Consider the following 65,536-nt stretch of genomic DNA (forward strand, 5'->3'; position numbering starts at 1 on the left):
TCAGGTTAGACATTAAAAACAAAAATTTGAAATTTTGCAAATCGAAAGGATAAAATCGTCATTTACGACATAAATTGCACTAAAATAAAGCCATCACAAATACAGGCGCAGAGAATAAGAGCGCATATGAGATCATAAAGATTATTCCGACTGTATTGTTGAATGTAACAATATGCATGGAATTTTGTAGAACTATCTTAGGTGATTCTGCATAAATGCATGGTATTGAATAAGTGTCTTTTGTTATTGTAAAATGCGAGTTTCTGTCAAGCATTTTACGATTTTAATAAAATCAATGTGGAAAGATGATTTTGTCTAAAATTTTTGAGGTCTAAATTTAAAAGTTATCACAAATATATTCCTGCTGGGTTTTAGTAGGGGTTGGAGTGTTCTCTCATCCTCGGACCCTTGCATACGCAAAGACACTGTTTTTCAAATAAAAAGGCAAACCAAATAGATATCAATTATTATAACTGATTTTATATTCTAAGCAGTCATTCTTATTAGTCAAAACATGATTCAATAATCAGTGATAAAATTTCACACCGACTCCAGGGCGGAGCCGAAAATACATATTGACATAAAAAAAAAGTGACGCCGTAATAATATTACGTCATAAAAATCTCACGTCGTACACAATGTAAGACCAAAACACTGGAAAAATAATTTACCAATCGTTGCAATTGATTAAAAATTTGATAACTATTTTTGGTGGCTGCTGCCACCAGTGTCAAAAAAAATACTCAGTTTGAGAAATCTTTTCAGTTCTAAAGACAACACAACCAAAAATAGTTCCAAGTTTTCCAGGTAAACAATTATCTACACAACGTGCATAATATGCAAATTGTAAGCTACAATATATGCCTTAATACCATTTTTAATGTAAATTCGGCGGCTAAAATCAATACAAACTGAAGTCAACGTTTTAATTAAAACAACCACGTGTATGAATACAAATATGCAAATTTATGGTCACGTGAATAAACGATGACCTCATGTCACCTGAACTGGAACGATGATATTGATTAGCTATTAGTACTGCCCCAGAGGTCACGTAGCTTATAACGTTGAAAAGGTAGCATATATATATATAGAAACCTAGCCTGGTAATCCAGACTGACAATTCAAAAATGTTTCCGAACCGCAGTGTCACAGGTATAACTCCCGAAATTTAAGGCTTTATTTGATATGTTAGCAATAATCCGCGGCTAAAAATAGAAACGGAATTTCAACGGAAAAGTTTCCAAACATTTCCAGTCCATAGACAATACCAGTTTGTATCTCCGATAGCTTTTCCAGCAAGTTGTAACACTTTTCAAATATGTCAGAACAAACTTAAATGTTCGTCATAGCTATCAAATAGTAAGATATTATATTAATGCAACCCTAAAGATCTAAGAATGTTACTGAATTTTCGACTGCATTGTCTTGTTTTCGTTTCAAGCACGCAAAAATATGACCACATGTTAATTAGGCTATTTATAGAAAATCGATAAACAGCAGTGATGTGGATTTCCTCAGGCGTTGATACTGCCAATTAACACTAATTAGCGCAAATTTAGTGAGATGATTTATGAACAGGACAGTAATTTATGGATATAATTTGAACATGTACAGTTCATCGTTATATCAAGAACAAAATATACTAAAACATGCTTAGCAATACGAGAATGAACAAAAATAAAAGAACATTCAGTTAAAATTCATTCGATATTGTTTGCAATGTGACCTGCCGTGAGAATCAAAGACATGTATGTTTTCTAAATAATATTCCCTCACGGATAATCTTCCTTCAGCAAATGTACAGTATAAGATATTATATGTATGCATAGATACACATGTATTCGGTATAATTTCGTCTGACAAAACACAAATTATCAACGTGGAAACCCACAGGTCGCCCAAGCTGACAAATGTTGCAAGCTCGCTTTGACTAAATGGTGCTACTGTATCACGATTTCCTCAACTTGTAAGCCCGTGAAAGTGGGCGCAGCGATGATACTAATACTCGCCTTTTTGAAAACTGTAGCAAGTCGTCGGATAATAGATTTGACCAACTTAAAAATTGAATTGTTTCAAGACAGATTCTGCTTACTTCAGCTAAATTCATTCGAGTCGCACTATGAGAAAAACAACATAGTGCATTTGTGACCAGCATGGACCCAGATCAAACACTCTGGTCAGGATCCTTGTTGTTCGCTAACGGTTTCTCTAGTTGCAATAGGCTTTGAAAGCTAACAGCATGGATTCTGACCAGACTGCGCGGATGCACAGGCTGGTCTGGATCCATGCTGGTCGCAAACGAACTAAATTGGTTTTCTGATGGTGCATCTCAATAGATCTGGATTGATACAAATATATGTATAAAAATTAAAACGGTTTCGTTTCGCCAGTTACATATTTTTCGACGTTTTTTTTCGGTCTGACTAAAGTTTGTCGGACTTAATGTCCAGCATTTTTGCGAAGCCTGCTGTTATGTCTAGCGAACTTTTGAGTATAACAGATGGAGTGATAATAAATGCACCTCTAAAATACACTGACTGCAGAACTGACATTCTGAGATGCATTTGTGGTGCATGTTTGTGTTGTTTTCTTTCACAAAAGTCTCATGAAAACCACAGCTATCTGATACGGACTTAATCAGTGTGTATAATAATTCATGACATACACTGCCCAAAAGCTTTAAAAAGGAAATCTTAAAAGCTGAATGATTTGGAGAAAAGGCTTGTATTATTTATAAATTCACAAATAATCAAAAAGGATCAAAACTATTCGTTAAAGACTGAATCAGTGTATATGTAAACAATGACTGGCAGTGAAAAAGAATTAATTCTGAAACCAAAACCGAATATTAAAAAATAATGCAAAAAAATGTTCTTATGGTTTATATTAACAATTCCTCAGTTGTCGCTTTCTTTGTAATATTTTAAACATTGATTAACAGCCACCATCAGCGCTTTGAGCGCTTTGATTTTACAAGTGTTGCAATTTAAAGAATAACCATTGTGGCCCTTTAACTTAGATAGGTATATCCTCATAGACAAATCTAACCGAAATATCGGTTTTGGCACCTCCATACTGTATCCAAGATACAACATGAATTGCTCAGTAAATATTTGCTATCGTTGCCTAAACAGGTATTGGCTTAGTCATTGTACTCGGGCTATATCATTATCATGAAAACAAATCTTGCCGAACTAGAAATTAAAGACGCTTGCTACAGTTTCGTAATTTTTTTCTCAATAATAGATTTTGATGAAATGTTTTGTATTAAAAGATCATGTTATGATGTATTGAAAAATGAAATAAAAATACTAGGTCACCAGCTTTGTTTCAAATTAATTTGCCCCTAGATATGGTGCTATTTTAAACATTTTTCAAAATTTCTGTAATCCTAAAATATATTTCAGTAAAGTACAATAATCAGCATAAAATTGATTATCTAAGCATTTTTGTAACGGAAAACAATATATTTATTTGAAACATGCTCAGAGAAATCAAAAGAACATGATTTTGTAAAGAAAGGAATACTTGTTCAGCAGACCCAAGGGCTATTTTTGCATATTTTTGCATATTTTTGTCAGTTGTCAGTTGGTACTTCTGCTATTTTATCCAGTTTCACATAATAGAATTTAATCAAACTCTGCACATACCTTTGGTTATGTCTACCTAATCTAAAACAAAAAGAAAATTGATAGGTCACCATATTAGATTTCGCTTAAATCAAATTACAACGAGGTGGGGTGTGGCGGGCATTTATACAACGCAGGTTGGCACGAATACTCTTTCAGTGTTTGAGCAAATGACTTAGAAATTGTATATATAAAATTATCAAACGGCAGATTTCGTAATAATCGGATTCTAAGGTGTTTCTGAAGCATTTTGATGGCATAGAACGATGAAAGTTTCCGCCTTTTTTTAGCAAAACCTATAGTTTACGAATGTACGGTACGGGTACGGTACGGGATTAGAAACAGCTTTGACTCAATGCAGAGTTGGAGCGTTGGTATAACTAACAGACACCAGTATATGTCGGATTGAAGCAATTTTAACTAAAAGTACTTTAAATGTATATATTTTGTAACCATGGTGATACTTACCCTAACCTTTAGTCAGTATATCATATATTTTGTACATTAAATGCATGCGAACATACAATAATTTGCGATATTTTGCCGTACGCGACATTAGATAATCACTTCCGTGCATGCGCAGAAGACCGCACCAACACTGCAGTGAGCTACATCGAAACCAAATTGGCACGTAGTTGGGGTAAATATCGACCCGTCCGGAAAAACTGTAGCGAGTGCCTTTAAAAGAAATGACTTTTACAGTTACATATTAAGAAGATGAGTCTAATGTCTCCTAAACAAAGATACATACAAGTACAACAGTGAGATCAAATGGCATACAAATCGATTTCAGTGGTATTTCTACACATTTGCGGAATATTCAGAGTTAAGTCTGAATAATGTCTTTTTAACTACACATGTATATTGCTTTACTTTATCTCTTATCAATGACGTGGAATCAAGGCAGGAAATTAAAATTAGTGATAAATTTGGTTCTGAATCAGCCGACCCACTGGTAAAATTGTGTTTCACTGTTTTTAAAACAGAAATGATTCTAATAATGCTTTTAAAGTTACACTTATTTCGTTAAAGAGAGACACATTATTATAGCCGGCGATAAGAGACTACTATTATATTTACCAAACCACATTACTCTGACCCTTTCAGGTTTATACCTACAGATGCATGTATGCCGAATTTAAGCTAATTCCAGTCGTCCCTAACTGCATTCCTTGGTTGTCTAGAGTAAGTAATATTTTTATGTCTTAATTTATTTATATATATACTTTATATAGTAATAAAGAAATGTTTGAATGTTTGAGAAGTTTTTAACATATTCTACATAATAGAACTTATCAAAATCTCTTTAAGCGATCATTCACCACCTTATTGATACTCATCCAACTCTTTTGTACCAAAGGATAACATATCTGCATTTTTGATGCAATTTCCAATTGCGTCAAATGCCATTATACTATTGGAATACAGTTTTGTACTATCCAGATGATGAAGAACATCTTTCGCGTTTTCTCCCTCCTCTTGTTCTACATCATCTAATTTTACCCTTACTGCCATTGGAAGATGACCTACAACAGCTAGCAAATCACATAACAGAAACTGGCTAACTTCAACGGCATGTAAGCACAGTAATTTAAGATGTTGCTGTTTCGAAACCCAGATTGCTAGGCATCTGTCCGATCCAATGTCAACTTCCTGAATAGTTAATTCCGTTAAACATGTGCTTTTACAGAGTATGTCATTCAAAATCTCCGAACTGCTTCTTTCGAAATGTAAATATTTAAGTGAAGGAAGTAAGCTAACGGACCTAAACATGTTGTCGCAATTGCTCACCATTAAATGCTGTAAACTTGAAACCAAAGGAAATGTATCGCTTGAGGTTGCTTCATTCCAGACGTCCTCGAAACCAGAGATACAGACATTGTATAATCGGACTTTCTCAAGGCTACTCGAATTTGTTACAATTTTTGCAAACTGTTCACCTTTAAGGACTGTTTCAAAAATCACCAAACAGCGAAGTTTCTGAAACATGTTTGCTGAAATATCCATATCCGTGAGACATTCTCCCGAAAGTTTAAGAAATTTTAACGAACTTTGATTTTTTCTCACGATGTCTCCCATTATGATATTGTCCACATATTCAGCATCATTACAGACTAGCGTATCTAATTGACTAGCATATACAATGTGTTGTTGTGTATAAAATGGGACTTTTATATCAAAATACACCGACCTTATTTCTCTAAAATCTAGATCACATACCGATAACATGTATTCAGATGTTCCATATCCTAGATAGATATCTCTTAGCGACAGGGGCTCTATCCTGATTCTACACTGGCGGGCTTCTTTTATACAGCGTGACCACATCCGTTGAATTTCAATAACAAACCCTTTGTAAGATGATAAGCCGCAACGATAGTCTTGACAGTTTTCGTCATTGTCAATGATGTTAAGTGTTCTATTCGAAATTGTTTTCAATGCGCTAAAATTGAGCCCGCTTAGAATTCGAAAAACAAGACTCATTCTCAGGATATTTTCTGCTGTGCTACAACAGTCTGAAATTTCGTCTGGGTATATGCTTAAGTAGACGGCAGCAAAATATTCTTGAAATGTCTCATATACGAACGAAATAGTCTTACATCTTTCCGAGACACTCTGTCCGTAACATATTCTCTCTGACAGAATCCCAATATCTACAAACAGTTTCAGTTTGTCTTCAGTCAGTCCATAGTAACAGAGGTTGGTCGTTTCATATATGTAACAAAAACGCCTCTTATATTTATATAAACAAAACGAAAATTCGGCTAGTGGTAAAACTACAGTATCAAAATATCTTTTTACATATTCTTTACCTATAAACATTGTCATCAATGTACCAAAGTGTTCATTTTTTTCGTCACAATTGTCAACATGTGCCAATACATCACGTCTATATGCTTGACCAATAAGACGATCGACGACTGCGCTATAAATTCCAGCGAGAGAAGAATCAAGATTCGACTTGTCGTGCCATAAAGACAGCAATAATTTCGACAGCAAAGGATACTTTTTCAGGTGGTTAAGGTTTTTATCTGTCAAACTGGCGACAAAATTTTCAGAATACCGTCGACGGCATGTTCTTTCATTGAGGTAATGTGACACCAGAAATATGTGTGTGTCTGTATAGTCGGTATCAATTCCTTCAAGCTCAATTATCATGTCAAATTCACCTGATTTAGGCCTGATTGTCGCTAATTTCCATGGGCGAGTGATGTACATTGTTGCATATTTACTCTTCATTTCTCTTAACGGAAGACCTTTTGATATCGTTGGAGATTCCCGACAACCTACAGGTGGCATCCATTCATTTAGATCGTCCAGGATAACTAGACACTTCTCTTCTTCATATTGGAGGAGTTTGTAAAAAGAATCAGAGTATCTGTCGTCAATAAGTTGTTTCAAGATCATTTCTTCTATCGTTGATTCATAATAACAATACTTAAGTGAAATGAAAAATAAAAAGTCTATATCACGAAAATAGTTAAACCAACTGTATACATCTGAATCTTCCGTAACGGGTGACGGTGATGTAGGATCAGGACTTGCAAAACTATTTTCATGAGCTGCACACCATGCGTATACCATTTGACGACATAGTGCCGTTTTCCCCATACCAGCATCAGCTGTTATCAATATGTTTTTCTTCACTATGTTTGTAAGAAACTCTGATGCTTTCAATCTGTATTTTTTCACATCTCCGTAAATATTGTAATATTCGTGCTCGGGAACTTTATAGTCGTCGATACGATCAGTTTTATAAAGCTGTGGAGGCACATACACCTGGTCAACACCAATCTCAACCTCAGGCAGCAGCGGGGAGAGGTCAGTTTTTATGGAGAATTGTTGGTAACGCTCAATGAGATTTGTTTGCATTTCTGAAAGTATAAAAAACAGTAATATGTATTATAACAGACAGATTTGATAGATTAATTATATCAATTAATAAATTGCATCGCAGAATATCAACAAAAAAACTCACATGATGAATTAAACGTCCAAAGTGAAGCTCGAGCATAGGTGAGGGACAAATGATTCGAAGTCAGCGAACCATTCATAGGCCCCTGAAATAAGACTGTTGCCTGTTGAATTTTATCACATTTACAGAAACATAATAAGTATGTCAATGGTAAAATCAAAGAATTATTGGGACGTGGAATACTGCATTTTCTTCACTAAGCTGGGACGAATATTAGATCAAAACAATAGTATTATATTCAAAATATATTTACGTTGTTTATCGTTTGAATAGCTACTCATTCTTCTATGATCTTCTTCGGATGACTTCAGGTCGTCATTCACTCCTTTCCAGCGGTGCTGCATAATGAAAAATACAATGTATAGAATGTTTTTCATCAATTGTTCGCAAAGAATATACGGACAGTTTCGACGGAAATGTAATTAGTCTTTCTTCCAATTCTTAAATTTATTCTTTAAGTTACTCCTACTACAGAAATAATGAGCACGTTCTAAATAGAAAACTTTTTGTCGACTGATACTTAAAATATTCGGAAAAAGTTGTCTCCCTTTGAAAATAAATGCCATTTGTACTTAAAATATTCGGAAAAGTTGTCTCCCTTTGAAAATAAATGCCAATTTTCATGTCAAACAACTCTTTCTTTCTATGATTTGGTGTTGTTTGATTTTTGTTTCTGAAAGCCTAATTCTAAGCCTTAATACATTGGCAATGGTAGACATATAACTGTTGTATTCAATTCTTTAAATAAGTTTGTTAGTGTCGGTTTCCTTATTTATAGAGATAAACAATAGTCATGATGTAGTTTGTGCCGGTGAAACAACTAAATTTTTTTGTTGAAACTGAAAAAGGAAATTTATTAACCAATGACTTTATTAATATGTTCATATTACATATTTCAGGATATACAGCAGGGGTCGAACGTAACGTGTAGTTGTGGAAGCCTTTGTGTGAGGAGCTGTTATTGTGGGAGTCAAAATGGCGGAAAATGACGTTTTCTGTCGAGAATTTTCTGAAAACTTCGTAAGCGTAAGTTTGTTTGCAGTTTTCTTTCAGTTTCAATACGGCCAGCCCAGAGAGCAAAGTTTCTTCTTTAATCGGCAACAATCATTAGCTAAATGGATTTAAGAACAAAAGAAGTTATTAAAGGCACCAGTTTGCTGACCGTAGTAATATTTTGAAAGACCTTCACGTTTTTCTCCATTTTAACGTATCTAAATCCTACTCGTGCCTTTATGTTGTTAACTATGATTAATCACTTGCTAATTAAGAAATTCGTACATTTTTCACGCCCATAAATACATTTATCGCCGATTAGTTTCACTTTATGCATGTTATGTTGTTGTGGGGATGACTTTATGACATTTTCTTTTGTTGTGGGTAAACATTGATGGGAATGCCCTGGATTCAGGTCTGGTGATAATGAGTCAGTGTATTTAATTTATTGAAAAGTGTAAGCTGATTCAAAATTAAGCAGTGTTATGCACATAATATGTATATAATGTATTGTTTTACAAACGGTGAAGAATTCTATCGTGACAATGCTAGGGTCATGGGAAAGGACAGGAGTGTACATGTAATTCATTGATATTGAAACATCTTGTTTTTGTGTCTTTTAATATGCACAGTGTAAACAACACAAACAGAGAGATGATGAATGTATATAATTTAAAGGGGATATGTCTTTATTTTCTGCAAGATGGGCAACATTCTAAATCACGACAGAACAGGTAAACTAGCTCTGTTAAGGCACAAAACAATTTCCAGTAACATGCTAAAAAAACCTAGGGTAGGTAGGTCGGTTTTCTTTCTCTTTTTTTTTCTTTTTTGGTTTTTAGCTCACATAAGCACAGAGTGCTCATGGAGAGCTATTGTGATCACGCTTTGTCCGTCGTCCGTGCGTCAAGTCACCTGTCGTCGACAATTGTGTTTAAACGACATCTCTTCCAAAACCGCTGAATGGATTTTGATAAAACTGGGCACGGATATCTACTATTAAAGATGTTCAAAAGGTTCCGCTTGATTGCACATAGGGGTGTCAGAGCTAAAAAAAGAAATATCTTCAAACGACATCTTCTGCTAAACCGATGATCTGATTTTGAAATAAATTCACACAAATGGACCTTATGTCCCCCACTACTAAGATTGTTCAAATTACATGACTGTATACTGATTTCTCAAAAACAAAACAATTTCCAGTAACATGTAAGGCAAAACAATTTCCAGTAACATGCTAAAAAACCTAGGGTATCATGCTTTGTCCGTCGTCCGTGCGTCAAGTCACCTGTCGTCAACAATTGTGCTTAAACGACATCTCCTCCAAATCCGCTGAATGGATTTTGATAAAACTGGGCACGGATATCTACTATTAAAGATGTTCAAAAGATTCCGCTTGATTGCACATAGGGGTGTCAGAGCTAAAAAAAGAAAAATCTTCAAACGACATCTTCTGCTAAACCGATGATTTGATTTTGAAATGATTTCAAACAAATGGACCTTATGTCCCCCTCTACTAAGATTGCTCAAATTACATGACTGTATACTGATTTCTCAAAAACGTGGCCGCCATAGGGCGTGGTCATTTACCCTATATGTATATAGAGGAATCTTTAAAAAAATCTTCTTGATTGAAACTGCTACCCAGACTTTAAAATAATTTAAAACAAATGGTCCTTATGTGTCCCTTTACCAATATTGTTCAGATTATACCGATTCGTCAAAAAATATGGCCGCCAGGGGGCGTTGTCACTTTTCCCTATATATGTATATAGCGGAAAATTAAATTACTTCTTGTGAGAAACTGCTGGCCCGGTTTTAAAACAATTTACACATAATTCTACTTGTGGAAAATACTTTTTATGATAAAAACCGATGCGGTGAATCCGATGATCAAATAATCAATTTGGTGTGGCCTGATTCTTAAAATCTTCCTGCTAGATGTTTAAAGGTCAAGCCAGAACAGTTAAAAAGTGTAAGAAGTAATAATGTCGGAAGAACTTATTTGAAAACGTTTTCTTTATAAAGTTACGGTTACACACAGACACACGGTTACATAGTTATCTTTTCCGTCTTCTAAAGATTGCAAAACTTTTAACACATTAATATAATTATGTCTTCTAAAGTGATTGCTTTAAACAGATTTAAATTTACTAAATATAGACATATCCCCTTCAAAACATATAATATTCATCAGTCCTCTGTTTTGTTTACACTGTGCATATTAAAACGTCAAAAGACAAAAAAAATAGATTTTTTTTTCAATCTCAGTGAGTTACATATACATTCATGTCCTTTTCCATGGTCCCAGCACTGTCACGGGAGAATTTTTCAGTCAGTAAAAAAAGAAATACATTATATACATATTATGTGCATAACACTTCTTAATTTTGAATCAGCTTACACTTTTCAGTAATACACAGACTCATTATCGCCAGACTTGAACCCAGGACCTTCCCATCAATGTTTACCCACAACAAAAATTGTCATAAAGTCATCCCCACAACAACATAACATGCATAAAGTGAAAATAATCGGTGATAAATGTATTTATGAGCGTGAAATTTGGATGAATTTCTTAATTAGCAAGTGATTAATCATAGTTAACAACAGAAAGGCATGAGTAGGATTTAGATACGTTAAAGTGAAAAAGAAATATCACTCCAATCAGCCAACTGGTGCCTTCAATAACTTTTTTGTTCTTAAATCCTTTTAACTCATGATTGGTGCCGATTAAAGCAAACACATTTTTTTTATTTAATGTCGCACCGGCACATGATAAATCATGTGGCGACTTTCCAGCTTTAATGGTGGAGGAAGACCCCAGGTGCCCCTCCGTGCATTATTTCATCACCGACCTTCCGTAAGCCAGCTGGAAAGCTTCCTCGCATAAAGAATTCAACGCCCCGAGTGAGGCTCGAACCAATATCGATGAGGGGCAAGTGATTTGAAGTCAGCGACCTTAACCACTCGGCCACGGAAGTCCCTTAGCTCTCTGGACTGGCCATATTGAAATTAAAAGAAAACTGCAAACAAAGATAAACTTACGTTTTCAGAAAATTCTCGCCAAAAAAAAATTTCCGCCTTTTTGACTCCTACAACAACAGCTCCTCACATAAAGGCTCCCACAAAGTTACAACACTTTACGTTCGACCACCTCTGCAGGGATATGCTTTCTGAATTACACATACACGCAAGTCATGAGAAAAAATATTTTTGATATTTATAATTCATTTATGATTATGCAAAAATATAAAGTAATTATGATGTTAAGGTATTAGGCCCATAATAGGGTATCTCCTTTTTGAAGAGTACTCAATTTCTACATAATCCTACTTTGACAGCAATTTTCAGGGGGGCGTAGGTTCAAGCCTCACTGGGACCAAGTTTTTACTTCTTTCAAGACTTGTTATTGATTTATTGTACAAAAGTGGAAAATATTCATTTGATAAGTGATTTCTTGCTGTTCAAAGTGAACTTACCTCTGAAATAGAAGTAGTACAGTTAGACATCTTTAAAAATACCGAGTTACGTGCGGTAAAAGTTCTCAATTTTGCCTTCATTCTTAGATTACATATTGTGGAAGAAATGTAGGTAGGTTTTACCTCTGCCCCACAGTTAAATTTAAATGAAGTGAGCAAAATTCAAAACAGACCCGCATGATTCGACCTTAATTTTTCAATGTTGGAGATAGAAATCTGTCTCATTAAATCCGTTTACTTGAGGCACCCTAGAAAAAATGATACTGACACTTTTATTTCTTAGTTTTATAATTGCTTAGGATAGTTTGATGATTCTTTCATAAAAAATAATGGTATAATGAATTCTCTGCAAACGTTTTGGATAAAGGCCGCCACTTTGAAATTTGTCTCTATTTGAGCTTGAGGAAATACAATAAATAACACAAAATTTATAAAAACGGCACGGTAAAAGTTTTTAAAAATTTGCAACAAAGTGCGAAGCATGGTCAACTGTAAGAATATACCAAGCAAATGCCATTTTTTAAACATTACTATTAGGGGCCTAATACCTTAAGTTGCCTCTTACCGGTCTGTTCTCTTTTCTTTTCTCTTTTTCAATCAAACCCATCTTAATTTGCATCTCTGAACTTTTTGTGTTTGTTCGTAATTCTGCTTCACGCTCAGTACCGGCTGTGTGTTGGAACCAAGTATAACTCTCCGCGACAGTTACGAAATTATCGGTTAATGTAAGGCAAGATGGCACTGTTTGTGTTTTCATGTGTACAGATTCTTTATTGGAATTCACCGAACAACTTAGCTTTGTCCTATTTATTTCTTCAGTTGTTAATTCTTTTATTTGATTTCTAAGTTCTTCCGTGTAGTCTCTCAACCCATCCATGACATTAGCTTCAGTTGAACGAATCCTGCAAACAGCATCGTGTGTCATTTCCTCGATAGCTTTTAAAGTTTCCTCTCTTACCTCTAATTCATCTTCAAAGCTGATGTGGCATTGTACGTTTTTGAGCTTAAGAAAAGAGGATTAAGGTACGATTAAGTAAGTAATGTCAACCCACGCTTACTTTATATATAATTTATCTTAAGTTTCTTACTATAAAACAATGTTTACGCAAAAAGAATATATTTATATGTTTGTTCCAAAAATAGCACCATATCTAAAATTAGATAATAAATATGAATCTGAATTATCATCCAACAAGTAGATGACAACTATCAAACTGATAAAAGAATACAATGTATCGCTTCATTTTTCAGTATATCTGTTCCTGTGTGTTTCCATCACGAAATGACAGGTTTCACAATGTTTCCATATATATATTTCTTGGTAAGTTTCAATCTTCGAAAAATATTTAAACCTAAGTCAATCAGAGCTCCATTAAGAAGGATAATCTGGGTAAAAGGTCAACATTACAAGCCAAAGATACCATGAAACGTAACAATACTGTATAACAGCATATACATGTATGAATGTAAACCTAATGGACATATTAGTGAGTAGGTTATAGGAAAAAAGATGTTTCCTTTTGTGAAGAAAGCCCCAAACTTTGTATGTAACTATTTTGAAATATGCTGAATCCAAAAAAAAAAAAAAGGAGGAGACACGCAGTTCGCTAACCTCAATTAGCTTAAAATGAGGCCCCAAAAAGGGACCTATATTTTATATATTTTAATCATATATTTTTGAAAGCAATGTCCAAAATGTTAATTTAAAACCACAATAAGTAGCTATTATTGACATAATATTTATTTAGTTACATTTTATTTACATTTGATATATGGGACACTAACAAATGGCATAGATGAGGCCTTAAAAGGGGGAAAATTGTTTAAAAATTTCATTTACAGGATGACTTTATTTTTAAGTGTGAATATTATATAACTCAGGTAAACAAAACTAATTTTAGTATTTAATTATATCAAAATATTATTTAAACATTCTTTACGTTTTGAGGTTCATTAAGGGTATTTTATAAAAACAAGTTCACATATACGTAGTACTACATACTGTAATTCATATAATCGATTTTACAGTACTAATACTTACATGGGGTACCGATAGTTCGATTTCCCTATGCATATTATTAAGCTTTCAAAAGAGCAGCTATAGAAGGGGTTATTTTGTGTTTTTCTTGTAATTCAATATCTAATTTAAATTCATGTAAAACGTATGATAAAAAACATAATTTATATGTTTTTCAAGACAGTTAATGACTTCAAGCTAAAGCGTACGATCATCCTAATGCTTTCTTTAAAACAAAAGAAAATGGAATGTGAACTAAATGTATTGTTGTATTTATCATCAATTCATACTATATTCAATACTAATTTATTTGAATTAGATAAAGATTTCAAGTTTTAGAATCAGTCTAAATTCCGCTTTCTTGAAAATAGCACTGGTATTGTATGATAGATGAACCAACAACCTTCCTATTGATCTAACAGTACCTTTACCACTAGACAGTCTCTCTCACTGAACCCCTCCACAGAGCTTATAACTATAAACATTTCTATAGTGCAGTGATTTACTGCAGACACCCTAAGAACGCAAATAGTTACATATAAAATAGTTTAAGATGAAAATATGATACAGAAATAAAGAAGGTCATACCAAATAGAGTTAGATGTAAATTTTTGAAGGTAAAGATTAATCGATTAGTTTATAAACAATGTCTCCTTAAAATATATTAGCCGTCCTAGTTATAATCATAACTGATATGTGCTTTTTGTCCAATACAGTGTTAGGAATACCTATCAGTAGCGCAATTATAAGTCCTAGAATAATTACTTGTTTAGGGTAATGTCCCAAGCATTTTTTGTGAACTTACAGAAGTTGAATTCAGGTTACCCTAAAGAAAAAACTTTTAATTTTAGGCGTAACAACCCTTTCAATATTTAACTAAAACTGTAATAGGTTTGCCAGTATTTCACTGTCTAGCACACATGTCTTCAAAATGTCTAAATACACAGGACTGGCTTGGTACATTTATATCTGCCTTTGTATGTATTCTTGTAGTTACATTGATGAGTTTCCTCAAACTTATAGCAGCTAATTATGAAGTGTATTACATAATTAAAGCAAAGTACCAGTTCTCTTGTCCATTTCTAGTTGACAGGATTAGCAATGTCAATGTATGCTATAAATGCCTGTCTACAACCTGCTTGATACAATGATATTTGCTACATACGTGAACATCTCTCAGGGGATGCTTTCAATATGTCTAATTGCTTAAGAAAATATATTCTCTGGCTTCATTTTGATATTTCTGCAAACGTATTGAGACAGTATCACAACAGATAATGCATTATAAAGAATGTTAGCTTTAAGTCTACGTTCTGTCATGTGTCTTTTCCTGTTGGATTTTTGTTTTTATGCCAAAAAGACAGCTTACTACGGAATTAGTCAACATGTACCAGAACTGTTTGAATTTACAGCTAACAACTATCAAACTGTTATACTATAGAAATTAACAGTGTGTATCAGTGTTGGTTGCTCGTGACATTACGCCTTTGTGGTTTTGTTTTATGCATCTACGGCAAACAAATGTGTACCATGTCGCATACCAGTTAGTGCACCACATGTTGTGACTTCAAACTTGTGGAACAATACATGGTCATGTTATGAACACAGGTATCAAGCTGTAAGTCAGTAAATGGTGCCAGATAAAATTCTAGTTCCTAAAGGAAATAGACAGCATGAAAACATCTAAATTACCTGATGTTCACATTTCTAATATTTATATATGAAGCCATGATTGTGGAGAGACATTAAGGTATGGACATACTAAATAGCTGGCCTTCTTTATTCTAGATAAAATTGACAAATTTCAAATGGCTACCGCACAGAGCAGGACCCGTTTTAAATGTCTGCAGCTTACATTTTTATGCCCCTAGCATCTACTGATACGGGAGGCATTATAGTGATTGCCCTGTCCGTCCGTACGAGGTTAACTAAATGGGATCGTTTCGTCTAGCATCAGTACCCCTTACTAGAATGACTTGATACTAATGCAGATGTAACCTATGACCATTCCTTATCTTCAGACATCACCTGACCTCAGTTTGACTTTGACCTTGACCTCATTTTGATCTTAGGTTGCTTTATATGTGCCATCTCTTGATTAACCAAATGGGACCGTTTCGTATAGCATCAATACCCTTTACAAGAATGAATTGATACTTATACATATGTAAACTGTGACCATTCCTCATCTTCAAACATCACCTGACCTCAGTTTGACCTTGACCTTGACCTCGTTTTGGACTTAGGTGCAAAATCTATCGGCAAGGATGCCATTGGGGGCATCAAGCGTTTATTGAACGCAGCTCCTTTTGCATTTTCTTAAAGAAGATTGTCAGTGCTGAAAAAAACATCAAATGGGAGTCATGTACTTCAGTCAAACAAACCAACTACAATATCAACTAAAAATGATACCGCAAATTGTATGACATACATTACCATAATAAATCTGTCATGCTATCATATTATTGCGAAAATGCTTCCTATATGTCAAGGATAGACCTGTTATGTGATTTCAGCAAACAAAATGTAAAAAAGGAAGGAAAAAAGCTCTACAGAGCAAAGAAGGAGGACACTTTGAATGCGCCATTTTGCAACTACCATGATTTTTTCCGCGCCCGTTTTCTATTTAGTGTCTGTATACCTTAATTGTGACCCTTGCATTGCTTAATTCTGTTGAATCTGGATTGACCAGTAATGACACTTGACTTTCATTATTATGTACACTTCATAGAACCAATTAAATGCCAGTGCAATAACACATTCATGTATAAGAAATATAAATTTGTCAACCAAATGTATTAGAGAAGTACTGGGAAACCTGTTACAATTCTTAGATATCTATTGAATGTATGTAAATATCAGTTTCTTTTATTTTATGGGTCTTTGGATGAGTCATTTAATTTGAAAACATGGTTATGTTTATATGATTATACTGTTATGTAACATACAAAAATGATCCATTGAAGGGCCTCTCTTTTTATATAAATCTATTGCCCTAATAAAAATACAGATATATAGGTTAACTCATGGACCTAAACATGTGAATATTTTTTCTTTTTTTTACTCATGTTAAGTTCAGAAATATGATATTTTAACGATTGAAATAAATTAATTTGCCCTTAAAATGTGATTTTTAACAATTTCCCCTTGAGGACCTCATATTATTTTTCCTGAGTCATGTATATTGAGTGTGTATAAAATGTAATTGAATAAATTTTGAACCAAGGGTTATAATTGGTTAAGGTAATGAATTAACATTTTTGAAATTGTAGATATATTTAATTGAAATAAATAAAAGGTAGTTCCCCTTTGGGGTCTCGTGTTTTGGTCTATTCAAGCCAACAAATCGTATATGTAGTCCATTTCTGATCCAGAATACTTTATAACACTTTATAATACAACTTTCATTTTTTCTTCATAAGAAACATCTTTTCACACGCAGTTTCGAAATTAAACATACAGTAAAATCTGATTACCTCCCGTTTTAGTATGTATCTTGAAAAATATGAGTGTTTTGTAGTAAAATTTGTATATTGTCAATACCAACTGGTTGTTTGGCTATGTTAGTGATATGTTATCCATGTTTAGATCATATGAAACATTACTTTATAGATAAATTTCAATTTAAAGGAAAAAATATTATTATTTTCAAGACATTTTTACCTTCCTTTTTAAAACTGATTTAAAAGGAGGTTCCAGGGCAGATATAGCGTGTCTCCTCCTCTTGTAGGATTTGGGATACCTTAAAGTAATTTCTTGCAAACTTTGGTGCTTTCTTCACAAAGGGGAACATCCTTGCCATTTTTTGTTCCGTATCTTACTCGCTATATACAAACATACGTAAATAAAGCAAAACAAATTGGACAAAACAAGCAATTTAATGAACATTTTTCCGCCGACTTGAAATGATCAGTGGCAAAAGGGGAATTTAACTGTACCTAATAAACATCATGTTCCCATTTAACAGGGCAGTAGAAATCAAAATCACACCAGGCAATCTTTAACACACATAATGAAATGCATCATATGGGACAACATTCACTACTTTATACATGTATACGATACAAAAATTGAAAAATCTATAACAACATACATATAATCTCTGAATATTTTTTCAGGAAACAGAACAGCATAACAACACTACTGGTACTGATGTTAAACCCGGACAGATGATATTTAAAATAGACCACCTTCAAACTATTCGATTTCAATCGGTTATTAATATACATAGACACGTCGTCTAATAGCAACCACTTACAGCACCAACTTGACAATGTGTAAATAAAAACAAAATTGGTAAATATTCCGTATAAATAACTGACTTACATTTTCTGTTTAAAGAATATATATCCAAAATTATTGAGGAAGATGATATTTTTTTGCACCTGCTCACTGCCAACACATGAAGGCCTGACATTGTGTCACTTTTAATTACATGAACCGGAATGACTGTTGTAGCATTGTTTGGGCATTGGGTAAGTTTCAGTATAATACTAGGAAGAAAACTTTGTAAATGATAATGTGGTCGAATTTATCATCAGTCAACGTTCGTACAGTCTCCATTTTACATACCCCTTTCAGGACTTCACTTCGTGTGCGTTTGCTAACTAAATATACATTTAAATTGTGTCATATTTTTCAGTAAAAGCTTTATTTTAGCACCAAGTTTTGATAACAAATCGCAGAAATAAAAATGTTACAGGTAAAAAAAAACATTTGCCGTACAAGTTTATCATCAGTACCAGCAGTAAGGGCCCGACAACACAAACCAAAAACAAATTCTAAAGTAAATTTTCAAATTTGCCTATTTTGAATTCTACCACCTGACTAGAAAGGAAGCAAAATACCAAACTGCTGAATGGATTACTGGCATTTGTAATGCTGTTTTACCTACCTCATTCAGATGTAAAATGGCTTCCTTTGCAGTCGCGTCAGAAGCAAAAGCCTTTCTATCCTGTAGAACTCGAATCATTTCATCGATATATTTAATAACTACATCATCTTCAAGCGATAATGATGCAGAGTGTAGTATTATGTTTCTGGTATTTTTCACCTGCAATATACACGAGTTTTATTTATTTATTTCACAGAAATCAGCGGACGATATTTCTTTAGTTAGTGTCTATTAGAGGCAGAGGTTTGGCAAGCGGATAATTATCATATAAATGTAAGGGATGTCACACAAAACTCATGATATTAAATATGAATAATTTGTATTGTTCGTTGTTTTGGTTTCATTGTTTCTTATATCAAGCAGTCCAGTAACAGCTGCATCAGAAAATAGAATTATAGATGAATATAGTTTCGAAGTGAGATTAAATTTATGAAAACAACTGTCCGTTCTTTTATTGTCTCTGTTTGGTGACTTCTAGACTTCTAAAAGAAACACTAAACACATGTTTTGTCTTTACTTTCGAATTTTGTAACAAAAGGTATCTTACAGGTGTTTTAAGATGGTTATTCAGGTGATGGTCAAATCACGGATTTGTTCAAAACTTAAACATCTTTACATTTTGATTTTCGAATAATAGTTTGCCAACCAAGATAATGTAAGTTGTTTTAGCATAAGCATATTTTATAAACATACCTAGTCTAGGAAATGATAAAAATATAACAACTGTTTGATAGCGCGGTTGTCAAAGATTTGCATTGAAACTTTCATATTAAGCCTAATTTCATTAGAAATGCAGGACTCGAAAAAAAACATTATCACATATTGCTTGGAAATAAACGAATTCAAAGGTACATGCGGTTTCAGTACAGATTGTTGAAATATCCCATTATCTACCAAATGGTATTAATACACTAAAAACATTTCCTAAATCAAAAGAAATCCTCTACGTTTTAATTCTTTTCTTGTTAAAAGGGGTAGAGGAGGTATTCATAAAAGATGCAAGGGTATGAGAAATGATAAAATCTGTGACGATCTTTTGAAAAGGAAGATGAAACCAAGTGACATAATAACACACTCAGTTTCACTGAGTCTGTTCATGAGAGGTTACATGAAAAGAGCAACGTCCCTCACGTCCCCCAGACCCGGCTTAAGCGGAACTCTATTACAGTAAAATAAATGTACTCCATGGTCCCAAAGGACCAGAAAATATTACAACACTGAAAACATGATTTCTAAAAAGGGATCTGACTCTGTGTAATGGGCTTTGTTCTTCCTCAAATTAATATCTAATATAATATAGAAGAAATAAAAAATGTCATAAAGTGTTACTTAAATATGATTGTCCGTCTTTAAATAAGATCATGTATTATATTACAAATACAATTATAGTTTTAAAAATAAACGAAACAGTTGGTTGTGACCAAGACATTGGTTTGTACTATATCAGAGCAGGCGTGCTAAGTGAGTAAGCATTATTTGTAAGATTAAGAAGGCATGAAAATGCCGTTTTCAATGCAAAATTGTGATTAATCGAATTATTATCATTCTAAACATAAATATATCTGGAAATAGAAATAGAAATCAACCTTGGCTAGGGATTCTATATCTGTATCCATTCTTTCTTGAATGTAAGTATCATTTATCGCTATACTGAGCAGGCCTGTTGCATCTGTGTCTGCAGCACTCTGTTTGTCCGCGTAACCAAATGTACTAAGGAAGCATTTCCCTAGCTCCCAGTAGTCTGTTAACCATTTGCTTGGATCCGTGTTGGTCCATAAAGGATCATTAGTGCTATGGGCTTTAACAATGTAGTCATACAAGTAACTGCATACTTTGTTTGGGCAATGTCTTCTACAAAACTGTTCACTGCAAAAGTAATGTTTACGGTTTTTCTGAATGCATTTCTTTTGTACTGAGTGTTGAGGAAGCAGGTTATCAGATGTACATTCGCCGCAGTGCAAACTCAAAATTCCTTCCTCTTCTTGTAGACGCTTTAGTATATCAGCATGGTGGCCCATTACCTCATTCCTTACAAACCTTTCAAATCCTTGTTTGAAGTACCTTAGGCTAAGTGCTGCTCGAACCCAGTTTCGGTTTGATTGTTTGTTTAAGTTTTTCTTCAGTTCTTCAGACATGTTTTTCTGAAATTGTAAACAGTTTACATGACTGTTCAAACTTCATATGTTTTACATGATTTCAGTATCAAAAGACTGACCTCAACACCTGAAAACATACCAACTGATGCCCTGCTTTTACTCAAGTAATGTTCGGTTTATTTACAAAAACATTATCACCTTTAAGATTTGATCTGAATGAGGATCTATCAACCTTGACAACGAGAAATCAGCATCCGGCTATGTTCTTTGTCAATATCATTTTTCCAAGAAACTCACTAAAAGGAATTAATTGTATATAATTCCAGCGTTTGTTATAAATTGATGTGTGCGTATCTACCGTGCACTAGTCTGTGTTCGGACCCTATGTTTTACTCAAAGGAGATTACTCCTCAGGCTATTTAAATTTTGTATAATTATGTTCCTTTCTCTCAAAACATTGAGTCGTTTCAGCATCTCTTGAATCCTGGAGATCGACTTTCATCAGGTCAAGCTATAACGTCTGATAATGAGAGCCAAGACTGATGAAGTCAGCATAAATAAGAGCAATTATTTAAAAAAAATAGATTATGTAGTCGGTAGCCAGGCTAACTGTGCACATGAATCAGGTATGCCTTCCGTTGCCTTTGTATATGTTAGGGTTTCACCGGGCGGGGATATATTCTATTTACACTGCCCTGTGACCTTAGAACATGACGGACGTAAGAGTGAGGTTAAACCGGTTTAAGCTCCCCAGTGGTGTTTTGCTACTGACCGTTCCAAGGCGGTGCCCCACTTTGTTTCTTTATTTGTTCGTTTTGTCTTGTGTGTTTGCTTAGTGTGAGTGTGTGTTGTTACGTCCACATGCTGGATTTACGTTTGGGGAGGCTGCGTTTTTAGAACGTGAAACATAGTGTGCGTTGGGGGGGGGGGGGGGGGGGGGGGGGGGGGTGGGGGAGAGTGGTAAGAGCTAGGTTAGGTGCACCATAAACCGGTTTAAACTCTCCAGTAGTGGTTTTGCCACTGACCGTTCCAAAGTGGTGCCCCACTGAGTCCCTTTATTTGTTTGTTTTGTCCTTGTGTGTGTGTGTGTGTGTGTGTGTGTCTGAGTGTGCGTGTGCGTTGGTCGTGTGCGCGTCTGCCTGCTGGGTTTGTCTTTGAGAAGGCTGTTGTTAGAACATGGCTTTCTCTGTTGGATATTTATCCGTGCTTTTACGTTGTAGGGTAATGTGATTATGGAACGTAGCAATCCCTTTTGAATATTCATCCTTGTTCCACTTCCCCTTCCATCCCCGCTTTCTACCACATTCCCCTTCCTCTCCCCCTTTTCTATATTTTCCATAAAATTAAAATGTACTTCTTGGATTTTAGAAGCAACCGGTCTATAATATTTTTCCGTTATAGCTTCTATCTGTTGTTTGCCTACTTTGACGATGCGTGGCTCTGGGCTGTTTTGCTGATGCTGTGTGCTTCCCAGAAAGCTACCCTTACCTATCATCTTTTGCAAGATAAACACAAATTTTAAACTATTTTACATAATAGTATTATGTTTCAGTATTAACAATTATTTTGAATAAAGTTTGTCAAGCTTGAGGCTAAAACCATTTCTGCACGCTCTGTTACACACAGACATGGCTTACAATGACCCAGACTGTATCGCAAAACATAAATAAATACGGTACTGTATTAGATGATAAGCAATAAAATATGTTCTGCATCGTCAGGATGGTTCAAATTACAAAGTTTGAAGGTAAACAGTTTAGCGTATTTTACAAGAGTTTGTGGGTGCGAATATCGAGAAATATGCTATAAGAAAAAAAAGATGACATATCAAGGTACTTGATATTTTATCCCGTTTACTGGTACAGTAATAAAATATAAAGTCGACTAAGCCTCGTTGTATGCCATTTGATTAATAACATTTAGTGTCTTTTGAAAAAGATATATTATGCAAGACACTGTGAAATAGTAGACGATCGCTGCCTTAATATGTCCAGTCATCGTCGAGTGTTATGTCCATTTCAAGCTCCTGATAACTAAGATTGAGAGACGATTAAAATGAAGTAAGTTTGAAAATAATTACACTTTCTATTTGCTGGAAAGTAGTTGATAATGCCATATACCTACTATGATATCAACAGTGGTCTTCTATCATTGATATTAGATTTACTGTTGCTTTGGGGTCAATTGTAATAATCATTTAAGAAACAAATCAATATAATAATCTTTGTACATGATGGTACCTTATTAAAATGTGTTTTATATTGATCTGCTGAACGGGCAGTTTATCCTAAATGACTGATAGTCCATTTCATTTAATGTTTGTATAATAGATTACGCCGGTGCCAGGGAACATGAAAGATGTTGCAAGTTCCATTAACACTCATGAGCAGACTAAACCTAATCGAGTCCACTATAATAATCTCCCGCCGAAGGCGGAGGAATAATGTTTTGCCTGTCTGTCAAGCTGCACCTCAGTCCTTCCGTATGTCCGTGCGTGTGTGTATGCCTTCACAATTGAAACTGTTTATAATTCAAAGAGTGTTTTAGCTTGAATCATAAAACCTCATATATTTATCAATTAGCACATGGCCTTAGCTCACATATGGTATTATCCCCCTTGACCCAGTAAAGCAGAGTCCCCCCACCCCCGCCCCCTGATGACATGTTGTCTTCTAAAAAACATATAAAATCTATGTTTGAAAAATATACCCCAAACAGTGATTTGTCGTGGAATAGATGCGAAAGAGCTACTTCACGAGATCACATTCCGAGTGATATAATAATATGCATTTTGAAGACAATGATTCTATTCAAGAGAAAATCACTGCTTGAGATATATTATTTCGATTCTATTTTAAACGTTTGAGAACATTCCGTTTTGTGAGGTCTTCTTGTCAATTGCGCCGCTATGTTGTTAGACGCTATGGTATAACAGTTATGACGTACTAACAGTAATTCTGTTGAATAATAAAAGCACAGTTCGAGCCTTGATTTGTAAAAGCAATCTAAGGTAATACATCGCAGAATGCTAAGAAAAGTTCGACAACAATAATATTAATCCACAGTTTAAATACCAATGTAAACAAAACCAAGAGAACCAAATGGTCCTAGGTTGCACACCAGAGAACAGCATGATCAAATTAGATAAATATCCTGCTTAAAATGCGACCCCTTTTGCACAGGCAAGGTATTTCTTTGATTTGACAAGGTGACCTAGTTTTTGACCCAACATGACCCATATTTGAATTAGACCTAACATTCATTAAGACAAACATTTTGATCAAATTTCATGAAGATCCACTGAAAAATGCAGCCCCTATTGCGTACACAAGGCGTTTCTTTGATTTGAACAGGTGACCAGTTTTTGACCCAACAAGACCCATATTTCAACTTGGCCTAACTTACATTAAAGCAAACATCCTCCTAAAATGTAGCCCCTATTGCATTCACAAAGTTTCTCTTTGATTGTACTGTGTGATCTAGTTTTTGATCAAAGATGACTCCTATTTGAACTCGACCTAGATTATATCTAAACAAACATTCTGATCAAATGTCATGAAGATCCAATGAAAAATGCAGCCCCTATTGCATACACAATGTTATTCTTTGATTTGACCAGGTCACTGGCGCCAGACCAGAAAGAAATGCCTCTGTACATGCTATACCCTACCCCTAGGTAATCTATAAGAACCATGGTCATGAACGGGAAACTATACTAACCCGTTTCAATCGCGCATTTCATACCTAAAAAACGCAGTTCGGTAAATGTGTACTATGGATATCAAACAAGTGGTAATTTATCTTCCATTGTGTACCGGACATATTTCTTCAATACTTCTTATCTTAGAAAAACAACGCGTAGTTTGTACTTTTTTCAACGTTACACAAAAAACTTGCTTGAACTTCCTTGGTGAAGTTCCGTTCTAGATTACAAAACCATTCTGATTGGTTGATGTGAAAATGTATGTCAGTCGTCATTTTACTACACGTGTTCCCTAAAATGTGTATATGCAGCATAAATGTACAAAATGAATAAAATAAACAGAACAGATGTAGACCAATAAATGATTTCAAATTAAAAATCATATGCAAGATTGCATTCATCATTTCGAATTTTAGTGTAAAATTGTGAATATTTTGCATTCTGTTTTTGTTTGTTTACATTTCGCCTAATATGTGCACACTGTCTTGACCTCTAGACCGGATATTCATTAGGGAAGTTCATCAAGCTTTTTCTGTAACGTTGACGAAAGCATAAAATATGTTGGTAATCTATGCAATACGGAATATTGAGACAATGTGACTGGTGCATGATGGAAGATAAATTATCGCTTGTTCAATATACTGGGTACCCATTCACCGAACTGCGCGTTTATGTTGAGAAATGTACGACTGAAATCATGGAAATGGGTTAGTATGTTTTCCCGTTCATGACCATGGTTCTTATAGAATACCTAAGGGTAAGGTATAAAATGTACAGAGGCATTTTCGTTCTGTTCTGGTGCCAGTGGACCAGGTGACCCATTCTTTTACCCAACATGATCCAGATTTGAATTTGACCTAGATTTCATCCATGCAAACACTGTGATCAAATCTAGTATAAAATGCACTCCCTTTTGCATAGACAAGGTTTTTCTTTGATCTGATCTAGCGACCTAGTTTTTTTCCCTAGATTACCCATATTCGAATCTGATCTAAATTTTATTAAGGCAACCAGTCTGGCTAAATTTTATGAAAACGAGCGAAAAAATGCAGCCCTTATTGCGTACACAAGGTCTTTCTTTGATTTGACCGGGTGACCTAGTTTTTAACCCAAGATAACCCATATTTGATGCTGACCAAGATTACATCCAGATAAATATTCTGATCTAATTCCATGAAGATCCGGTGTAAAATGCAGTCATTGCATACACAAGGTGTTTCTTTGATTTGACCTAGTGACCTAGTTTTTTATCCAAGATGACCCATTTTCGAACCTGAACCTATAATTTATCATGGTAATTATTCTGACTGAATTTCATGAAGATCAATTGAAAAATACAGCCCCTATCTCATACACAAGCTAAATGTTGACAAACATACAGACAGACAGACGACAGACGCCGGACATCGAGCGATCACAATAACTCACCTGAGCATTACTCAGATGAGCTAATAAAAACTGATTAAACTAGATACATAGCGTTATTTTTCTAAAGTGTTACACACTGGAGAGATAAAATGTTAGGTAAAAATCATTTTAATTTTTCTGTAAACTGACATCTGACTGCTTGAAATTCTAATACTATTTCGAATTCTACCTATTCGTTAAATTGCAATTGATGCAGATGTAAAGTAATCAAAGTGAAATTATTTGACACAAACAGATATATCTGTAGTTACACACATCGTAAATTACCTTATACTTTACCTTTACGTATAAAAATCAACTTCTGCAATTTGATACATATTTGGATACTGATATCATTAGATATGCTTTTAGTTGTCTTAAATCATCATGGAATATTTTTCCTATTTTGTGATATAAGAAGGAAAATGATTAATTCAAAGTTAAAATTGAAAACTGTACTCACCTTTTCTCTCTCCTTAATTCACCTGCCGAAGGACTAGATACACATACATTCCGAATAGATTACAATACACAAAGAAAAGCCTTCATGCTTTGATAACTTCGAATACTATGAATGTTAAAGGTAGCAGGGTACACTTAGATGCGAAAATTTTGGGCACGGACGGTCTTACGTGTAGCGAGTCGCAATATTGCACATCCCTTATGAGCAGAATCAGGGTGGCCATTTGATAAATTGCGTGCATGTTTTGTGCTTTTAATTAATGGCAAGATCAGGATTCTCATACAAGAATAAAGAAAGTTATCAAAACGAAAGGTTTACACCATCCATGAAAAATAACATGCCAAAATCATCAATTTTGCACTTTTTGAACAGCCTGCAATGATCCCGCTGCAAGAACAATGCCCAATTTTATTGCATTTCTCAATTTAATAGTCCTTACTGAACGTCAGGATATAAACGGAATGGGGGCCCATCCAGCTCGTTTTTTCACAAAATAGCGAAAATGTTCCTGAGTATCAATCAACAAGCACAAAACCATTCCGTGATTTGAATTGTTCTGAACTGACATCAGAATTTTACATGTATTGGCTGTATAAATTTTCTAAAGAATTAATAATCATTATCTCTCACCTTAATTTACAGACATCCAAAATCACGAAGTTCTATTTATAACAAATATTGACGGGGGCCAAAATTCGAAGTGTACCCTGCTACCTTAAAAGATATTTTTTATCAAACCTGCATCTCTATGTTTTGTAGATTTAAATACGTTTCTTTACTATTGAAAAAGAATGGATGGGGTACTTGTCAATATGTAAAAATTGAAAGAGATTGTTGGTGACATTTATGCTTATATATTACTAATGTCACGTTGTTTTTACTTAATTTCAGAATTGTTTAAAGGCACTCGCTACAGTTACGGGTCGACATTTACCCCAACACCGTGCCAATCTGGTTGTGTTTCTAATCGATGTAGCTCACTGCAGAGTTGGTGCGGTCTTCTGCGCATGCCCGGAAGTGATTATCTAATGTCGCGTACGGCAAAAATTCGCAAATTATTGTATGTTCGCATGCATATAATGTACAAATTGTATAATATACTGACTAAAGGTTAGGGTAAGTATCAGCATAGTTACAAAATATATACATACATTTAAAGTACTTTTAGTTCAAATTGCTTCAATCCGACATATACTGGAGTCTGTTATTTATACCAGCGCTCAAACTCTGCATTGAGTCACAGCTGTTTCTAATCCCGTACCGTACCCGTACCGTACATTCGCAAACTATATAGGTTTTGTTAAAAAAAGGGCGGAAACTTTCATTGTTCTATGCCATCAAAATGCTTCAGAAACACCTTAAAATCCGCTTATTAAGAAATCTGCCGTTTGATAATTTCATATACCGGTATATATTTCTGAGTCATTTGCTCAAACACTGAAAGAGTATTTCGTACCAAACTGCGTTGTATAAATGCCTGCCACACCCCACCTCCTTGTAACTTGATTTAAGCGAAATCTAATATGGTGATCTATCAATTTTCTTTTTTGTTTTAGATTAGGTAGACATATCCAAAGTTTTGTGCAGAGTTTATTATGTGAAAGTACCAACTTAAAACTGACAAAAATAATTATGCAAAAATAGCCCTTGGGTCTGCTGAACAAGTATTCCTTTCTTTACAAAATCATGTTCTTTTGATTTCTCTGAGCATGTTTCAAATAAATATATTGTTTTCCGTTACAAAAATGCTTAGATAATCAATTTTATGCTGATTATTGTACTTTACTGAAATATATTTTAGGATTACAGAAATTTTGAAAAATGTTTAAAATAGCACCATACCTAGGGACAAATTAAATTGAAACAAAGCTGGTGACCTAGTATTTTTATTTCATTTTTCAATACATCATAACATGATTTTTTAATACAAAACATTTCATCAAAATCTATTATTGAGAAAAAAATTACGAAACTGTAGCGAGCGTCCAAACAGTGGGTGAAGAAAATGTCCTATGCAATAAAAATGAGTGCGGTGACATGTGCTTTACCTACACTTACTTGTCTTGTATGAAAAAATCTGAATTTTGTTAAAAACTTCATCCTTTTTCATCCTTAAATCAATGTAGCAGTTATCAATACATGTATAGTTGGACGAAAAGAGGAACCGATCATTGACAAGTAGTAGTAAGTATAGTGGTACAAAGTTCATCAGTTATGCAACGTCACAACGTTTGAACAGCAGCGTTGTAACAATCACGACATTAATGAGCGCAGTGCTGATATAGGAGAGTGCCAAAACATCGAAGGAATTGAACGCTGCATATAGTAGTCGCAACTTGACCGCGATCGTTGACCTTAGGCTGATTATTCATATCGATTATTTCATTGTAGAAATCAAGTGTGCTTAGGGTAGCCGTGTATATTTATATTGAATTAGTTTGCATATTTACATTCGATCAGTTAAAACTTTCCAATACACTAACTTATAATTACACAAATCTATATTTCCTTTTTCTCGTGCAGCTCGTGTTTTACACTCCTTTTCAATATAGGTTGTGCCTCATTATGTATTATAATACTGTAGCAGTGTGTATATAATGTATATAATTAGTCTATGATATCGATTGTCCGATTAGCTCAGTTGCTAGAATATATGACTTGCAAGCAGAAGGTCGCAGGTTCGAGTCCTGTATCGGGCTGCACATTTTCCGCTCCTATTACACTGGTGCCGTGAGTGCGGTGGCTAGCCTTAGAATCCTTGAGCTAGGGTGCAGCAATGGCTGAGTTAGTCAAAAGAATCTGAGTTTGTCTTTGAAAAAAAGGGAGGGAGGAATATAGCAGTGTGTGTATAATGTATATAATTAGTCTATGATATCGATTGTCCGATTAGCTCAGTTGCTAGAGTATCTGACTTGCAAGCAGAAGGTCGCAGGTTCAAGTCCTGTATCGGGCTGCACATTTTTCCGCTCCTATTACAATACAAAGGACAACCATCGGGGTCAAGTTGGGTCCACTATATAAATACCCGACTGTAATAACAACAACGGCAAACAAGATGACAAGTATTAAAAAGGCAATTGATGGTTCACAGGCAAATGCATCTTTATAATTAACACAACGACAGCAACAACTGTGAAAACATTAAGCTCGACAAAGTTTTTTTTTTATAGGAAAATGAATCGGATCGTGTTAGAATCTTACTAAGAACTGTTCCAAATTTAATGTTCGATAACAATAACTTTGTTCAACTGTGTAAAAACAAAACATTGTGTATACAAAAAAAAATCAAACTGAATACATCGTGTTATTGTTTTGCAAGACACACTAGAGAGATATAATGTTTGGGAAAAAATCGATTGACAACATACTGCTTGATTTTCTAACTATTATATATTCGTTTCGCTAACTCTCTGAAACAAAATGTACAAGATTGTATGTAACTCATCTTCCCATTGAAACTGTCAGCCGTTTACTCATAATCAAATAACCCACATACAAATAATAAATAGTATGCCTATAAACGTTTATGTCGAAAATTAAAACAAAATGGAAAGATTTCTCCCTATTGATATAACTCATATTTATGCAGATGTAAAAAATGAAAGTGAAAAGTTGAAAGTGAAATTAAATAGAATGGAAAATATATGTCCCAAATTATAGTACGAAACGAAAAGATATATCTGCATAAACACATCGGACATTACTTTATATAAAATATCGGTACGTAAGATGCGCAAATATCAACTTTTGCAACTTATACATATATAGATACATGTATCAATATATGTGCAGTCAGTTATCTTAAACACAGCATAACAGAATACAAGCCCTTTTCTATTATATCAGAATGAAAAGTATTTTAATGGATTAAGTTAAAGTTGAAATGGAAAACTAAACTAACTTTTTTTGTTCTATCCTGAATTCACATGCCGGTAGACATAAAGTCAGAATAGATTTTATACGTAATCGGTACACAAAGAATACGTTTCATGTTTTCATAACTTCAAATGCTAAATTAAATGCAATTTTATCAAACCTCCCCGTCAAATAGGCTGTATTAAATGTAACGTCCCGGTATGCGAATGCTATGGATCTCTATTATGGTTGGTGGTACTATATATCTGAATTTAAAAACCCGTTAAACTGTGTTTGTGTTTCCATGACGGTAAGTACACATAATTTCCTTGTTGTAGGATGCCAATATAAGATATTTACTACATGAACCTTTATTAAGTTAAGGTAGCACTGTACTCACGATAACTGATGTATTAGTTAAGTTTTTACCACACTTTGCCCCTACTGTAAAATAATTACTTGACCGTGTTTTAAAACATTAAAATATACTGCATTTCCTCTCAAAATAAACAGAACCTTGAATACAGGCTCGCCAATTACTAGTATACAAAAATTAATTGGTATAAATGTTAAAGTAATTCGAACCATATATTCTTTACTTAATCAATGTAATCCCATCAATGATTTTTGTAAAAGTATTATCTGAACAGCTAACTGTCTATTTTTAACATATTTTTGATAATTTCCTCTGTGCTTTCAGAAAAGGTTATGGATGCCAAACAACTCTTCTAAGACTGCTGAAGGATTGGAGGCAGGCTCTAGATAATAAAGAATACATTGCAGCAATCTTAATGGATCTTTCAAAAGCTTTTGACAGTTTGCCCAACGAAATTTTATTATCAAAATTAACTGAATATGGATTATCAGAGCCCGCCTCAAACCTTCTTCAGTCTTACCTTTCAAATCGTAAACAGCAAATTAAAGTGGGAAATATTGTTAGTTCAAGGGCAAGTATAAGCAAAAGGGTACCACAAGGCTCCATTCTCCAAATTTCAGTGAAGTTATTCAAGTCTTTCAAAATGAAAGTAATGTTCTTATTGACTGGTTCAGAGTGAACAAAATGCAAACTAATCCAGACAAATTCCAAGCTATAGCAGTTGGCAAGAAATCCTTGCTTAAAAACTGGCCTTCGCAGCATAACCTGTGAAGATACTGTTTAGCTCCTAGGTACAGATATTGACTATAAACTATATTTTGAAAGTCACATTGGTAACATTTGCAAGAAAGTCGATAAACAATTAAACGTCATTAAGGAAAAAAGGTAAAAATTTAAATAAGCTCAACAAATTGACTATTTCCCACACTTTTATTTTATCGGATTTTATTTTTTGTCCAGTGGCTTGGCATTTTTGCTCTGAAAATTTTACTAAGAAAATGGAAAAACTGCAAGAAAGGGCACTGCTCAAAATTTGTTTTCGATGATTATTTATCCTCCTATTCTGATTTATTGTGTTAAGTAAAATTGCCTTACTTACATATAAGAAGAATGCGTATAATGGCTATTGAAACGTTCAAAATCCTAAGTGGTCTTGCCCCCATGGTTCTCTGTGACTTAGTTGTAAAAAGGAGTTCTTCATTAAACCTTACATATTTTAATATTTTACAGGTACCTAGAGTTAACACTACAAATTATGGTAAGCACTCCTACAGATATGCTGCTCCTGTGTTATGAAACTCTCTCCCAGATGATTATAGATTCTGTACTAACTTTAGTCAGTTTAAAAATCTTATATAGTCATGGAATGGCTCAATTTGTAAATGTTTCTCCTGCTCCTGTGGGGACACAGGCATAGCATAAAGTTAAGTGCATGCTTGGCATAGTGTATTCTCAAGCTTAAGTTTGCTTTTGTTCCTTTTCATTTTATTTTTGTTCTAATACTTTATATATACAAGCTATTGATTTTGCTTTTGTCGGTCTAGTTACTGCTGTTGTGTTTGCTGTATGTAGTTTTTGTCTTCCAGTATTTGCTTTAGGTAAATGTTGAGTCTATTTAACACCTGCTCTCATTTGCATTTAGATGATATATCTTGCTTTAGTTCATGTTGTGTCTAATATGTTTACTATAATAATATACCTTGTTAGAGTCAATCTAACATGTAACTGAGTACTATTTGCCTTGAATGTGAAGTACTTTTATGCTAAGCAACCCTGCCTCTCTGTTGACAAGTCTGATGATAGAGTTTACATGATTGTGTTTATATGATCAATTCTTAAACTTAAATACTTTGTAACCATAATATATGAATCTGTAATTCTTATTTGCCCTTCAATTAATGATCATTGAATTACACTATGAAAAAGATGCTATATAATCAGGTCATTACAAATCTGATTGAGTGATTTTCTGAATTTTTAAGATATTTTTTATCTATGGCACCTTTGCCCCATATTCCTGGTCACCTTGTAGCTAATTCTTCTTTTAAGCAGTTTTAAACCAAAGTTGGTATGATAAGCATGTTTCTCATAGATCTTATGTTGTAAATTATCCTTTCTTATTTGTAGCCTATTTACTTTTGTTAACCTACACTTGTTATATATTTGGTTAAAAAGCTCATCAGAGCTTATGTTACTTGTAATTGTCTTGCCTACTCAAAATAAATCTCATCTCATCTCATCCCATCCCATCCCATCCCATCTTATCTTATCTTAAGGTCAGTGAAAGCCTGGCAAGCTTCACTGTCAGTCTAAATACTTCCATGCACTAATCGGTCATGTCGTTTTTATTTTTAACATTGTTTGTAGACGTCTTCCATTTTACGTTTCATCATGTAACATAAGTTATTTTAACAGATTGTCCTCAACCTCTCAGTTATGATCAGTAAATAATTTTTGGGACTTACCCCGTAGACGTAGAAGTAGAAGTAGAATGTGATTTGGTTCAAAATGGTGGGAAAAAACCACGGTACTGGTTGAGGACCACCAAATCCGGACGACCACCAAACTGGACAGTTTCGTAGCTGCTAAAGTTTGCTGTATTTTTAGCAATCTTTTATAAGTCAAACACACATTTGATTTTTTAACAATGATGTGGAATTATATCTGACAAAAATAACTTATTGAGGATGAAATTTCATTTTTTGATTTCGTCATTCATACTGAAGCATGAAACTATTATGGGGGATTTGGAAATCCGCACTGCATTTCTTACTACCATATAGCAGTTTTCCAAACAAAAAAATCTGAATAAAATTTATATCTTTCAGGCCAATAATGAATACTCGTTTTTACATTACATAGCAAAATGTCATCAGTACAGAGGTTCCCATAAGTTGTAAAAAAAAACTGTCCAGATATATGGTACTGCCAAGCAGTGAAAGTAAGTAGTTTAGTTGACCCTACATTCGGCCCTGGAAAGGGCATTAATCATTCGTTAGGGGTAAACAAATTAAGTCTGCTTCTTGACGGTGCACCTAACTATGTTCATGTGAAATTTCACAGTTGTAATGAAGGAAATAAAAGAGAAAATGGTGAAAAACCTCTAAAAGTGTCCGGTTGGTGGCCCCCGACCAGTATGCCTAAAGTGCGAAAATAAGGTTATTTTCGCGAAAATAAGATTTTTTACGAAAATAATAAGCCATATTTTTTTCTTTTATATCTAAATTAAATTTATTTTATATCATTATATAGACACTTATAAAGCAAAAATAACTGATTTTAGTCCAACAATTAAAATCGTCAAAATCGCTTATGAAAATAACTTTTCATATGCGAAAATAAGCTATATATTTTTTCTTTTATATCTAAGTTAAATTTATTTTGTATCATTATACAGAAACGATCATAACACACCCCATGTTAATTGTGATTGTAATTTATTCTGTTGAATAGTTGTGTTGAGTTCAAATATTTTAGGGAGTTTGGAAGGCATGCAAAATTGCAATAGTGTTCTGTATCTATGAAGAATACAGGAAAAATATCGCCTTTAAAATTTGGCGGTGCGAGGCCGTTATTTAGTGGCAAACAACCAAGAACGTGTTACAATTTTCACAATACAAAATTATTCTGAGGCGCATGTAGTTGGGAGAAGATGGAAGTTGACAGCATTTTATGAAATAATTAGTTACTTTCTCATAAAATCAATTAAAATGGCACTTGAGGATCCTTTCTTTGTTGTAAAAGAGTAAGAGCTTGTCATTAGTACATAAATTATCGTCGGGCGATGTTAGAATTTATTCGGAAATTACAAACTTATATTCCGGGCTATCATCAGATCATGATTGCCATTTCGGCTTTTGTCTTGATTCAGTTTTACTTTTGACAGTGGCTAGGGGTCCGATAACCAGACCTCTAGACCGGGAGCCAGAGGTCCGTTAACCGGAGACGAGCAGTCCCGTATAGGGCAATCTAGAGGTCCGTTAATCAAAATGAATAATGAAAATTGTTTTTCGAAGAGCTAGGAGACTACATTTTATCTTTAAAAACACAGAGTTTCCGCTGCAATTTGCCAAGTACACAAATGGCGAAAAAAATTTAAAAAATGGCGGAAAAATATTTTGCTGTAAATGTATTTTTTTAAATGTGTATTTCTTTGTATAAAGTACTCGCTATCTAGCCTAAAAATCAATATTACCCACAGCAGTTTCCATTCATAAAACACAATACAAAGCGTGTCACCAACCGAGGGATTAGCGATTAAATAATGCTGCCACGTGTCTCTCAGTCTTTGACTTTAATTTAAACATGCGATAAACCAATGACAGCTTTGGATGTAGAACGTGTGACGTATTTTATCGGCAAAAATATTTAGCTCCGCCTTTACATGTCATCGTTGATTGAAGTAATTACTGATATCTTCAAAGAAATGAAAATCATGTTTCACGGACTGACGTAAAAGGCAGTGACAGGACTGGTGTTAAATGAAAAACGCACATCAGTAATAAATTTCATGGCAATATTTTAACCAGCGGAATCACGAAAGTAGTATCAAAGTAGCCATTTCAAAGTTATATTTTGTAGCAAATCTTCGGAATGAACGACTGACGGGACATCCGTGATAATTTCAAATAATTTTTAAATCATGATCGTAGATTGATTTTGGCAAATTTATTCCAGTGAAAAACTGCGATAGACAAGCAGAAATCAATGGTAAAAATTAACTCTTGTCATAGAAAATATGTTTTAAATTTTCATTTTATAAATAATGCTAGTCTTGATTGCCTTTTTTTTTCGTTTGCCACACATTTTTGCGACCCCAATTTCCGATTAATTGTATTTTCAATTTTTGCTGAGAAGTACTCAACTATTTTGGCAAAAGAATATTAATAATATTTTCTCAAAATTTAGACCAAAAAACACACCAGAGACCACCTTTCCATACCTGTATTTTATAATTTTCCAGGGGGATAGCCTGACCCCCCCCCCACTTTGATAAAGAGAATACTAACCCTCCTTTACCTCTAAATTTTGGACTAAAAATGCACCAGGGGCCACCATTTCATGCCTGTATTTCAAAATTTTCCAAGGGGAGAGCCCCCCTAACCGCCCCCACCCCCCACCCCCACACCAATCAAATAATGAAAAAAAAACTATAAAAATGACAAATTGTTGCAACATGCACAGTGTGTTGGAGAATACACCCCACTGGACACCCCCTCCCCCTATGTGTCGTTGACTTTGATATTTTATGGCGGAAGAAAATAAGAGCCAGTGGAAACCCTGAAAACAGATTTGTTTTTCGTATTTTTCTCGTATGGAAAGTTGGAAACAGAAGTATTTAAAACTCTCTAATCTCAGATTTTTTAATTTTTTACTGGGGAAGGCGAACCCCCTCTCATATACCGTCACATAGCTGCATAATGTTTGTTCTCAATGTCAAAACAAATTGCGAATACTTACATGAAAATTTAAAGTTTTAATATTATCATGTAGATGCTCAACATTTATATTTTCAGCTGTTTATTAGCAAAATATCTTTCAGTATTTTTCAAACATTTATTTATCTTTATTTTATTTATCATTGGCAATACAGGTGGAATCCCCAGCTTTTAGAAGGGGATGTTCCTCCTCAAAACTAAGGATCCTTGGGTCCCCGGGAGACTGTTAGTGTTGAACCCTGGAAGAAACAAACTCTGATTTGAATTTTGACAGAGTTATGCCCCTTTTTAACTTAGAATTTTTGGTTAAGTTTTATGAAGTTTTTGCTGGCAAAGCTCTAATTCAGAGCAAAGAGCTATAAAAATAAATAGATCGGCAACTTGAAAGGCATATAGAGCAAATATCGCAAGAAAAACGTGACAACTGAATAAGATCTTGTTTAACGGAAGTGACGACCCTTACGGAAATATTATAGTTTGCCGCGAACACTTGCTGCGATCATGCCGCGAATATCCGACGAACATGCCGTGAACATTTTTGATAAGTTGGTATAATTGTTTGCGGGATGTTCGTTTGGTGTTCACTTTTCACATGCAAATTAATTTTGCCACGAACAAGTTGCCGCGAACTTCCCACGAACAAGTAGCTGTGAACTAAAAGTTCCCGCGAACAAGTTGCTGCGATCATCCCGTGAACTAGTTGCTGCGAACATGTTGTGAACTGGCTGAAAACCATCACTACAGAAATTGTGTACAAAAGAGCTTGTACAAAAAAGTGCAAAAACAAATAAATTAATAGGAATCAGGGATATAAATTTGTTGAATAAACTTGAACACTGAGGTTGTAACAAATTCAAATTGTCAATGTCTGAACTTTTTCATATCATATTTGGTGCATTTTGAGTTTTAATGATATAATATGTTTGAATTCTAACTGTTAATTGTCATTTCAATAACAGTGTCTGAGTGTATGTATTCATTTCATCCCAGTGTTTTTTCTTCACACTGCTTATAAGTTATATGTATCGCTACAAATCTGTCATAGTTTTACATGTTAATTATCAGACTTATGAAGCTTAGAAATTGTCAGAATAAGCTAGTTTTATATTTCTTTTTAGATAATCTGATACAGCTCAGCAAAAGTTTAAGCATATCTATTTCATTTTCAAAATTCCTTATGTTTATTTAGATATATGAGTATAGATATTAAACATAAATTTTCTGACTTTAATACCACAAAAAAGAATATATTCCTATCAGCCTCTAAGAATCACTTATTAAAACTGTCTGTAATGCACACAGATTCCCTTCTAAACATGTCCAGAATATCTGGTTGTAATTAATTTATCAGACTCATACTGTGACTTTACAGATAATGTTACAAATTAATTGATCTACAATTACCTGATCTTATAAAAGCTCTTCATTAACAATTTCCCAAAAGATTATAATCTTCTAAGTTTTTCTCGCGAACATGCCGCGATCATTGGTCTTCCTATGAATATCCCGCGAACTAGTATCAAATCAGTGCGACATGATCGCGGTAACAGTGAATATCCCACAAATACTTTCTGCGATGTTTGTTTTTACTCAGATGACGCCGATTCACGCTTTGACATGAGATCACGCGAAATTACAGCTAGTTGCCATTCTGTGCATTTTATACTTCTTTATTCAGAGTAAAGCACTGACAAAAAATTTTGGACTTGGAAATTGGTTCAGTTTTTGTACATGTTTTATCAAAACTGTTTGACATGTTAATTGAAACTTTGTACACTTGCTTTTCCTCATGATTTCCATCTTTTGGCAAGAGTACATAACTCTGTCAACACTTACTTACCATCATGGTCACACATATCCCTATAGTGCAAGACTTTCCAAATCCACAAATACAGACATACATGTACATTGTTTATTTTTCTTCTTTTGTCTAAAAATCTCTGGTCATATTTTGTAATCAAGCATGCTGTCAGTAGAAAAGCTCTTGTTTTGAATTGTATGGTTTGTATCATTATATCAAAGTTGTTTATCCTGTACCCACATAGACTCTTCCATCCTGATCAGGCTTGACCTGTGTTTTGGAAAGCACTTGTTTTTAGGTCAGCTTCAGTTATCAGTAATAGCTTAATCTACTTGCCTGACCAAGTTCTAATTGTCCAGACTTCAATGTCTACAATGATGTATGCATTTTAACTTTGTTGTGCAATTCCAGATAAAAAACATTATTACAAAGCTAAGCTTGCCGATTCTAGATGAATAACAATTATTTTGAAATTGTTTGCATGTTATCAAGCATCTGCAATGCTTAGAATGATGAGGATGACAGTGTCATTTGGATGATTGAAATGATCTCCTCATAAAGTGACAATGAATATATCATACCGAAAACTTAGGTGGGTCATATTACACACAAATACATGACCAAATTAAGTTGCAAAAATGCTTGTCATTGAAATTTGAATTAGTCACAGAAAAATGAGATTTCAAAAAAAAAATGCTTATTATAACCTTATTTTAATGATTCTTTCAAAAGTGACCAAAATATGTTACTCATAAGACACTGGTGTAGACTATTACTATGTTTAAAAAATTATATTAATTGTAAATTTTCCATACAATTTCTAGTTTATATTTACCCTTTGGCAAATTTATTTTAAACTTTTTAAACATTGTTCGCAATCATTCTAATGATGAATGTCAGTTTCTAATTAAATTCCTTTATATGATTTGTTTCACTTCTAAACAAATGCTTCAGAATAAAACATTTTTCGCTTTTTTAAACTTTATGAGTGGCAGATAATAAAGAATTAAAGATCATTAAATCAATGATTAAACTTAATGTGTATTTCAGGGAGGTACAGAAGGCATTGCAGACTTCAAAAAATCTCTACACACGATGGTGTGAGCTGGCTGATGCCCCAAATCTTGTGTCCGTGGAAGAGTACAACTGGACAACAAATGAACTTAGAAATAGTTTACGCAGTATAGAATGGGATCTGGAAGATTTAGAAGAAACTATTGATATCCTTTGTTGCAATATTTATTGCTTTAAGGGTCTTTTTTTCATGAATGGGTTTTTTAATTTGTCAAGGGCAAAATGTGGTTCTGAGTGTATGAAACCTCTTTAAAATATTATATCAACTTTTGAAAGTAATTTAACATTTTTTTACCTCTGCTGGAGGTTATCTAAAAAATCTCAGTTTTGATGACAATTTTGATTCCCATGATCAAATAAAACCGTAGGTCCACATGCTTAATTTTAATAACATACTATGATTGATGGTGTAATTTTGGTTTAGGTTTAATCTAGCAGTTTCTAGGGATGCTTAATCGATCCATTGTGATGATGGATCATCGAACATAATCAGACGGGTTCCAATCTGAATTTTTGATTATTGATCAAATTTTTTTAAAACGTGAAATATGTGTAATGATTACTACTACTTAATGTGGTATTTCATGAATGAAAATTTTTTTGTCAGTCTATGAAAAGATGAAAAAAGTTAACCATTATTAACATAAGTTTTCTGAGATAACCAGCAAACCACAAACTGCAAATCAAGATTTGTCTTGTCAGGAGGTCTTTCTTTCCTCGCCTGTTAGATTTTTCTGATCTGTCACCATTTTGAGAAACTTCACCATAACCAAAAGAGTATGTCACAGATGGAAAGATGAACAACAGAAAAACCATGCAAGTTCTATGTAGTAGCATTAACTTGTTTGAGCGACAATTGATCATTACTTGAAATGATTTTCGCTAATTTTAGACATTTTTGATCAATTTTTGATTATAATCGATCATTTTGGCATCACTAGCAGTTTCATGTTAATTAGATATATTTTGTATATATTTTGAATTAGCCAGAGGCATTTTAGTGAATTAACTAAAATCATCTGGGATGATGCATATATATAGTGCATATTTTCTGACCTGGCCGAGATATTTATAGAAAGGTCATCAATGGGCCATTCTATCATTAAGTTTAGGGTAATCGGCTACATCATTATATTTGGTTTCATTCCATATGAATAAATCTGATATGCACCAAGTTACCTATTGATTTTAATGGTACAGTCTGTACTAAAAATATCTCCGCCAGGTCAGAAAATATGCACTATAATCTACAGTAATTGAAGATGACCTCTTTATGTCAAGCTGACTTATTATTATATTAAAATATAAAAGAATATCCAGGAATATTTATTCATTCTTATAGAAATCTTAAGCAAAACATCTTGCTTTTTATGTGCAGTGCTAGTATTTAGATAATTACATTTCATTCAAAATGTAATGGGATTTATTCTCTGCTGTTTGAGAGATCAGAGTTAAACAAACACTGCATTATAAATTGAGCCGCGCCATGGGAAAACCAACATAATGGCTTTGCGACCAACATGGATCCAGACCAGCCTGCGCATCTGCGCAGTCTGGTCAGGATCCATGCTGTTCGCTTTCAAAGCCTATTGCTCTTAGAGAAACTGTTAGCGAACAGCATGGATCCTGACCAGACTGCGCGGATGCGCAGGCTGGTCTGGATCCATGCTGGTCGCAAAGCCACTATGTTGGTTTTCTCATGGCACGGCTCAATTACCTTAACTGTACCTAAGTATTGTTGAGAAAAATCCACGCAAGTTTAGAATAGAAGTTTCGGAGCTGAAAGAAAGGAGAGAGTTTATAGAAAGAACCAAAGCAGCCGTTAGGGTATGTTAGGACATAGACTTGTAAGATTTGTCATTCTGCTGTTTTCTATACATGAAAACTGACCTTGATGATTGTTCCCGTTGCGTTTCATAGATTCTTTTTTCGTTTATAAAACAGCATTATATGAATTGCAACACGTATGCCCGTGTTTTCTGCATTTGAATATAAAGATCTTGAATGTATTGTTTAAACTTTTATATTTACATACAAGGTTTTTTCGCTTGTCGATTTTAGCATTAGTTAAGAGGTGCCTGCGAAACAATATTAAAACATTTTAATGTGGCAAATATTTTTAATTAGTATTGTTTGAATTGATTTATGACCATGTCTCACACTAAGTTTTTCTGCATATTTCAGATTACAGGAAAATAGAAGTAATTTGTAATTTTCAAAAACTTGTCAAAAATATGACTGATTTGTAAAGTGTCTTTATACATGTATCATAAAGCCTATATTTAATTTATTAATTGGGAAGTATTTTAAACCATGTTTGCAGGAGATGAAATCACAGATGACGAGTCCCCAGTCACGAACCACAGAAGAATCTAATGTCAGACAGGTTTGTTAAATTTAACAAGTTTCAAAATGATGAACTGTACAAATTAGTGCATCAGATGCATATAAATTTAAGGCCTTGGCAACACCCACAGATAAAGGTAGTTAAACTCTGGATGGTAGTGCATTGTGCTTTAAGCTTTGCCAGTATGCTTAGTAGACTTGTAAAGTGGACGAATTTCAATCCAGGGGTCATAGGTTTAAATCCTGTGCTAGTCATAATTATTGATATGTATGACTGAAGATGAGATGTGTAAGGTAATTGGTCTCCTTGGGCTCACCTCTGATTCATGTGGGGAAGTTGTCAGTTTTGGCCAGCCTGAGCCAAAGGTTCAGGGTAAGTTACTGTGATTGTGCCTTGATTGTCATACATGTATGTCATCTCAATAGTAATTAACTTTTTGCTTTAAACAACTTGTTTTGATCAACTTGATGGACTGTCAACAAACATGGTCTGTAGCAGCCTTATAAGGTCCTCTCACGGATTTGTTTCAGTGGTTCAGCTAGACCCATTTGAGGGGTTGCAAGAGCTAAAAGTAGAAAAACATCTGAAAACTTCTGATGAAACAATTGATGGTTGGTCCATAGCATTCATGTAAGGTCATGAGATCAACTTTTAAATTCATTCAGATGTTGCTGCTTTGCCCTTTTTAGAGGCTGTCAGAGCTAAAGATAGAAAAAGCTTTAGATGACAACCCTTGGGCAGCAGTTTAATGGATCATCACAAAACTTTGTCTGTAGCATTCTTGGCAAGTTTCATATTGTTTCCTTTTTAGCTCACCTGTCACAAAGTGACAAGGTGAGCTTTTGTGATCGCGTGGCGTCCGTCGTCCGTCCGTTCGTGCGTGCGTGCGTAAACTTTTGCTTGTGACCACTCTAGAGGTCACATTTTTCATGGGATCTTTATGAAAGTTAGTCAGAATGTTCATCTTGATGATGTCTAGGTCAAGTTCGAAACTGGATCATGTACGGTCAAAAACTAGGTCAGTAGGTCTAAAAATAGAAAAACCTTGTGACCTCTCTAGAGGCCATATTTTTCATGAGATATTCATGAAAATTGGTCAGAATGTTCACCTTGATGATATCTAGGTCAAGTTCAAAACTGGGTCACGTGGGGTCAAAAACTAGGTCAGTAGGTCTAAAAATAGAAAAACCTTGTGATCTCTCTAGAGGCCATATTTCTCAATGGATCTTCATGAAAATTGGTCAGAATGTTCACCTTGATGATATCTAGGTCAAGTTTGAAACTGGGTCACGTGTGTCAAAAACTAGGTCAGTAGGTCTGAAAATAGAAAAACTTTGTGACCTCTCTAGAGGCCATATTTTTCATGGGATCTTTATGAAAATTAGTCAGAATGTTCAACTTGATGATATCTAGGTCAAGTTCGAAACTATGTCACGTGTGGTCAATAACTAGGTCAGTAGATCTAAAAATAGAAAAACCTTGTGACCTCTCTAGAGGCCATATTTTTCAAGAGATCTTCATGAAAATTGGTCAGAATGTTCATCTTGATGATATCTAGGTCAAGTTCGAAACTGGGTCACGTGCGGTCAAAAACTAGGACAGTAGGTCTAAAAATAGAAAAACCTTGTGACGTCTCTAGAGGCCATATTTCTCAATGGATCTTCATGAAAATTGGTGAGAATGTTCAGCTTGATGATATCTAGGTCAGGTTCGTAACTGGGTCATGTGCGGTCAAAAACTAGGTCAGTAGGTCGAAAAATAGGAAAACCTTGTGACCTCTCTAGAGGCCATATTTTTCATGAGATCTTCATGGAAATTGGTGAGAATGTTCACCTTGATGATATCTAGATCATGTTCAAAAGTGGGTCACGTGCCTTCAAAAACTAGGTCATTAGGTCAAATAATAGAAAAACCTTGTGACCTCTCTAGAGGTCATATTTTTCAATGGATCTTCATGAAAATTGGACAGAATTTTTTATCTTGATGATATCTAGGTCACATGTGCTCAAAAACTAGGTCACTATGTCAAATAATAGAAATAACGATGTCATACTCAGTTCAACACTGGGTCATGTGGGGATAGGTGAGCGATTCAGGACCATCATGGTCCTCTTGTTTTAAAAACATTTCATGCATTTTCCTGAAATTTCAGTCCTTTGTAGACTGTAACCAACCTGATAATTCAGTAGATTAAAATGTCCTTAAAATATGCAAAATGTCCTTTCATTAAATTCAGATTTTCTTTTAAAAATCTGAAAGACAAGAATGATGGAAGTTAAATTGTTCCATCATTATGGTGAAATATGTCCATATTTACATAATTATGAGTTTGCTTTTCATAGATATTTTCAAAATAGAAAAAAAGCTTCTTTTTTTTTTTTTTAAAAATTATTAAATATTGATAGGTCATTTAATTGATCATGTTGATGTAACTTTGAAGAAAAAATTGACATTTGCTATAAAATTTTATCTAAAATTGTTAAACATAGCTAGTATGTGAGTTCTTTAGGCTTCATAATTTGACAAAAATTACTTTTACACTGCTTTTATGTTATAAATAATAGTAATAGAATTTGTCCTACACTCATTCTATCTTGGATTTGATGACATTTTCTAGAAAAAAATGTTGCTTAAATATAACTGTAGAAATCTCCCTAAAACGTACAAAGTCAAAAGGTAAAGACCTTTTTTTCAGGTGAGAGATTTATGTCCATATGGGTCTCTTGTTTTTGACTAGAACAGTTTAATTCTGGTAAGGAACCTAGGAGCACTGGCTAGATTAAATGATTGCTGTTTATAACTGAAATAGTAAATGTAAAATTGCATTAAACCTCCAAAAACAAACATCACACTGAATTATTTATTTATATTGACAGAAATACATCCATTAGTTGTGTTTTATCATAATGTTCAGTCTGAGCTTGTGTGGAGAAATTTGCAGACAAATTTCCTGTTTGATATTTTGCCATTGGATATTTCTCATGTATAGCTGTAACATTTGTAGTTGTCCCAATAGGGTTATAATTCTATAACTGTAGCATCTAGATGTGTCCCAAATTGATCATTATTTAGTCCTGTCTATGAATGTTTTTATTGCAAAGCACAATTTGTTTGCAGACAGGAAGTTCACTAGGAGAAAATCAGGATAAATGAGATATTTTAACAACAGTCACCTCCTTTAGGAGCAATTATGTACACAATTTATATACAGGCCTTTTCACTTGTAGCATTCAAAAATATTTTGACCAAATAATAAATAGATCACTGCAAAGAGGCTGTTTTTTTGGGAGATCCTAGTGCTTGTTATGAATTTGTTTTGGTAATGGAAGTGACTATGAAAGTGTGTACAATAAACTGTTTAGTTAAGTTAATAAAAAAATTGAGCCGTGTCATGAGAAAACCAACATAGTGGGTTTGCGACCAGCATGGATCCAGACCAGCCTGCGCATCCGCACAGTCTGGTCAGGATCCATGCTGTTCGCTAACAGTTTCTTCAGTTCCAATAGGCTTTAAAAGTGAACAGCATGGATCCTGACCAGAGATGCGCAGGCTGGTCTGGATCCATGCTGGTCGCAAACCCACTATGTTGGTTTTCTCATGGCATGGCTCAAATAATAATTTGTTATGCATGTCTGATGACCTACTCAAGTAAAGTCCCATGTATCGCTTTGACAGCTTGTGTATACAAAGAAATGGAACCACTCTCTTACATGTGCATGATCATAAGAGACTAAAAATAGGGTGTTTACTATGGCTTTGCTTTATCTCTGTGATTCTTGCGGGTATAAAAGTTTTGATTGCATACCTTGTATTTTTATATTGACCTAAATGAGATGTGAAACCAAAATATTTAGTCCTGTCCGGTGCCATATATTCTTTTTAGGCTTTGCAGAATGCAAGAAACACAAGAGTTCTAGTATTTCATGTATATTTCAGTCATTGTTGAATTCTAACAGTCCCACAAAATCCTACGACAAATACTCGAGGTTAGATGCCGAGATGGAACGTTCTCATCAGAGCTTTATAGATGATACAACACAAAATCAACAGGTAACCTTTTGATGACATAAAAAGTTTCATACTTTTACATGACTGCATTATGGTATAATTTTCCTCTTGATTTCAATATTAGTTGGACAGGAACAAACTTAAAATTGCCGACCAAGGAAAAGGGCTTATAGATTTCTTGTTTCCTGTTCATCCCTGAGTCTGTGAGACAATCCTTTAGTCTGTCCAAAATTGAAAATACTTGTATTTCAGTAAGTATTCTAGCTAGAATCACCAATCCTCGCATATAGTATATGACCTTTGCTCACATATAGTATTATCCCAATTGACCTAGTAAAAGCAGAGTTTTTCCCCTTGATTTTACAAATACTAGGGATTCTGTCAGTACGTATGTAACCTATTGATGGATCTTCATGCAGGTTAAGGTAGTTCCTCACATTTGGATCAAATTTTTACTACAATGTAGACTTTGATGAAACTCTAATTTTTCAAAACTTCAGAATATACTTAGAAAATTCAGCAAATAAACAGGATCTATAGGTTGTGCGCTTGATTTTTAGCTCACCTGTCACAAAGTGACAAGGTGAGCTTATGTGATCGCGCAGCGTCCATGGTCCGTCCGTCTGTGCGTGCGTAAACTTTTGCTTGTGACCACTCTAGAGGTCACATTTTTCATAGGATCTTTATGGAAATTGGTCAGAATGTTCCCCTTGAAGATATCTAGGTCAAGTTCGAAACTGGGTCACGTGCAGTCAAAAACTAGGTCAGTAGATCTAAAAATAGAAAAACCTTGTGATCTCTCTAGAGGCCATGTATTTCATGAGATCTTCATGAAAATTGGTCAGAATGTTCATCTTGATGATATCTAGATCAAGTTCGAAAATGGGTCACGTGCCGTCAAAAACTAGGTCAGTAGGTTAAATAATAGAAAAACCTTGTGACCTCTCTAGGGGCCATATTTTTCATGGGATCTGTATGAAAGTTGGTCTGAATGTTCATCTTGATGATATCTAGGTCAGTTTCGAAAGTGGGTCACGTGCCTTCAAAAACTAGGTCAGTAGGTCAAATAATAGAAATACCTTGTGACCTCTCTAGAGACCATATTTTTCATGGGATCTGTATGAAAGTTGGTCTGAATGTTCATCTTGATGATATCTAGGTCAAGTTCGAAACAGGGTCATATGCGGTCAAAAACTAGGTCAGTAGGTCTAAAAATAGAAAAACCTTGTGACCTCTCTAGAGGCCATACTTGTGGATGGATCTCCATAAAAATTGGTCAGAATGTTCATCTTGATGATATCTAGGTCAAGTTCGAAAGTGGGTCACGTGCCATCAAAAAGTAGGTCAGTAGGACAAATAATGAAAAAACGTTGTGACCTCTCTAGAGGCCATATTTTTCATGGGATCTGTATGAAAGTTGGTCTGAATGTTCATCTTGATGATATCTAGGTCAGGTTCGAAACAGGGTCATATGCGGTCAAAAACTAGGTCAGTAGGTCTAAAAATAGAAAAACCTTGTGACCTCTCTAGAGGCCATACTTGTGGATGGATCTCCATTAAAATTGGTCAGAATGTTCATCTTGATGATATCTAGGTCAAGTTCGAAAGTGGGTCACGTGCCATCAAAAAGTAGGTCAGTAGGTCAAATAATGAAAAAACGTTGTGACCTCTCTAGAGGCCATATTTTTCATGGGATCTGTATGAAAGTTGGTCTGAATGTTTATCTTGATGATATAAAGGTCAAGTTCGAAACTGGGTCAACTGCAATCAAAAACTAGGTCAGTAGGTCTTAAAATAGAAAAACCTTGTGACCTCTCTAGAGGCCATACCCTTGAATGGATCTTCATGAAAATTGGTCAGAATGTTCACCTTGATGATATCTAGGTCAAGTTTGAAACTGGGTCACGTGCCATCAAAAACTAGGTCAGTAGGTATAAACTAGGTCAATAGGTCAAATAATAGAAAAACCTTGTGACCTCTCTAGAGACCATATTTTTCAATAGATCTTCATGAAAATTGGTCAGAATTTTTATCTTGATAATATCTAGGTCAAGTTCAAAACTCGGTCACATGAGCTAAAAAACTAGGTCACTATGTCAAATAATAGAAAAAACGACGTCATACTCAAAACTGGGTCTTGTGGGAACAGGTGAGCGATTCAGGACCATCATGGTCCTCTTGTTTTGCTAAACTGATTGACCTTGTGCAATTTTTCATAATGTGAGGCTATGGGAAAATCATAGAAGTTTTTACTTTCATAACATTTTTGCAAACAGAAATTTTTCTACAACGTAGGTTTCGATGAAACTTCTCAAAGTTGTAAATAAAAATATGGCCTACAAGTTGGTGAAATAAAATGTACAGGGTCTTGTGCTTATTTAACTGGTTTGATACTAGCCAACCTCGCACTTGACACCAAATTTAAACTGATAGGAGACAAGACAGGAATCCATAAATTTATGAAAATAAAAGGAAGCCTTACAGATTCAGCATAAACTTGATGGCAGTGTACTTGCATTAATGGGCAGCATTATAAAAACATTGAAAGGGAATTGCTATTGTTTTCCTGGTAAAGTAGCTGAAACATGTAAATATGCCACCGTTATTAGAGGTCTGACAATAAATCGTGTCACATTATGTATAATATTTCTGCAGCAAGTTCTGTGTCATAAAATAACATCTTGTATTTCAGTATATAAACTACAGCATTTCCATAATTCTGTTTCCTATAAATGAAGGCTATTCTTGTAGGCAGTTCATATTTGTATGGAATGATGTTCTCTTTTGTTTAAAGAAAAATAGCCTTACTATTAGTAAGGCTATTTTTCTTAAGTAAGTTACTAAACATATGTTGAAATAACATAGAAAGGAGATTGTTACCAGTTAGTGAGTTACCAGCAGGTGAATTAGAGAATCTCAGCTTCTCTCTACTTGACAATAAAAATAGTTGTCACCTCAAAATTTAGGGTGAGACATATAGTTTCTGGTCCTGTCATCCATCACTCCCTCTGTCACAAGGTCTTGTCCATTCTTTCCATGCCATTGAAGGATTTTCAAATAGCTTGTTACAAAAATACTTGCTTTAATTAGATGACATGGAGAATGTAAACTTCAGTCATTTTTTATAAATGTCAAGTTTATATATTGAGGTCAAAGGTCAGATTGGTAGATTTTTGCACAATGCATCTGCTCTGTATCTTTTAACTCTGGTAGTCTAGTGGTACATTTTGTAACACGTTTGACTGACAATCCAAATGCCCGAAAATTTCTCAGATGCTCGTGGATGTCTCTAACCTGACTAAGAGGTAAGTATCGGTTCTTTCTAAGAAACATTGGGCTAGTTGCTATACACACTAATGAACGAACTGTCTATTCACAAACAGCTGGGCTAAGTTAGTAGTGCTAGCCTATACCTGAAAAAAATCTTTATCTCTTCTTCTGTTCTAGGGGCTTTCTCTCTCTGAGTGGCTTTAGAAAGCTGGTATTTTAATGTATAAGGTGTATATTTATTATTTCAGCTGATTATAAAAGATCAAGATGACCAGTTGGATATGATGGATCCAGTGTTGGTGCACTGAAAAATATGAGCCATCAAATAGGCAACGAATTAGAGGAACAGAATAGGTATCTATAATTTAGGCTACAAGTCTAAGGTCTATGAGTAAACTTTCCTATATTGCTAGTTTTCTGGATTTCGGGCATTATGGCTATTATATAGGGATATGATTTCATAGATTCGTAAATGAATTACTTATGTCTTCATTCATATTGATTATGATAATCAGTTGTTTCTTGAACTGACTTTTGTTCATTAATGAATTACTTCTGAGAAACCATTCGTTCTTAAACTGACTTCCATAAATAAATTGATTACTTGTGAGAAACCATCATGATGGTTTTCTGATAATAAATGAAGAACTTGTGATACAAGTAAACCATTGGTTCTTGAAATGTCTTCATCATAAATAAAATTAGTTGTGATAAACCATGGTGCTTGAACTGTCTTCTAATCTTAAATGAATAAGTTGTGATAAACAATTTTTTCTTGAACTGTCTCCCATTCATAAATGAATTGATTGTTGTGAACCACTGGTTTTTGAACTGTTTTCCATTCAATAAAGAATTGGGTGTGGTAAGTCATTGGTTCATGTACTGTCTTCCATTGATAAATGAATTACTTGTGATAAACCATTGGTTCTTGAATTGTCTTCCATCGATAATTTAATTACTTTTGTTAAACCGTTGGTTTTTTAAGTGTCTTTGATTCATGAATGAATTTCTTGTGATGTGATTGTGACGTACCATTTTTAATGGACTTTATTCATAAATGAATTACTTGTGATAAATCATTGATTCATGATCTGACTTCATTTGTAAATGAATTACTGTTGATAATACCTGGTGAAATACACAAGATTAATGATTGGCTCTTGAAGTCACTGTCATTTTTAGCTCATCTGTTTTTTTTGAAAAAGAATGATGAGTTATTGTCATCACTTGATCGATGTCGTGTCTGCGACGGCGGTGCCTGGTTAAGTTTTATGTTTAGGTCAGCTTTTTCCTAAACTATCAAAGCTATTGCTTTGAAACTTGGAACACTTGTTCACCATCATAAGCTGACCCTGTACATCAAGAAACGTTACTCCATTCTGCTTTTTGCAAGATTTATGGCCCCTTTTGTACTTAGGAAATATCAGATTTCTTGGTTAAGTTTTATGTTTAGGTCAACTTTTCTCCTAAAACTATCAAAGCTATTGCTTTGAAACTTGCAGCACTGTTCACCATCATAAGCTGACCCTGTACATCAAGAAACATAACTCCATCCTGCTTTTTGCAAGAATTATTGCCCCTTTTGGACTTAGAAAATCAGTTTTCTTGGTTAAGTTTTATGTTTAGGTCAGCTTTTCTCCTAAACTATCAAAGCTATTGCTTTGAAACTTGCAACACTTGTTCACCATCATAAGCTGACCCTGTACATCAAGAAACATAACTCCATCCTGCATTTTGCAAGATTTTGGCCCCTTTTGGACTTAGAAAATATCAGATTTCTTGGTTAGGTTTTATGTTTAGGTCAAACTTTTTCTCTTAAACTATCAAAGCTATTGCTTTGAAACTTGCAACACTTGTTCACCATCATAAGCTGACCCTACACAGCAAGAAACATAACCCCATCCTGCTATTTGCAATAATTATGCCCCTTTTGGACTTAGAAAATCAGTTTTCTCTGGTTGAGTATTATGTTTAAGTCAGCTGTTTCTCATAAACTATCAAAGCTATTGCTTTAAAATTTGCAACAGTTTTTCACCATCATAAGGGGACGCTGTACATCAAGAAACATAACTCTATCCTGCTTTTTGCAAAAATGATGGCCTTTTTAGACTTAGAAAATCATGGGTAGGACAATATTTCTATTATACAAAAAAATCAGATGAGCGTCAGCACCCGCAAGGCGGTGCTCTTGTTAAAGTTATAAATGGATTCTTAACCTGATAAAAACTAATGTTTGATAAATTAATATGCATACATGCCATAATTTTTCAGAACGTTTCCGGGATTCTGAGTTAAAATTTCCGGGATTTTTACCTTTTGGCCGGGACATACACCGTGACATTGGTATTCGTCTGTTTCATGCAAAAATATCATAATATACATGTAGTTTCCTGAGATAAACATTGTTCACTCGCTTGTATTAATTTGCGGCAAATGTCGTCTAGCTTTCTAAGGGAGGTAAATACATGTATACGGGTAAAACATCTATAGTTCGGCACGTGAATTTATTGCGTTCCGAGTGTGAACAGAAATTAGGAGACTTACTATATATATACGAAGAATCAACCTGGTCATCGTGATTTAGATTCTAGCTAATTTGGTATCATTCTAAAGATTAAACATTTATTTAATAATTAAATTGAATCCTTAAAGGAATAAAATAATCTTGTAGATAAAATCGACAATATAAAATATTTGGAGTCGGGTCAATTTTCATCGGTCGAGTCGGCAAAGGCATTCAGCATTTTAATTTAGAATATGTGTGACAATCAATCTAGATCTTAAATAATTACAACCTTTTAAAATAATTATCGTTTAATTGACCGTTCTTAATAATCTCTTCCATAAAGGCTACATGTAGCTTTACCGCCAACGTGCTAAAAACAAAGAGATTTACGACTATTGTTCCTAATTTAACTATCATAAAACAGTTATTGATTGCATAATCCTGTCAGTTCTTAATCAGGGTCATCGTAATAACTGACTGTAATTTAATCAGTGTCATCAAAAGATCGTCGCCTGATCAAAGCGGGCTTAATCAACACGTGTCCCGCTCAAGGGCATGAAACTGATTAGGAATAAACAATGTGACACTGGGGACTGTTTATTGTGTAAAAGTTAACAAATTATAGACAAAAACAAGTTTTTTTGGGGGATTATTTTTATTTGTTCCTGTATTTTTATTTTTCCGGGAAATTTTAAGACTGTCCGGGACACCGGGATGAGTATGTAATTTCCGGGACAATCCCGGACAACCCGGGATGTATCACATTATTATTATTGTATGTTAATATGTTTTAGAATGTTAGATGATTTTCACCATGAAATGGACAAGACAGAATCCAGAATGGACACTGTGATGAAGAAAATGGCCAAAGTTTTACATATGTCTTCAGGTAACAGTTTATAGAAGTGCTTGATGTTCTTCTTATTTACTATCAGGAGATGTCCCGTCATCTAATTTGACAATTTCAATGTGACAGCCCTAGATAATAAGGTGACAGATTTAATACCTGGTTGAGACGAACATGTTACTTTTTTATCTTCTGAAGTTACTTGTTTTCCATCTTCGATTCAATGTAGAAAAGTTGTCATTAACTCGTGGAAAACAATTTGGTGCTAGTATTGAATTTGGGAAGGATACGCAAAGTTACCACTGGGACATGTCACACTCACGCATATTGATTTATATATTGCATGCTTATGGTGCTGTCCATGTTTGCTATATGTACAAGGAAATGGCACACTGGTACTGAAATTTGGAATACCAATAATATCAGTAAGAGAAAATTGAATGAAAATATGAACAGTTAATAAATGTAAAACACTGTTTTAACTATTACTTTCTAGTAGTATACAATTTCTTCATTGATTTCATTGACAAACATGACCCGTTATTACAAATTGAATTGTCTCAATCTGTTATGATTTCTGCATAAGAGTTGATGCTTAGTCAGTATTTGTCAGTTGATGTCAATGTTTTTGTTGATATTTGCCATTTGATATATTGATACAGAAGTTTTGTCTAGCCCGCTTGTGGAAGCAAAGACATGGTTGTCCAAATCTTGGCTATTTGGTCAAGGTCACATTTGGAGGTCAAATGTCATGTCAGATCTTGTCCAGCCCATAACTTTGACATGCATTAAAGAATCTTATTTGTATTTGGCTTGAATGTTTAATTCAATGAGAAAGACTCTAACTCAAAGGTCATGGTCAAAGTTAGGGGTCAAAGGGTGTGCTGGACATGTTGCCCATTGGCATCTAGTTTATCCATATTTGCCGCTTGAAATATTAAATTCAGAATTTTTAACAGTTGCTGCCGTCTTTAACTTGCTCATACCTTACTAATGATTTATGAGCCTTTTAAGCACCATAACAGTTTTCTTCAAGTATTTTATTCCAATATTTGCTGTGACAGGGTAAAGTTAACAGTATATAATGCAGATGGAAAATTGCAGACTCTTTGTCCAGCTTTGAATTAAGTCATGGCAGCTGTGGTTGCAACTTCACGGCTTTTAAAGTAGAAGAGAATGCAAGTTCCCCTCTTGGCATTATCATAAATTGTTTTAAGTTGTATGAAACACCATTTTTAGATCGTAAATAATTCAGCCTTGATTCATTTTTTTTCAGATAAGCGACAATGTTGTGCAATCGGAGTGCTACTAGTGATTTTACTGATAGTCGTCATTTTGCTCATCGTGTTATGAATCTCCTGTCATGCTCACATAACTTGTTGTCTCGTCATCACACAGATGTAGTTCCCATATGCCATTCACACAGATCGCGCTCCTACAGCTTATGTGCACACGGTTAATGCTCTCACGGCTCTTTATTTCACCATGATGGAAAAAGACATAATTCAATCAGTTATAAAACTGTGTTCCAGAACAAGTCTTTGGAAGAAGCGCAAGTCAACCTCTGGCCAATTTCACGATTGAGCACAGAATCAACCAATCAGATGCTGGTGTTTTGAGACTGGTCTTCATTGGAACACAATATTTAAGTCGCATAGATTTTAAAACAGAGTTTTGTGTTAAAACTCATATTCCAAGATACCTTTTAGTTTTTATCACTAAAACATGGTTTGAAGATTATAAAACTGAGTTTGGAGACCAATCTCAAATACTGCCCTGTCATTGGCTGATTTTAAAGGTGTGCTCAGAGACAGCCAATCAGGTCTCAGAGTGTTTAGACTTGTCTCCAAACTTAATTTTATAAACCTGTAACTGGTATTTTTATGTCAGCGGAGGGTCTTCTTACAAAAGGATTCATTACCTTGACCATAACAGTTACAAGGTCATTACTGTATAAACTGATCTGTATCTGTTAAGTGATTTTATTCAATTACAAGTTGTAATTTTTGATACCAAAGATTTGCTTGTTAAGGGTATTTTAGCATTATAGAATTGTTCGGTTTGCTTGAAGATAAACTTCGAGCCAGTTATTTCTGGAATGAGGTTGTACTGAAGTTTGACATTATGATACTTTTTGTTGCCCCCACCCCCACCCATCCCCAATTTTTTTTTTATTGGGGTCGGGGGGAGGGAGAAACCCTTCTTTATTCCTTCTTTAGGTAGTTCTTTTGTTCATTTCAATTTTTTTTCCATCTATGTGAGATTTGATCAGACTCTGATTTTTTCAGTCATCATAGTATGCTAAAAAAGTAAGTCAGTGAAAATGGTAGGATTGTATGCTTGATTGAAAAGAAAAGAAGTCCTCAAGAAAGATTTCAGTATTGGAGTTTACGGGAAAATCGTAAGTGTGTGACATCTTCTTAAAGTTGTAAATTTACACATTTTCCTGTCATGTCATCCATTTGAATTTATGAGTCTGATGTGTTTAATTTTGAAAAATATAACCATTTTGATGGGGTATCATGCATTTGAAGTTGATTTTGAAAAACTGTTTGGAATAGTTACAAGTGTAAATACTTTTGTTAAAATATTGAATCAGTTTGATTGCATAATCAGGTGTCACAAGTAATTTATTCTTGCAATATTTTTAAATTCCTGAATACCTGACAGTTTTTATTCTAAGTTAAATGATATAACAACATGCAGAACAAGCCAGCATTTTGAAAAAAACGAGTTTGTTTAGTTTCCAGTTAAAAAAAACAAGTTTGGAGACCAGTCTGAGTATACAGTCTTGCCATTGGTCAAATTGAAGATTGTATTCTTGAACAGCCAATCAGATTCTAGTATTTATAGGCTGGTTTTTAACCTTCACCCTGCTAAATTTCTAAAAAATGGGCTGGTCTGTCATTTAATTTGGGCAGTTCCATTTACTATTAAAAGGAGTATTCACTGAAAATTTACAGACTGAATAGCAAACAGTGCAGACCATGATCAGCCTGTATGGATGTGCAGGCTGATCTTGGTCTGCACTGGTCGGAAAAGCAGAATCACCTGCCATTAGCAGGCTAAAGATAAAACTTGTTTTTAATTGTATGCTCATTCTCATTAATAATTAAAAGTCCTTATATCTATACAATTATTTTACCATTAATTTGATGTTTTGTGTGTGTATTGTGTAAAGGCGGCCAGTAAGCTATACATGTACTTCCTATTCATTTTCTCAGTTGTTGATGCACAGATGCTAAAATATTTATTCCTGCCCTTGAAAGAATAGAGGGCATTTTGTTTTGTTCATGTTGGTCGATCTTTCAGTAGGCCATTTGGTTTCTGATCAACAAATAGAGAACACACGGGTCTGCAATGGTCAGACTTGAAACTTTATAGCATGACTGCTCATGGTCATTAGATGACCCCTATAGTTATTGTGTTCCGTAGGTGAAGGTCATGGTGACTTTAAGACTAGAAATGTCTTCTGATCAATGACTTAAATATACATCAGCCAGGAATGTAAAATCTTCTTGGTTGATTGTCTTTGTTGAGAAGATGACTGTTTAAAGGGAAATTTTGTCGAAGGTGAAGGTCACAGTGACATATAGACAAAAAACGTGGTTTCTGATCATTTGCTGGAGAACTCTTGGGTCTACAGTCATAAAACTTCATAACATGATTGTATGACTTCAGCAGAATGACCTAATACCTTTTTAGAGAATAAGGTGAAAGATCAAGGTGACAGAATATTACACACCAGTTACTTCTGACTATGTGGTGCATATGTATTTTACACACAGCTAATGTTATGTAGCTATGTTTATTTATTTCAGTGTGTTTTTGTATTCTATAATTGTATGTTTCGTCAATGTATGTGACAATAGAGCACTTTAAACAAATTATAAGCGTGAATTCAATTGGATTCCGAAGTATTTCCTCGATGTAGAAAAATGAAAAATATACATTCCACTGAATTTTTTTTAACTGACTACAATGCAATTCTAAATCTTATTCAGAAAACAGTTATAAGCTCAATCATGATTGACCCATTTCTTTACCATCACAATTTGGTCAAAGAATATTAACAGTAACTGTTGTGCACGAGTTAGTACTGCTGCAGAGTACACTGGTTACTGTTTGAACCATGTAATTCTTTTCTGTATCAGTGTTTTACTTAAACTGTGGCTTTATTTTGAAAGGTCAAGATTTAATCTGTATGCCATTTTAAAGGTCTGCAAAGGTGGTAGTAGGATCTTTTTATATTTCTTAGATCTATAAAATTATAAGCGATAATGTGAAAAAAAATGTATTTTCCCAGTGTAAAAATCAGGCGAAATCACAATTAAATCACAATTTGAAAACAACAAGAAATTTTACAACACTTTTGCATGGAAATGTTGCATTTATGCCAGCTTAACTATCCTGAGTGTTTAATAAGAACAAATTTACAAATGAAGTTGATACCGATTCTTTTTCTTGCAAAAAAAAAAAAAAAAAAAATACAAAAGGTGTTGTTTTGATGATTAATTCAAAACTAATCAAGGTATTTTGAAATTTACAAATTCCTATTGCCACCCGCAGAGAATAAGAATAAGTTTTTAGAATAATAATTACATCAATGGTAGTACCTTTATATATTTAAGAGAAAAAAACCCCTAAAAACGGAAAGCTTAAAGATGGATCAAGCAGTAGAATTATTAACTGCCTTTATAATGACATAAATAATATTAATAATGGCAATAATCATGTATTAGATAAATAAACAAAGCAACTGTGTTGACAGCTTTTTTATAGATTTCTTACAGTCAGTAAATTGCTTCTAGAATTGCGTAAATACCTCCGCTACAGCTTAATCAGTACACTGTTGTCAGGAGACTACAATATACATATCACCATTGATTTCTGTGTGTATTCAATATTCATCAAGTTTAAAAAAATTATGAAATATTCTACAATCCTGTTGACATGACTATTTTCCCGTATTATTAAGATGTTATATTTTATAATGATTGTTGTGTGACAGATTTTTACTGTTTAATACCCCAGTCACACATGTGGTGCGGAAAGCTACGTCTAGCCACGAATAGAAACGTAGTTATCCTTATCACTCCGTACCTGAGCTGTACCTTAAAGTAGTAATCCGTATCAAACCGTACCAATCCATATGGCTCCGGTATGGATCGATACGGATTACTACCTTTCTATCCGTGGCTAGACATAGCTATTCACGCTGTATGTGTGACTGGGGTATTATACATTCAGTGTAAAAGTGTATGCAATGAAAATATTATCATGTTGTATTGGAAAATATGTACTGGAGGGCATGCTGTTCAAAAACAGTGTTTTTTTACATGACATCAGAAATAATTCATAATGTTGTATTTTAAGGTTTTAATTTCATCCCGGAAATATTTGTTGTTGAACAGTAGACGAGTTAATAGCACAGACTTACATTGCAATTTAATCGAAGGAGTTCTTTAATATTTCTGCTCCAGAACCCATGCATATTTTGCAATACATCTATTCTTAAAACCTGTTATTGAAAGATCTATTATAATTATCATGATAAATTGTGTTATGTTGTATTGGTATTTTTATGGTTGAGAAATGAGAAATGTCACAAATTAAAAAGTGCCATTTTTGTGTTTTATTAATATAATATAAAGCTCGTGGTTGCTGATGAAGTGTATTTTGAATTTGTTTTTTTCACTGACCTATGTTTCTGTTACACTAAACTTTTTTTAAGTCTCATTGATCAAACTTAAAGTAAATTATGAACAGTATAAAAAATTATGTGTGTTCATAATTTTGTTATGGGTTTTTCTGTCCATCTATTTGTTTCAAAACTGTGTCAGCTTCTTGACTTTTTTACACCCATTGAAGGATTTTCTAATAACTTAGCACACATGTTTACTTACCATAGACAGACAATGTGTAGAATGCATCTTTCAGTCATATAAGTTCAAGGTTGTATGGTTATAACAAAGGTTAGATAGGTAGTATTTCATGTCCACTCTTGTTTCTTGTATATCCCAAAAAAGATTTTCAAGAAACTTGGTACAAATGTTTGCCTTCAAGAAGCAACCTTTCCCAAGACATCACTTTGTCCTATGGGCAAATGATATATATCCTATCACCTTTCAGTTATATAAAAATGAAGCAGTATTGACATATTTTGTTTCAGACTCAATCTATATGGATGTTTGCTTTCAGCATTAGTTCCAGAGGGAAACACATGAATTATATTAACTGAAACAAAAGAATTTGTGTTTTTGAATGGTTGATGTCACAAATGATCTGAGTGGTTGAATGTTTAGATAAGATTTATTCTTTATAAGAAACTTGAAGTCTATTATGATTAAAATCTACATTGTGCCATGCATTGTACTGTAGAGTCAAACATAAAATTTTGCTTGAATGTTATGTTTGAGATAGCTGAAATAGTTTTTGTACACTGAAAAAATATGTGACATTGAAATCCCTCTGAAATGAACAGCTGCCAGACTAAAGTTAAGTTTTGATGAGTTTTGTCTTTAGAATACATGATATGTAGCAAAATAGTACTGAAAAGTCAACTAAAAACATTTCAGATTCTGTATCATGGAATGATGACTTTATCCATTTATAGCCATCTGTAAGCTATTTCTGCGAATGTCTGCTTAGCCCTAGCAGTAGGTAGAGTATGGATCCTGGGGTTATAAGTTAGATACATGAAAGAGGCTTATTTTCTCAACGACAATTTGATAAAAGACATTGTATCTGAAATCATTCTTCTCCACCTTTGATTCATGTGGAGAAGTTGGCAGTCACTTGCAGAGAACATGTTTGTACTTGTACAGAACACTGGTTAGGTTAACGGTCGCCGTTACCTAACTGAAATACTGTTGAAAAACAGAATTAAACCCAAAGCAAATGAACAGACAAATTGTTGTGATAAAAGGAAAGTGTCAAGTCAGATTTCCATTAAGATCGTTCTTAATTCAGGGGTAATTTTGAGTTGCTATACTGAGTTTGAGTCTGAAAAGTTGTTTGGTTTCGGAAAAGATGGTATCCTCTACACCGATATTTTTCTAATGAAATAAAGCAGGAAAGAATTTAGGTCCACAAAATTTTTTTCAGTTTGGAGGATTTTTAGCATATAGTGTTCTTGCCTTTTTAAAATAAAAACAGATGTATAGGGATAAAATATTTTCATGTAATGATCTATGTATTTTTTTATTAAAAAATATAAAAAAATATGTTGATTTTTTTGTGGGGGCAGGGAAGAGGGGGGATACAATTTAAAAAATATTTTGAACTTAAGTTATCTATTTTCTGTGTGATTTAACTGATACATGCATTGAAAATATATGTTCATGTATATAAATAGACATATAATGTAGAAATAATAATGTTGAAAAAGAATACAGTTTAAAAAAGATTCTGAAGAGGGACCAGTGCCAAAGTAAAGTCATCTTTTAGCTCGCTAATTTATCAGTCTGAAATACAAGTGAATTTTCATTATTTTTAATCTGTAATCTAATATCTATAAAAAATAAACAGCAGTAGTCTCAAAAACATTGCAACTGTAATATATCTGTACAATGCTCTCAATGTATCTTTGATGATTGTTTTACTGTAAAATTATTTGATTTCACGGGCCTAGAATTTTGAAGTTTGGAACAAAAGGGTCATTTCATGGGGATATGAATTCATGGATTTCAAATTTTGAATATAAAGTGAGTAAAAATTTCACTTGTTCATTGGAATTTAATTTTGCAGACTCATGAAAATGCACAAAAATTAACCCACCATATTAAAATGATTTCGCAATATTACAACTCTTATAATTATAGAAATTCTCAAGCAAAAGGTGATTTTATTTTGGCAAAATTTATATATTTTTAAATCTTATGCACTTGGTCTTGTTTTGTCACAAAATCATGATTTAAAAATGTTACATTTTGTCATGTAGTTTTAAACGTTACTTGTGATATTTTTATTTAAGAAAAAAATTTCAACCATTTGAATCATTGAAGTAAATATTTCGGAGGAAATAAAATTATTGAACATAATTTTGTGTTGTGTTTTCTTTTCTTTCAAGTTTAATAAAAAATATTTTTTGTTTTTGTTTAGTTGGGTTTAATGTTGCACCGACACAGCTATAGGTCATACGGCGACTTTCCAGCTTTGATAGTGGAGGAAGACCCAAGGTGCCCTCCTGGCATTATTTCATCATAGGCAGGCACTTTGGTAGAACCACTGACCTTCTGTAAGCCAGATGGTTGGTTTCTGCATATGAAAATTCCACACCCCGAGTGCAGCTCGAACTCACATCAGTGAGAGCCACATGATTTGAAGTCGGGGACCTTAACTACTTAAAGCAGCATGCCTCCAGATTTGGCTAAAAAATAAATCTTTCTTTCAAATTGAAATTTGGTCATATTATGAATATTAGAATATGAATATTTGTTTCTAAAATATTTTTAAAGTTCCAAATCAAGAAAAACAAGAGGACCATGATGGTCCTGAATCGCTCACCTTCTCCACATGACCCAAATTTCATGAAGATCCATTGAAAAATATGGCTTCTAGCGAGGTCACAAGGTTTTTCTATTATTTTACCTAATGACCTAGTTTTTGAAGGCACATGACCCAGTTTTGAATTTGACCTAGATATTATCAAGGTGAACATTCTCACTAATTTTCATGAAGATCTCATGAAGAGTATGGCCTCTAGAGAGGTCACAAGGTTTTTCTATTTTTATACCTACTGACCTAGTTTTGACCACATGTGACCCAGTTTCAAATTTTATCTAGATATCATCAAGGTGAACATTCAGACAAATTTTCATGAAGATCCATTGAAAAATATGGCCTCTAAAGTTATGGCCTCTAAAGTGGTCAAAAGGTTTTTCTATTTTTAGACCTACTGACCTAGTTTTTGACCGCAGTTGACCCAGTTTCAAACTTGACCTAGATATCATCAAGATGAATATTCAGACCAACTTTTATACAGATCCCAAGAAAAATATGGCCTCTAGAGAGGTCACAAGGTTTTTCTATTTTTAGACCTACTGACCTAGTTTTTGACTGCAGTTGACGCAGTTTCAAATTTGACCTAGATATCATCAAGATGAACATTCAGACCAACTTTCATACAGATCCCATGAAAAATATGGCCTCTAGAGAGGTCACAAGGTTTTTCTATTATTTGACCTACTGACCTAGTTTTTGAAGGCACGTGACCCAGTTTCGAACCTGACCTAGATATCAAGTTGAACATTCTGACCAATTTTCATGAAGATCCATTGAAAAGTTCGGCCTCTAGAGAGGTCACAAGGTTTTTCTATTTTTAGACCTGCTGACCTAGTTTTTGACCGCAGTTGATCCAGTTTCAAATTTGACCTAGATATCATCAAGATGAACATTCAAACCAATTTTCATACAGATCCCATGAAAAATATGGCCTCTAGAGAGGTCACAAGGTTTTTCTATTATTTGACCTACTGACCTAGTTTTTGATGGCACGTGACCCAGTTTCGAACTTGACCTAGATATCATCAAGGTGAACATTCTGACCAATTTTCATGAACATTCATGAAAAGTATAGCCTCTAGAGAGGTCACAAGGTTTTTCTATTTTTAGACCTACTGACCTAGATTTTGACCTCAGTTGACCCAGTTTCGAACTTGATCTAGATATCATCAAGATGAACATTCAGACCAACTTTCATACAGATCCCATGAAAAATATGGCCTCTAGAGAGGTCACAAGGTTTTTCTATTATTTGACCTACTGACCTAGTTTTTGAGTGCACATGACCCAGTTTCGAACTTGACCTAGATATCATCAAGGTGAACATTCTGACCAATTTTTATGAAGATCCATTGAAAAGTACGGCCTCTAGAGAGGTCACAAGGTTTTTCTATTTTTAGACCTACTGACCTAGTTTTTGAAGGCACGTGACCCACTTTCGAACTTGACCTAGATATCATCAAGGTGAACGTTCTGACCAATTTTCATGAAGATGTTGTGAAATATATGGCCTCTAGAGAGGTCACAAGGTTTTTCTATTTTTAGACCTACTAACCTAGTTTTTGATGGCACGTGACCCAGTTTCGAACTTTACCTAGATATCATCAAGGTGAACATTCTGACCAATTTTCATGAAGATCTTTTGAAATATATGGCCTCTAGAGAGGTCACAAGGTTTTTCTATTTTTAGACCTACTGACCTAGTTTTTGACGGCACGTGACCCAGTTTCAAACTTGACCTAGATATCATCAAGGTGAACATTCTGACCAACTTTCATAAAGATCCCATGAAAAATGTGACCTCTAGAGTGGTCACAAGCAAAAGTTTACGGACGCACGGACGGACGGACGACGGACGACGGACGCCGCGCGATCACAAAAGCTCACCTTGTCACTTTGTGACTTTGTGACAGGTGAGCTAAAAATATGAACGCGCTGGGAGTTGAACCCCAGACTGCCGCGGCAATAAAGACATTTTTCCGTTGTTGTAACAAATAGCGCTATAGCTGAAGTAGTGAATAATGACTTCAAAATATAGATATTTATAATCGAGAAAGTTTACCTGGGGTAAAAGCGCAACAAACGCTTTCTGATTTTCATTGCAAAAAGTAGTAAAAACAGCAAATTCTCATGTGTTTCTGTAACGTAAAGTTTGTAATTAAGTTTTAAAGCCTTCTTAAGAATTATTGCATTTATTTCAAGATACCTAAAAAAGAATGTTTTCTTTTTTATTGTCGAACAATCTGAAGGCATGCTGCTTTAAACACAGAAGCCAAATTTAAAGGTAGTGTATAATGTTTTGTGAAATTTTACTCCCTAAAAGCTTCAAGGGTATTTGAGCCACGCCCTGAGAAAACCAACATAGCGTGTTTGCCACCAGCATGAATCCAGACCAGCCTTTCCATCAGCGCAGTCTGGTCAGGATCCATACTGTTCACTAACGATCTCTCTAATTGCAATAGGCTTTGAAAGCAAACAGTATGGATCCTGACCAGACCACCCGGATGCACAGGCTGATTTGGATTCATGCTCGTCGCAAAGCCACCATGTTGGTTTTCTCATGATGCGGCTCATGTATCTTTTTAGAATATTTGAATATCCAAAAAGTGTATAAAGTCACACATTTTTTAAGATCTTTAATATCGAAGATACATTTCAAACTTCACACATGTCTTTGGCGTAATGAGGTGACCTCCCAGGACAAGTTACATAATTCTAGTTTTTATTTTGTCAAAATAATGTCCCTTTTTAACAAAGTTTTGGATTACTGAAAGCAAGTTTCTCAGGAATTACTTTACCATATGTTTTCCGATTCTCCATATGTCACTGGCATTATAAGATAACCTCACAGGGTAAGTTTCATAACTCTAGCATTCAATTTAGCAAAATCACACAATTTTAAAATTAGAAAATTTTGTTAAAGCTTTTGTATAACTTATGTTAGGGGAAAGGGCTTCAAATAGTCCATCATAGTGTGCAAAATAACTCAAAATTATGACGTAAGATAAGCAGCAGAAAAAGGACTCTCAACTCATACATGGTGAATACTAGTAGTAAATTTAAGCTTTCATGCTTATAAATTTTATTCAGCCATGTGACTGAAAATGGGTAAACATACAACTCTGAAAATTTTATATTTAACATAACTCTACATCGCGAAAATGTCATCAAAAGAGCGATTCTTCCAATGAGGCCCATCTTGAAAAATAGTAGAGGACTTCAAATTGGTCCAACAAAACGAAAAACACGAAGTTAACACAACTGAGTTTTTTTTATTTAAATTTTTAGAAGCTGAATTCCCATAAAGCTTGGAAATCATGGTTTCATAAAATTCTACTTTGTAGAAAATATGTTTCAAAATTGCAGAACAACCTTCAACCATTTCTGAAAAGAATAAACCTTACTGTGCCTCAGTGTAAATATACAACTGGATTGGATGGGTATGCGAGTAGAGCCACCATCCTTCAAGCTAGCTGAAATATGCCAACACATAATGAATGACCCAAGTGGGGCTTGCACCTATGAGGCAAGCGGTTCCATCCATGGTTTTACAAGTGTATTATGAATGTGTGGAACTAAAGTGTTTCAGACTACAGTGTTTTGAACTTGGAGCATCTCAGAAAATGAAAATGAAAGATGAAAATTTCATTTGTATTTTTTGATACAATGTACATGTACATTCCTTTCTGGGCTAGTGTCACTATAACCACAGATATAAACAAGAGGACCATGATGGTCCTGAATCGCTCACCTCTTCCCACATGACCCAGTTTTGAGTATGACGTCATTTTTTCTATTATTTGACATAGTGACCTAGTTTTTGAGCTCATGTGACCCAGTTTTGAACTTGACCTAGATATTATCAAGATAAAAATTCTGACCAATTTTCATGAAGATCCATTGAAAAATATGGTCTCTAGAGAGGTCACAAGGTTTTTCTATTATTTGACCTATTGACCTAGTTTTCAAAGGTATGTGACTCTGTTTTGAATTTTACCTAGATATCATCAAGGTGAAAAATCAGATCAATTTTCATGAAGATCCATTGAAAAATATGGCCTCTAGAGAGGTCAAAAGATTTTAATAATTTTAGACCTACTGACCTAGTTTTTGACCGCAATTGACCCAGTTTCAAACTTGACCTAGATATCATCAAGATGAGCATTCAGACCAACTTTCATACAGATCCCATGAAAAGTATGGCCTCTAGAGATGTCACAAGGTTTTTTTTTTATTATTTAACCTACTGACCTAGTTTTTTACGGCACGTGACCCAGTTTCAAACTTGACCTAGATATCATTAAGATGAACATTCTGACCAATTTTTATGGAGATCCATTCACAAGTATGGCCTCTAGAGGTCACAAGGTTTTTCTATTTTTAGACCTACTGACCTAGTTTTTGACCGCACATGACCCTGTTTCAAACTTGACCTAGATATCATCAAGATGAACATTCAGACCAATTTTCATACATATCCCATGAGAAATATGGCCTTTAGAGAGGTCACAAGGTTTTTCTATTATTCAACCTATTGACCTAGTTTTTGACAGCATGTGACCCACTTTTGAACTTGACCTAGATATCATCAAGATGAACATTCAGACCAACTTCCATACAGATCCCATGAAAATTATGGCCTCTAGAGAGGTCACAACGTTTTTCTATTATTTGACCTACTGACCTAGTTTTTGATGGCACGTGACCTGACCTAGATATCATCAAGGTGAACATTCTGACCAATTTTCATGAAGATCTCATGAAATATATGGCCTCTAGAGAGGTCACAAGGTTTTTCTATTTTTAGACCTACTGACCTAGTTTTTGACCGCACGTGACCCAGTTT

The 65,536-nt window shown here is 34.3% G+C and overlaps 4 protein-coding genes across 4 annotated transcripts in view; 1 reads left to right on the plus strand and 3 right to left on the minus strand.

The window, feature by feature from the left end:
* Window positions 1–348: 348 nt before the first annotated feature.
* LOC128546035 (uncharacterized) lies at window positions 349–13,082 on the minus strand. The gene is made up of 3 exons (XM_053525410.1): window positions 12,649–13,082; window positions 7,862–7,946; window positions 349–7,507 (listed from the first exon to the last, which is right to left on the minus strand). The coding sequence occupies exons 1-3, from the start codon at window positions 13,006–13,008 to the stop codon at window positions 4,959–4,961; spliced, it is 2,994 nt and encodes a 997-aa protein (XP_053381385.1). The 5' UTR covers window positions 13,009–13,082; the 3' UTR covers window positions 349–4,958.
* Window positions 13,083–18,038: 4,956 nt separating this feature from the next.
* Window positions 18,039–26,762, minus strand: LOC123556591 (uncharacterized protein CXorf38-like). Its single transcript, XM_053524285.1, has 4 exons — window positions 26,664–26,762; window positions 20,581–21,135; window positions 18,995–19,153; window positions 18,039–18,098 (listed from the first exon to the last, which is right to left on the minus strand). The coding sequence occupies exons 2-4, from the start codon at window positions 21,127–21,129 to the stop codon at window positions 18,039–18,041; spliced, it is 768 nt and encodes a 255-aa protein (XP_053380260.1). The 5' UTR covers window positions 21,130–21,135; window positions 26,664–26,762.
* Window positions 26,763–34,528: 7,766 nt separating this feature from the next.
* On the plus strand, window positions 34,529–60,227 carry LOC128549118 (syntaxin-6-like). The gene is given in 9 exon segments (XM_053525411.1): window positions 34,529–34,639; window positions 39,184–39,353; window positions 40,940–41,034; window positions 41,531–41,593; window positions 45,491–45,604; window positions 49,081–49,117; window positions 49,120–49,186; window positions 52,133–52,227; window positions 53,462–60,227. Coding segments are annotated over 9 exon segments (753 nt in total). The 5' UTR covers window positions 34,529–34,604; the 3' UTR covers window positions 53,539–60,227.
* A 3,528-nt stretch (window positions 60,228–63,755) lies between these two features.
* Window positions 63,756–65,536, minus strand: part of LOC128549119 (selenocysteine-specific elongation factor-like) — a 16,620-nt gene continuing 14,839 nt past the window's right edge. Inside the window, exon 8 of the mRNA XM_053525412.1 lies at window positions 63,756–65,536. This exon is cut by the window's right edge and continues 4,127 nt beyond it. The gene's annotated coding sequence lies outside the window, so the exon portion shown is untranslated.

Source organism: Mercenaria mercenaria, chromosome 15 (assembly GCF_021730395.1).
Source record: "Mercenaria mercenaria strain notata chromosome 15, MADL_Memer_1, whole genome shotgun sequence".
In the NCBI taxonomy this organism is placed as follows: Eukaryota; Metazoa; Mollusca; class Bivalvia; order Venerida; family Veneridae; genus Mercenaria; species Mercenaria mercenaria.

Coding starts and splice junctions, on each gene's coding strand:
- LOC128546035 (XM_053525410.1), bottom strand. CDS start 13,008: ATGACACACGATGCTGTTTGCAGGATTCGTTCAACTGAAGCTAATGTC. Junction 7,947..12,648: donor AAAGAAAAGAGAACAGACCG/GTAAGAGGCAAC, acceptor TTCATTATGCAG/CACCGCTGGAAAGGAGTGAA. Junction 7,508..7,861: donor CTATTCAAACGATAAACAAC/GTAAATATATTT, acceptor TTATACTTTCAG/AAATGCAAACAAATCTCATT.
- LOC123556591 (XM_053524285.1), bottom strand. CDS start 21,129: ATGTCTGAAGAACTGAAGAAAAACTTAAACAAACAATCAAACCGAAAC. Junction 19,154..20,580: donor ATATAGAATCCCTAGCCAAG/GTTGATTTCTAT, acceptor TGTATATTGCAG/GTGAAAAATACCAGAAACAT. Junction 18,099..18,994: donor CCATTTTACATCTGAATGAG/GTAGGTAAAACA, acceptor TGTGTGTTAAAG/ATTGCCTGGTGTGATTTTGA.